Raw genomic sequence first — 72,089 nt, 5'->3', positions numbered from 1 at the left:
AGATATTTAATTTGTAAAAAAACAATTAATGAGAATTTAAAATAAATATCAATTATATGTTATATATTTGAAATTTAAGTCTAACTAATTTTTTTTTGGTCACTTGAAAACATTTACAGAGATTCGATATTATTAAATTAAAAATAAATTTATATAAAAACTTATGACACTATCTCTAACAAAAAATATTAAAATAATATGTATAGTTTTATATATATACAGGGTTAAAATACTCGGTTAGTCTATGTATTTGTTCAAAAAGTCCCCATATTTTTATTAGTCTAAATTAAAGAAAAAAATTAAAAATGTAGAAAATTTAAATTATTAAGATATAAAGTGTTAACAAGTAAATATTCTTAATACAATTCTAAGTTTATAAACTGAAATTTGGATTTTCAATTTCAAGTTTTAAACTCTATTAATTCTTAAAATAAATATTAACTCCTTTCATCCTTCATCTCAATCAATTTCTTGTAGTTGTTGAAAATATTCTTAGTATTGATTTCGTAAAGATATCTATAACTTAATCTCGACTTGTCATGTGAATTGGAGAATTGCATTAAAGTCGTAAAACCTACTTTTAAGGCAACTCTAAGATCCCTCTTAGATTTCAACTGTTTTTTAAATCTTGAAACATTTTACTCAAGTGCGAAGTGTCACTCATGCAAAGCATGTTTCCTACTATCTAAGATAGCTTGTAAAATTACATTCTCTAGCCTTTTTTGCAATTTTGTGTTACAAATCACCTTTTCCAATCTCTTGCCTCCGAATAACAAGCTCCTTTCCTTTATAATTGTTTGAATTCTTTGAATTGCTTCTTCCCCGTAATGTTGATAGTGAGAATTGAAACTAGCACTACTCACTTTACTAGTTTGCTTCCTAGAACACTATTCAACCACAAGAATTGGTAAATGGTTGTTAGGTTCCACAAAAAATATAAAATATCATGCATAGATGGAGTTGAAGACAACAAATTTGAAGGTGTAGGGAGGATCAACACACACATAGGTCTTCATATTAGTAAGATATTGTCTGTTTTTGGCAAAGTCCTCACGGATTTATTTTTGGTATTATTCCAAAAGACCTCTTACCAATAGAAGTATCTTATGTGTATATAAACACATATACATCTTTTGTTTTATTCAAAGAGAGACTTTAGTTTGTATCCTAACAATTCTTCCATCAAACAAAGAACTATGGTTCTCCACCTCTCCTATAGTAAAAGTCTTTTTTTTATCCATGAGTACACCATGGTTTGCATATGGTCACTGTTAAACTGTCTTTTTGTCGCCTAAAAACATAACAAAACCTAGTTCACAGAACAAAACCAAGTTCTCACTAATGTAGTATAAGGGAAACCAGGGAATCAATCCAAGGACTCATTGTAATTAAATTTAGAATGTAAAGTTTAATCTTGTTTTATTTAATAATTAATTAACTACGTATTGCAAGGTGGGGACACTAAAAAGAAATAAAATTAAAAAAATTATGCATGTGTCTACTTTTCTAAATCTAAATGATGACTGAATGATGTATGAGTGCAAAAACAATATCTAATTCAAGAAAACATGTGTAATGAAAATAAAAGAAAGATGTGATGAATAAGTTAATGCAATGAACATAACAGCAAGATCCTAAACGATTAACTGAATAACTAAAATATTCCTACTTGGCAATGGAAAAATGAAACTTAAGCGTAAGTAACAAAATCTAATGGATGAATGCAAGATGTAAAGAATAGAACAGGAATGTATGTAGAGGTTTATGCTATGCTAAAGCAAGGAAAACAAAATTTGAATTAAAACACAGCAGAATGGAGTATGCAAATGAATTGAATCAACCACTAAGCTAGTGCAAAATGAGCTATTAATGAAAACAACACATAATAGAATTAAAAGAACAACAAGAATTTTCAAAACAGAAAACCAGAAATTAGATTTACACTTCTATGTATTGAACTCATCTCTACTTCAAGAAGACATCTTGATAAAGAATGTCCACTTTAGGGTCATTTAATTCTCATAGGGAATCATATGTATGCAGAGACATAGAATCCAACTCATTCAGGTAAAAAAAATAAGAACGACTATTCCTACACCCAAAATTCTTACAAAAACAGAGAACAAGAAAGCAATTTGACTAACCAAAACATATTTATGTGAAACACAAGCAAGGAAGGAACAAAATAGAAATTAATATAATCTAAGTCTATCACAATAGCTACAAATGAAGTAAAGGAATGCGCACAAACAACAGAAGTAAGAGTGAATTCAAAGAACATGGCAGAAGAAATGAAAACTCTGAAATAAACGTGCAATAGGTTGGTGAAGGGAGTCTAAATCACACTTCCAAAAAGACATTTTGTGAAAATTAAACCCACCTTGGGGTCTTTAGTTCCTAATTCTGAAACTTAAAATTGGAAATTTTCACTCACACCACCAACCAAAGCAACATCTAAAACTGAGTTGTTCATTGATCTAAAATCAGCATCAGAGCCTATTTCTAAAACAAAGGGAAATGACTACCTATGTTCCAATCACAATTATTAAATGAAACAATCATCACCAACAATACACAACAGAAAATCAATCCTAATCTATGGGATATCTCACAACTCAGAAAGGAAAAAAAATTCGGGAAAAACAGAATCAGCGACAACAAATGAAAGTTGTACAAAAAAATGAAATAGGAATGCAAGGAAAAGAATCGCAGAACTGAAATCTAAAGACAATACATGAATTATTGATACGGAGTAAAACCTAAATTGCAAGAGTCATCAAAGTAAACTACCAGAATCGCATTTAAAAGAAAGCAAGAAACATAATATCGTTCAAGAAAGATAAAGGAACAGAATCGTATTGAACCCGAAGAACTAGGTTACAAGAAATGTACTAGAAATCGCAAAAGACAATCTATCTACTATGAAAACTCCAAGAATAGAGACTGAATCGAATAGAAATTAAAACTAGAAAACCCTAACTACGCTACCTATTCTCTCGCGATCTCTAATCATCTCCGCTATCTACCACTGTACATTCTACTTTCTCTACACTGTAGATACATGTCTTATATTTACAAAGACTCTTACAGGTAAGAATCGAAGAAAAACGAAAAGGGAAAAAATAGAGAACCTCTGTCGCGTCAACGGTCTAGCTCTATGGTGTTTGGCATTTGGAAAATAAAGCCCTTATTCGAGGGGTGTTTCACCCTGCACTCCACCCCATTGTTTTCCTCTTTGATCTTCAAAGTTAAGAGAGATTTGAGATGGATATTTGTTGAGGCAGTTTGGGGTGTTCGAGGCAGCTTGGAGGTAGTGCTTCGGAATAGCTCGTGGTTGGTGTTGGTGGTTGTCATTGCTGGGAGTGCTTCTTTAAACAATCAGGTTCATGATTTTATATTATCAGCTTTTGATATGCGATATATAGCACATTAGATATAAGAGTAAAGCTTAAAAAAAATAACTGGAAATTAATCACAGCATTCAATAATGTTATGATTTTCAATGTTTATATATCAAAACGGAACCAACTTGATCCGATTTACGGATTGATTAGTCAGCCAACTTGATTCTTTTATTAGATAGTTAAAAAAAGTTTAAATCCAATTCGATCCATTACGAATTGATAGATTGAAGGACTGGTTTAATTGGTTATTTAATTATAAGTTTCTTTTAAAATAAAAAATGACAATTTTTTTTAATTCAAATATAAATAAACCTCACATTAAACTAAAATGATGTTAAACTCTAAACACAATTCAAAATAAAAAAATATCATACAATTCAAGCGTAACAGATATAAAAAAAACGAACAAATAAGTTTTTAATATTGATAATTTTTGTATCACTTGTCTATTTATAATATTAGAGTCTTGAATAGATAAATCTATAATATCTATTTTTTTCTCTTGAAACATCTTTATCATCATCATCTACAATATAATAAAAAAATACTAATTAATAATATTGAAACACAAAATAATAAATAATTAAATTAAATTAGGTGGGTTCGTGAGCCAACCCGGTTCTAAGTAAGTCGGGTTGAAAACTAGCCTGCATAAAAAAATTACATTTTTTTAAACCCAACTCGACTCAAACATGCAGTGTGCCAAGTTAGCTCGCGAGTTACAACCCATTTTGAGATACCTGATTCACATTTTTGAAGTTTATTTTATAAGTGTTTAATTATATTGTTTTTTTAATTATTGTATTAATTTGTATATTTTTTTAAAATTTATGTATAAATTTATAAATATATAATTAAATAATTATTAATTATTTAAAAAATAATTTGTATAAATTTATTAAATTTAATAAATATATTTTAGAAAAATAAAAATTAATATAAAGATGTTTGTATCAGGAGAATATCATATCTCAATATCCAATTTTTCCTATATTGAATGTCGATATTCGATAAAAGAAAAATTGAATATCTACTCTCCCATTCGAATTTTCATATCCAATACTTTTATATTGTGTTGTGTTTGATATCTGATAATTGTGTTGATATTCGATGTATTGATGTATGTTTATTTTCATATCCGATGCATGTTAAATTAAATTCACGACCAAGGTTTGGATATGCTGTGTTATGTTCTGTGACACCAAAACATGTGGTTTGGTCACGTGAAAATTTACTAAATATTAGTAGCATGACACGTTGTATACTGATGAAGCCACCTTAGGAACCTTAGTAGTGATTATTCTGGTGAAAAGATGGACCAGGAATCTCTCAGCTAACATAAACAAGTTAATTACTAAGTTCAAATGCTCTTATTGGTATGAAGAACGGTAATAACTTAATTGGTTTTTGTTCGTATCCCAATAATTAATTAATATTATTTAAAATAAAATCAGCATTGTTAACTTAATTTTTATAATTATTTAATTTTGTTAATATAAAAAATGCATTTTAAATGTATAATTTTTATAATATAAAAAATGCATATAGTTATTTAAATTAATTTTAAGTTTGTTATATTATTTATAAATGTATTAGTTTATGATTTTATAATTTCATTATAAATGTTTAATTTATTGTATTATTTTTTAAAAAAAAATTGTATAAAATAAATTGTATGACTTTTTTTAATTTATTAAAAAATTTTGGTATTTAAAATTCATATGAAAATTTAAAATAATTTTTTTAGGTAGTTTTATGAATTATTATTTTGGTAGTTCGATGATGAAGCTAACATCGATCTTCCACATCTGATATCGGCCTTTACGCGTTTCAAATTCGATGCAGGTCAAACCGCACACAGATCAAACACCCATATTACAGATAAAGTAGTTTAAACACGTTCTAATCATCCAATCTACATATCAATCAACAAACATGACAAACATGCAAAATAAATTTAAGAAACAATGAACCAACCTTTGAGAGAGAGGAACGAAGACGCGAAGGACAAAATGGAGGAAGAAGACGAAGAACAGTGATTGGATGCACCAACAAAAACAACCTCAACAAAGAAGAAGAGGAAGTTGTGCCTCTGTGACTGCGAAACAGAGCAAAGAAAATGAGAAACTGAAATCCGAAAATGACAAAGATGAAGCTGTTAGTGTGCGCAAAAGAGAAGCTGAACATGTTTCTGTGCTACGAAAACAACAACCTTGTATGCGTGCCTGTGCTACAAAAAGAATGAGAAAGAAAATCCAAATGAGGAAGAACAAGTGTGCGTGGTGCTGCGCGAAGGGAAAGGAAATTCAAAAGAGGAAGTTCAAGCTTTTGTGCATGAGGAGGGAGTGCAAGTGAGATCCGAGAGAGAGAAACCCACAAAAGTTGAACTGAAATTGATGAAGAATCTTTGACAGATTCTTTTTTGGTTCCTACAAAAATTAAAACAGTTTTTAATTAGGGGCCAAATAAGTATTTTAGCAAAGTTCGGGCTGCAAAGTGAAAGGGTTGGAAGTGTAGGGTGAAACCCCTTACTCAAGCACCCCGAAGGGAGCAACAACCCAGCCCAAAACGGCATCGTCCCAATTAATCGCAGCCCAATCCCAGTGGCCCAATGTACAAGTTCAATCAACCCCGAATGGATCATTGCCCAGGTTACTTCTGCTCACGAATAATGCTTCCTCCATCACCCCCATCTTCTCCTATCTCTCCAATTTTTTTTAAATTCTAAATTTATTTTTTTTACTTTTTACTTTTATCAATTTTACTTTTTATTTTTTAAAACCCTACTCCAATCCCCTTTCACTTTCTTTTTCACTCTCAGCAGCAAGCTCTCATCCCTCACTATCACTTTTTCTTTTTCTCTTAATTTTCATTTCCGTTAACACAAAATTTGACAGAAAAATAAGAAGACAAATTGAACTAACTATTTTTTCTTTTATTCATTTTTTATTTTGTACTCAACAAACATACTTCTTTTTCAGTGCATCATTGTAAGTACGGATGTAATTTTAAGCATAGATTTGTCAAGTTTGGTTATTTAAAGACAAGGAAGTAGGGAAGAAATTTTTAGCAAATTATATAATGGAATCATAATACTTAAAAACTCATGAAGTTATAAATGTTTTAAATTTATACCATGCAGAATTTGTTTTTTTTGTTAAATTTTGTGTTAACGGGAGTGAAAATTAAGAAAAAGAGAAAAAGTGACAATAGAAGGTGGAGATTTGCTGCTGAGAGTGAAAGGAAAGTAAAAGTGAGAGGAGATTGGGATTAGAGTTTTAAAAAATAAAAAGTTAAATTGGTAAAAGTAAAAAGTAAAAAGAATAAATTTAGAATTTAAAAAAGTTTGGAGAGGTGGAAGGAGAAGATGAGGTGGTGGAGGGTAAGGCTGGACAGAATTAACTTAAAATACTTAAACTATAGTTAATCTATACTTTTTTAAACTTAAAAAACTAATAATACAGTTAACTAAAAACTAATTAACTAATTAATAGTACAGTTTAAAAATACTAAACTATTTTATATTAAGTACAGTTAACTGCAGTGCAGTTTAGGTTTATCCATCCTTTCCCAATCACAGCTTCATTTTGCTTTCTGCCTTACATCTCACTCGATGTTTCTGCCTTACATCTCACTCGATGCTGCTGTTGAAGGTTGCCGTTGTTGAAGGCTGCCATCGAGGTTACCGCTGGTGAAGGTTCGCCACCGTCGAAGGTTCGCCACCGTCGAAGGTTTGCCGTCGTCGAAGGTTCACCGTCGTTGAAGGTTCTCCGCCGTTGAAGGTTCGCCGTCGTCGGAGGCTCACCACTGTCGAAGGTTTTGCCGCACTCTGCCGTCGCCGAACTGTCGAAGGTTCTACCACCATCGTCGAACACTTCTGAGAACACTTCTCCTAAGGTTCTCTTGTAGCTTTCCCTTCTTCACTGTTTGGCAAATGCTGTTTGTTTGAGGTTTGAGTCAGTAGTTCTTTCTTTCTCTCTCAGAGTGTTTGGTTGGAATTTTTATATTACAGGTTTGATGATTCTAGTAAACGTGTACATCGATGCTTGTTGATTCTATTTGAATATTTCGTCATTGCATTCACAATGCAGTTTGATATTGATTCAATGAAGGCACAATAGAAAAGTAACATCCAATGTTTTCAAACACTTAATTAGCACAACCTTCACTTTTCTTTATCTCTGTTTTCTGATTACATCGTACCACTTACCATGTTTACTTATTTTTATCTTTTTCATAAGTGTCAAACTGCATTTTCAATGTCCAAAATCATTTTAGAAAACAAATAAGGACAAAAGTCATGTGATTTTCATTAAATTTTTTGTTGTATTCTCCTATTAAATTGGATTTTACCAAAAGCACTTTAAAGAATTACATCTTTCTCTAAATAGAAAAAACAAAATTAGCCTTGTAGTTATTGGATTTAATTTATTTTCCGTTCATATCTGTGCATTTATCTTCATATATTTATATTCTATTTTTATATTTATATTCCGTTTATATATTGTTTCAAACAATTATATATATGTAAAATTGTACTCTCTTCTTATGTAATAAGAAATACAATTCCTATCCTTTCTTTTCTCATAACATGGTATCAGAAGAAAATTAATTTTTTATCACGTTCTTCCGCAACCAATTCTTTTCCTGTCCAGATCTTCATTTTCTACCTTTCGTTCTTGGCTTTTCTGCCTTTTTCTTCTCCTTTTATGGCTACTCCCTCTGTTACTCTCGCATCGTTACAAGATACAACACATGACTATTACATTCATCCTAATGAGAATCCTTCATTGGTGCTTGTTTCCCCGATTCTTGAAGGTCACAATTATCATGGATGGGCTCGCTCGATGTCTATGGCACTACAAATGAAGAATAAATTTGGCTTTGTTGATGGTTCCATTCCTTGTCCAGCTGGTACAGATCCAATGGTTCAAGCATGGAAGCGTTGCAATAATCTAGTTTTATCTTGGATCAATCATTCTGTTTCTCATGAGATTGCTACAAGTATTATTTGGATTGACTCTGCTGCTACGGCATGGAAGGATCTCAAAGATCGTTTCTCCCAGGGTGATTCTGTTCGAATTTCACAATTGCATCAAGATCTTTATTCAATGCATTAGTCTGATCTAAGTGTTACTGCATATTACACTAAAATGAAGATTCTCTGGGATGAACTTTGCAATTTTCGCCTTATTCCTGAATGCCAATCTTCTGCTTCTTGTTGTGTTGTTTCTAAGACAATGAAGGAATATCGTGACAATGATTGTGTTCTTTGTTTTCTTAGAGGCTTGAATGATAATTACTCTGTTGTTCGCTCTCAGATCCTTCTCATGGATCCCTTGCCTTCTTTACCCAAAATTTTTTCGATGATAATTCAACATGAGCGACAATTACAATCAGGAATTCTTTCTCAACCTCCAGTCATGGCGTCACAAGTTTCTCAATCTAAACCTTCTTTTTCTACCTTCAATGGCAGAGGTAAACCCTCTCCTGCCAATGATTATGGTCGGGGAAGATCTTCATATCAAGGTTCTCAGGCTCGTTATCAAGGTTCTCAGGCTCGTTCCTCAGGGGGAAGGTTTGGTGCACCTCGACAATGCACTCACTGTGGCAGGACAAACCACACCATTGATACTTGCTTTCTAATACATGGATTACCACCTGATCTCAAATCCAAAAGAGTCCACAATGTTACAACAGATTCTTCTACAGTAGTTCCTTCTTATAATAATTCTCCGGCACAGTCACATTCCGCAATTTTGGGACTTTCTCAAGAGCAAGTTCATGGTTTATTGGCACTTCTTCCTCAATCTAATCCCACAATCCCACATTCTACTAATCTAGTGAGCTCTCATAATGCTTCCACTTCTTCCCAGGCTCAAGGTAATATCTATTCCAAATGGATTCTAGACACAGGTGCTACTGATCATATATCTAATTCTTTGTCTCATTTTATTTCTTATCATAGAATCTCACCAATTACAGTATCACTACCCAACAAGAACTCTTCATTTGCTCATTTTTCTGGCACTGTTTCACTTAGCCCACACCTTACTTTACATAATGTCTTGTTTATTCCTAATTTTTCTATCAATCTTATTTCGGTCACAAAGTTAACTAAATCTCTATCTTGTAAACTTAACATTTCTGAATTTTCCTGTGAAATACAGGACAAGTCAACCCTGCAGATGATTGGCAAAGCTGAAGAAAGAGATGGCTTGTATGTCATGATAGTTCCTGCACCCACACCCCTTGGTTCACCAGCTGCTATTACTTCTGAGAATTCTATTGCTTGTTCTACAAAAAGACATAACTCTATAGATATTTGGCACTATAGACTAGGGCATCCTTCTTTTTCTTGTTATACCAAATTACGCAACATGTATGCCACTTTACCCAATACAAAATACACGCATTGTGATGCTTGTCATTATTCTAAGCAAAGAAAATTACCTTTTCAATTAAGTACTACTGTTTCAAAAGCTCCTTTTGATTTAATTCATGTTGATATTTGGGGGCCCTATAGTACTTCTTCTGTTGATGGTTTCAAATATTTCTTAACTATAGTGGATGATATGTCTAGATACACATGGATTAAATTAATGACAAGTAAATCAGATACAAGATCACAACTTATTGGCTTTGTTTCTTATATAAAAACACAATTTGGCATTGATGTAAAAGCTGTTAGATCAGATAATGGTAATGAGTTTGCAATGACAGATTTTTATAGACAAAAAGGGATACAACATCAATTATCATGTGTTGAAACACCTCAACAAAATGGAGTCGTTGAGAGAAAACATCAACACATTCTCAATGTTGCTAGATCTTTAATGTTTCAATCCCATTTGCCCATAATTTTCTGGTCTTTTGCTGTTCGTTATGCTGTGCAACTCATTAATATTTTACCTTCCAAAGTTTTGACATATTTTTCTCCATCTCAGCTGTTACACAATGTTAAACCTGACATTACTTACTTACGAGTTTTTGGCTCACTTTGCTATGCTTCAACTCTTCAAACTCATAGAACAAAATTTCAACCTCGTGCAAGAAAATGTGTTTTACTGGGTTTTAAAACAGGAGTGAAAGGCTACCTTTTGTTAGATTTCAATTCTAGGGAAATTTTTCTATCAAGGAATGTAGTATTTTATGAAAATATATTTCCTTTTCTTACTAGTGACAAGCACTCACCTATTAATACACAAAATTCCTTGGATTTTGTCACCAAAATTATTTCACCTCCATCACCTCTTTTCTCAGAAGTTACTGATCAACCCTCTTTACCACTTACATCTCCTCCTTCTATTGTTTCCGACCCTGTTATTTTCTCTTCTCAGCCTGTTTCTGTTGAACCTGTCACTGCTACTCCACAAAGGAAATCAATTAGGCCAAAACATACACCATCTTATCTGCAGGACTATCATTGCAACATGTCATCTACTTCTTCCGCCACTCAGTCATCCACAGGTACCTTAATCTTTCCCAAGTTAGTGAACCTAAAACCTATAACCAAGCCATCAAACATGATTGTTGGAGAAATGCCATGGATCAAGAAATTGCAGCTTTAGAAAATACCAAAACTTGGGTTTTGACTGATCTACCTAATGGAAAGCAACCTATCGGATGTAAATGGGTATACAAAATAAAGAGGCATGCTGATGGGAGTATTGAACGATACAAGGCAAGGCTTGTAGCCAAAGGCTACACACAACAACAAGGTTTAGATTACTTTGAGACTTTTTCACCTGTTGTCAAACTCACAACAGTAAGATTGGTTCTAGCTTTAGCAGCTTCCAAACATTGGTATTTACATCAACTAGATGTAACTAATGCCTTTTTACATGGGGATCTAGATGAAGAAGTATACATGTCTCTTCCTCTTGGTTATAAATCTGAAAAACCAGGACAAGTTTGCAAGTTGTTGAAGTCTTTATATGGACTCAAACAAGCCTCTAGACAATGGAATTACAAGTTGACAACTACTTTACTTTCTTTGGGCTACACACAATCAAAATCAGATTATTCACTTTTTGTCAAAAGTGATTCTGCTCATATTACCATCTTACTTGTTTATGTAGATGATATAGTTTTGGCAGGTGATGACATCCAGGAAATCCAAACTGTGAAGGCTCTATTGAATGCAAAGTTCAAGATTAAAGACTTAGGCCAACTCAAGTATTTTCTGGGCTTAGAAATTGCAAGATCTCAACAGGGCATTAATTTGTCACAAAGGAAGTATGCTCTAGAGTTACTAGAAGATGCAGGATTGTTGGGGTGTCAACCTGTTTCTACTCCTATACAGCCAGGCACAAAATTTTCCAAGACAGAAGGGAAACCCTATTCAGATGTGCAGGCCTATAGAAGACTTCTTGGCAGGTTACTATATCTAACCAACACAAGACCAGATTTATGTTTCGCTGTTAGTACTCTCAGTCAATTTCTTTCCAATCCTTTGGAAGATCACTATGCAGCAGCAATAAGACTCCTGAGATATATCAAGAACAATCCAGGACAAGGATTATTCTTTCCCTCCAACACAGAACATGCTCTCAAGGCTTTTAGTGATTCTGATTGGGCTGCTTGCCCTGACACTAGAAGGTCTGTGACTGGTTTTAATGTGTTCTATGGTGCATCATTAATTAGCTGGAAATCCAAGAAGCAAGGTACTATATCTAGATCATCAACCGAAGCAGAATATAGAGCTTTAGCTTCCACAACATGTGAAATTCAATGGCTTCTGTATTTGCTCCATGATTTGAAACAACCTCTACCACAACCAGTTTCTCTGTTTTGTGACAATCAATCTGCTATACAAATTGCACAAAATCCAGCCATGCATGAAAGAACAAAGCATATTGAAATTGATTGTCATCTCATAAGAGATAAAGTTCAAGCTGGTGTAATTAAGCTCCTGTCCATTCCTACTTCAGCACAACTTGCAGACATTCATACTAAAGCTTTGCATCCAGCACAATTTCAATCTTTGTTGTCCAAGCTGAGCATTAAGGATATATATGCTGCAACTTGAGGGGGGATATTGGATTTAATTTATTTTCCGTTCATATCTGTGCATTTATCTTCATATATTTATATTCTATTTTTATATTTATATTCCGTTTATATATTGTTTCAAACAATTATATATATGTAAAATTGTACTCTCTTCTTATGTAATAAGAAATACAATTCATATCCTTTCTTTTCTCATAACAGTAGTAGCCCTTTTATTCTCTTACACAATGAGGTTGAAACTATTGATTTTTGGCTAAGAACAGAAGGTGGGATAGTTGAGGGCGTTGTTGTTTAATGCTTCTGGCTAGAAATACTTAGGATACAAGTTTTTGTGACTGAATAATAACAAAATCAAACGAAAATGCAGATGAGTTCTTAGAGGGAATCTGCAGAATTATGAGGTTCTGAAACGAATTTATATAAAAGAGAGTTCTTTATTTAAAGTGATTATCGGTGACAAAGTTTTAAAATGAAACACGCACTCAATTTCAGATGGTACTTTAAAGTTGAACTAAAAATGTAGAGTTGATGATGTTTGAAAATATGAAGCACTGTAGTACAAAAAAGGCTCTCAAGTATGAAGTAAATATCAAGTATGAAGTAAGCTTAATTAATACATGTTCTTCATCGGCTAAAGCTTATATATAAATTATACATTGTTTTTCCTCTAATTATGAATTCTAATAATGTATTTGCCATCTCTTGTAACATTGTTTTTCTGCTTTATTTCTGTAAGTTGTTGGCCAAGTCAAAATATAATTTTGTAATGTTTTTTTTTTCTCTGTAGAGTATATCCTCTGCACAGGCTAAAAGATTCACAAAATTCAGGGAAAGGAAAGGGCTTATTGAGAAAGATGTGGTAAGCTAGTGGAATAGATTTTAAATTTGAATGACTATAAATGAACAAATAAAAGATGCTACTGATATACTGTTGAAGGTGAGAACTGATAGATCGATCCTTTCAAATATTCTACGAGATATACTGTTGACCTATTCATTTTACAACTTTGATCTTGGTTATTGCCAGGTAACTATGTCGTGCATTTTGGACTTAATTTTAATTGCTGTGAATATTATATATATGGAATATATAAATGATGTACTCCTCTTACTTTAAGAACTAGTTTTTTGGATTCAGTAAGGTAAAACTAAAATTTTTAAGAGCTAAACTTATCTGCACTGAACCATCATGCATCTGTTATCAGTAATTTAATTGAAAAACTAATAATAGCTAATAGCCCCTGTACTATTTTTTTAGCTAATAATACGCAAATTTTAGAAGACCCTTGTGAAGATATAAATTTATTCAATATAGGAAAGATCCTTTTGTCAAATGGAGATTTAGATTCCATACTTAAGTCCATTACATACAATAATTAGAATAGCAGTAGCAGTGTTTGCTGTTGTTTAGGTTACATAACATGTTACAAAGCTATATCATCATCATCATTTACAAAGCTACCATGTATTGACTACTGTTGATTAATATTACTATATATCCTAACTTTGTTTGTGCATGTTTTCATTCTACACAGTTTGGTTTGAAAAGGATTATGTGCTGGAGTTTAAGTTACATTGATTGAATTCAGTTACATTGATTGAATTTGGATGATGGCACATATCATGAATCAGGATCGTTTCACTTATTGGTGTGTATAGCTCCTTTGGACCCGTTGTAGCTCTCTCCTGGTAGTTGAAATTCTGTCCAGAAAATTTCTCCTCTCAACAGTTTCCAAGATGTCACAGCTAGTATTGTTTTCCTTTGGCCATGACTAGGGACACTCTTTTATTTGTATCTTCTATATGTCATTTTAGAAATGTCTCATAAATTTTGGAGAGACAACTTCGAAGATCTTGCTAGTGTTTCATAATTGCAATCTTAAATTTCTTCATTTCTTGATGATGTAAGCTGTGTTTTGGAACAGATACTTCAGAACTTGTTTTTCTCCCTTCTATGTTTGTTGCTGCATTTCTTTTTTGCACTTTTTGTCAGTTGAATGGGTGCGGGGAGTGCATTCTACAGTATGCATATTAGAATAAAGTGAATTCTTGTACACATTTGGTATGCCAATAGTTTTTTACTCTATAAATATAAATTCTTATGGATCTTAACATATTCATAGAAGATTATCTTAATTCTTGAGTATTGAACTATAGGAATATCAAACTATTCAAAGTTTTTATCAGGATGAAGTGTTGAATCTTATGTTTATTTTGGAGCAATGCACATTTCATTATAATTTTTTTGAACTTTCTGTTTATTTTCAGAGCAAAAGAAACAAAAAGTTTCTGAAATAAAGACTGGAATTGATGAAGCTGAAGTTTTGGTACTTCTTTTTCTTCAGCATTGGAAAGCTGTATTTATTTTCTCTGTAGTCTGGTTCAGATGGTTTATTTAATGAATCTGTAGATTCGAAAAATGGACCTCGAGGCAAGAAGTTTGCAGCCAAACGTCAAGGGTGTGCTTCTTGCTAAGTTGCGGGAGTATAAATCAGATCTAAACAATCTTCTCATGTTTAATTTACAGGATGAAGTGCAGTTTTATTAATACAATTTTACTAGTTAGTGCTATAGTTGTTAGTGTTGTATAGTTAGTGCAGTTCTTGGTTAAAATTAGTATAATTTAGTTCAAAATTAGTATAGTTAGTAGTTTAGTTCAGTTTATAGTGTAGTTTAGTACAGTTAAGTATAGTTCAGTTCAGTACAGTTTAATAAAACAAAAACAATTCAGTTCAGTTTTTCTGAACTATTTTTTAGTGCAGTTTAGTTTTTCTGAACTAGTTTTTAGTTTAATACAGTTTTTAGTAGTACAGTTTAGTTTGATTTGCCCAGCCCTAGTGGAGGGAGCATCACTCTCTGCTCACATATTCAGCCCAATGTTTCATGTTGACCAGGTGCAACCTAAATAAAAAATAACCAGCCCAATTCCAAAAATGGCCCAATATGCAAAAAAAAAAAAGAAGAATGAATTAAAGAAGAGTTAAAACATAATTAGTTATAATTAAACATAAAATTATATTTAGAATTTAATTATTCTTTATATTCATTTAATTTTATGAATAATTTGTAAAAAATAAAATAAAGATATTATTTTCAATTTTATAAATTAGTTATTTTATAATTAGTTATTTTTAAATATTAATTCAAATATATCATTACTAAAATTAAATCATGGAAATCCTTTGAAATTTATATTACTTAATGAATTATTTTTCTATGTATGAATCAAATGTTAAAAAAAGACATTGACTTGTTTTCATTCTTTATGCTTTCATCTAAACAACTTTTTTTTTCTTCTCTTGTATCCTTCCCTTTCCATCAACAAGCAATCGAAACAGGCCAAAAGAAAAAGGTCCATAGTCATAAGGTAAACCAAAAGAAAGACTAAGACTTGTTGTCAAGGTCCATATGTAGGCCAAAATAACCCTCCAAAGAACCTCCACTTATATACGCAATAGACTTGACTATGGTACAAGAGACTTTATCTCTATGTTAACCAATTGCATTCATCAAGCATATAGTAATCATTTCTGCATAAAACACATTTTCCAACATATTTTCACCTTCAATTATGCAGAACATTTCTCTTTACTTAATTAACATCTAAGAAATTGGATTAAACTTATTTTGGGTGAGAAAAATATCTAAGTCACTTCAAGGACATCAAGTCAATTCTTTAATCAAATTTGTAAACCAATTAACATTAAGATAAAAGATATACAAGTGACTTGGTATTTCTTGTCCTCATTACAAGTTGTGGGTTTGATCTTCTCTACATCTTTATTTATAAAATAATTTTCCAACTATCATTTAATATTATAAAATTGTGTTTTCATTAGTTAGATCAAACAAACATTAAGAACAACATAAAAATATTTAATTGAATAATCACATAATGTTGGGAAGAAACTCATAAATTACACGCTTCGGATAGCTACGCCATTCTCGATCACTCGTACTTTTACATTACTAAAAATAGAAATAAAAAAGGTATATACAAATATTTCAATTTGTGTATGCTTAGGTTGATTTATAAGAATTTTTGTCTAGACTTAGATTTATAATATTAAGAATTACCTAGCTTCATATTTAGAATATTTTGAATTCGGTTTTTCTTCGTAGCCTGCTCTTAGAGTAATCCCTTAGGTCTACAAATCTTCTCTCAAACATTCGGGTACTCACAAATATAATAATCCAACCGTGGAAAAAAAAAATAATGCTAAAATACTAGTATAGTTTTTATTTTTAAAATCGCATTAGATGCTTTAGTTACAGAGTACAACATATAAATATATTGTAATTTTGAAAATTTTATGAATTTATAAATTTCAGTTTTTGAAAAATTGAAATCTATCAACTTTTATGTTTGATTTCTTAAAATCTAAGATATAAAGGTTCTTAAAATTTAAAAAAAAAATAACTATTTTATCTGAGAAAAGATATATAAGTATTTAAATAGAAGATGAAGACGTTTAAGCTTTCAGTTCTAAATAACAAAGACTACAAAATTCACCAAAATTTTGAGTTTGTTATTGAGGATAGAGTTTTAGTTCTTAATTATTTTTATAACTAAAACCAAAATTCACCAATTATTTTAATTAATATGGTCAATATCAACTTGTTTTTACTTCTGGCTTTATTTTATGGATCGCGATATTCTAACAACGTCAATTTGACAAAAATTTGACAACGCCACGTGTCAGGTTTTAATTGGTCGAATTTGAATGTTTTTTTTTAAATTTAAAATCTGATTTGGAATGGGTTGAAGATTGGATTCCGAAACTGCCCTCTTTGTTTTCGAACTCCATATTCTCTCCTTGTGACTGTCTTCTCTCTCCATTTTAGGGATTTGATTTCATTTCAACTTCTCTCTTCATAGCAGTGTTCTCCCTCCTTCCTTTCAGCACTCTCTCCTTCTTCAAAACATTCTCTCCTCTCTCCATTTTAGGTTTTCAGTTTTCATTTGAACTTCTCTCTCCATTTGGTGAAGGCTTCGAAGTGGTCGTTGAGCAATCATTCTGGACGTGGAAGTTTTGTCGTCGTTGGCCTCGAAATCTTTCTTTCTCTCTCGAGTTCGTGATTTCAACGATATACGTTCAGCGATCTTTGTGATTGGTCTGTTGAAAGTGTCTCGTTGGGTGTGGATTTTGTCGAAGTTCTGAGTTTTTTTTGTGCAATGGGTTCGTCCGCTGACATTGGTTCTTCTAACAAGGTATGAACTTTTTCCCTTTCTGTATTTGTATTTTGGGGTTGGGTTTTTGCTTTTGGCCTTTGTTGGTAATTTTGCTGGTTTTTGCTTTTGGGTTGTGACTTTTGTTGGTTATTTGTAGCAACAAATATTAATTTTTTTTGCAGTTGTTTGTTCGTCATTCATTGAAAACGAAGTGTATTATTTCGAAGACGCAATTTGGATGATTTCTAGAAAAATCCCATTTTGTACCGAAAGTTGAAGAATGCTACCCAGACATGGCTTAAGCACTCTCTAGGGGTCCTTACGAGTGTGTTTTCAATGTTGTGTGGATTTATTATCCCTGTTGGGCATGGTTGAAAGTGTCCACAACAAGGAAATTCAAGTCAGGTCAGTCCTATGTGGATGGAAAACCAAGTTAAGGTATTTCTAGGTTGAGAGGTGAGTTCCTGCACCATTGACACAGGATTGATGTTGTTGTAATCGATTACAGGGAGCTGATAATCGCTTACCAGTAGAAAAATCTCCTTTTGTACCGAAAGATGAAGAGTGCTACCCGACGTGGCTTAAGCACTCCCCAGGAATATTTTGGATTCTTTATGACTGTCTTTTGAAGGTTTTGTGGATGGATCATTAATGGAACACTTCAAGTTGGAATAATTCAATATTAAACAAATATAAAAGAAATAATGAAGGGTATTGAGTAATGAAAAATTATAACAATATTAAAAAGCACATACATTAATAAAAAAACGTAATGACATTTCACGAAACAACAAGTTTTGAAATGAAAAGATACATAACAGTATACAATGAAATGTAATCTAAGAAGATGTTTGTCGATCAAATTGATTGCGGAAGTTAATAAGTTCTTCCTCTACGAGTTGTGCAAAAATTGTCATGAACTTGAACTACCTTGGTTCAAACACCTATAGGAGTTTTTTCCTCCACAATTGAGTGGACGGAAACTGTGTTTTGATACACTTGACACCATCAATGATGAGAAACATGTGTTTCATCCACAATTGAGTGGGCCAAGCTGTGTTTTGATGCACTTGATACCATCAATGATGAGCAAGGTGAGTCATCCATGCAAAAAAAATAGAAAAGATCACTTATAGGGACACAAAAACGACTTTGGGGAGCAGTGTTCATCTAGCTGGGGAGTACAGTTGAAGTTTCTGTACAAATTACCCTTTTTCCTCTGGTAATCGATTACAAGACCCCTGTAATTGATTACCAGAGGAAAAAGGGTAATTTGTACAGAAACTTCAACTGTACTCCCAGCTAGATGAACACTACTCCTCATTCTTTATTTTTGTTGAATTTTTCCTTTTTTGAGATGTGTGAGTGAGTTCAATGTTATTAGGTGTGCTCCCTGCACCAATAATGAGGTTAGGTCATTGATTTCTTCAAAATAAAAATGTCCATTTAGGTGGTTTTCTCCAATTGAGGTGAGATGCATAACTCATGCTGTCAACTTTGACCTTTCCTGACTATTTTAATCATAACTTTTTCCACAGACCTCCAAATGATGTGATTCTTTTTTTATTAGAAAGTAGACTAAAAAATCTTTCCAATGACTACTAATTTATAATTTTTTGACATCTGAGTAGGTGCAGTTAATTCCTTAAAGTTAATGTTTTATATATTTCTACCACCTCTGACCTTTGCTGGTTGTTTTGCTCATAACTTTCTCCACCAAACTCCAAATGAGTTTATTCTTGTTTTTTTGAAAATCTCTTTGAGTCTAGATTCCAACAAAACAAGTATCAAGTCATTTGGAGTTCGGTGGAGCAAGTTAAGAACAAAACAAGTAGCAAAGGTCAGAAAAACAGAGTTGGGGAGCAGTGTTCATCTAGCTGGGGAGTACAGTTGAAGTTTCTGTATGAATTACCCTTTTTCCTCTGGTAATCGATTACAAGACCCCTGTAATCGATTACCAGGGCAGAAATTGGCCAAAAATGCTTATGGAGCTCATCTAACTTACATGAAAGCACCTAAATGACATTTTTTTCTCAACAATTCAATAACCTAACATGTTCCTACACCATACCCACTGGACACACGCACTTGTAATCACTTACAAAGAAGCTGTAATCGATTACCAGGTTAAAATTGCAGTTTTGTACTGAAAGTGGATCTGCGCTACCCAAATGTGACAATTGCGCTCCCCATGATTGTTTTTTGTTTGTTGTGAGTGTCTTTTTAAGATATTGTCAATGGAGGACCCTTGTTGGTCATGGTTGATGGTTTTCACAACTTGTAGTGTGAAGTTTGGTAAGTCTTCTGTGTAGGGAAGACCCATCCTGGGTGGTCTTAGCAATGCAGGTTAGGTCCTACACCATACACACTGGAGACATGCACTTGTAATCGCTTACAGAAAGGCTGTAATCGATTACCAGGTTAAATTTGCAGTTTTGTACTGAAAGTTGATCTATGCTACCCAGGTGTGACAACCGCGCTCCCCATGATTATTTTTTTTGTTACGAGTGTTTTTAAGATTTTATGAATGAAGGACCCTTGTTGGTCATGGTTGATGGTTTCTACAACTTCTAATGTGAAGTTTGGTAATGAATCAATGGTGTGTGCAAAAAAGCCCAAACCTTGGTGATACCAACCTCGACGGTGTGTGCGAAAAAACCCAAACCTTGGGAGAAATACCGCCAACCACAATGGGAGACAAAAGCCAAAGACTTACACAACCACGAAAATGTCGCCAACAACAATGCACGCCAAAATCAACAAAATTCCAAAACGAGGGATATATACTGCCAACGAGCCCACAGTTACACCATCAAAAAATGGGGAAATGGATAAAGAGAAAGACAAAATCCTCGACAGTGACCAAATGACCCAAGAAACGAAGTAAGAAAAGTCGAACTCAAACTCAAAGGGGAAAGAGAAACAATATTTCAATGGTGGACAAAGAGTGAAGAAAAGCGAGGAACGAAGAGAACCGAAACAGTGGAGAGAGATGGATACTTCAATGGTGGAGAGAGATGGAAGCTTCAATGGTGGAGAGAGAGTTCAGAAAACCAAACTGCAAAAAAGAGTGAATCTGAAAAAATAAACTGTCAAAAAAAGTTTCTATCCAAATTCATTCCAAAATTGCCCTTTTGAACAAATTTCACCTTTCTAAAAAAACCTTTTAAAACCAATCAATGAAACAACGTCACGTGGCGTTGTAAAAAAGTTGGCAAAATATAGTTGTTAAAAAAACGTTTTCCTTATTTTATATATAGACACAACTTTCTATAAAAATAGCGTTTATTCTGAAACTCATGTTTCATTATTTCAAGTATTCTTAGTGATATTTTCGCATACATAAATTCTTTACATTTATTTGATGTTATTTTTTTTTTTTTTTTTTTAAAAAGAAAATTACAAAAATTCATTATTTTATCCTTGGTACGTGACAAATAAATGTAAATATATGTCATTCTATTTCCAAAATTCTCTTTTATTTATTTATTTTTTATGGCCAATTTGTGAAAATAATATCAATCCTCGGTTACATTACCTGGAATTCTTTTATGAAACTCAAGTCAGTAGCTGAACTATTTCTTCAAATCTAGTAGTATTGATAAATTATTTTAAAATTTAATTACATTATAACATCTTAATATTTTATCCACAAATATTTTAGGAAGTTTTCGTTTTGAAATAAAATTCTCAAGAATCATTCCAAAAAATCATGACCATTTCAAAACGTGTGGTTAGGGGGTGACTACGTGATTATGTATGCAAGTTTCGTGTGAATCATCTTCTTCCGTGTCTTCCCTGGAACCTGCAAAGACATATAAGACAAACCTGAACTTGCATCCTCGGACCCAGTATACTGTGTCAGAGAAAACCATGTTAGCTACCTCACAAAATTCCCACCACTCGACAACTTTTCTTCTGCTTATCCTTCCAATAGTCATAGTTCAACCATTCTCCTTCAGTATAACTAACTTTGAAGACTCTGAAAGTGCAGCCCTAGTTGGATACGCAGGCGTAGCTAAGATTGAGAACGGAAGCATACTACTCAACACACTCACCTACAGTGGAGTTGGAAGAGCAATCTATGGCCAACCTCTACACCTCAAAAACTCTTCTAACGAACGAGTCACCGATTTTTCAACTCGTTTTTCATTCACTATCCAATCCCCTAATTCCCTTTACGGTGACGGCTTTGCCTTCTACGTCGCACCTCTTTCCTACCAGATTCCGAAAACCGACAAAACTGGTTACGGTCTCGGCTTATACGGTGAAAACATACCCATAGTTGCTGTCGAATTTGACACTTTTATAAACGACTTAGACCCACCAATTCAGCACGTAGGGATCAACAATGGCTCTGTGGTATCTCTCAATTATACCAAGTTTGATATTGAGAACAACAAAGGGAACATGGGGCATGCGTTGATAACGTACAACGCCTCTGCCAAACTCCTTGCTGTTTCGTGGTTCTTTGATATAAATAGTTCCTCTTCTACGCCTAACGCTTATCTTTCCCACCAGATGGACCTAGCGGAGCTTCTACCAGAGTGGGTCGCTCTTGGTTTTTCAGGATCAACCGGATCGTCCATTGAGGAAAACGTTATCCATTACTGGGAATTCAGTTCTAGTCTGGATCTAACAATTTCCCCACCAAACGAAGAAAATGTCATCACAACAAAATACAAGGGTCGGGGAAAAGTAGTGGTTGGTGCAGTGATTTGCTCTATTATTTTTGCGACAGTGGTTGTTAGTATTACGTGTTGGATGATCAAGAAGACAAGAAAGGAGGATGAATTTGGTTTTGACAGAGAAGCTACGCCTAGAAGGTTTGGTTACAACGAGTTAGTTGCAGCCACGAACGGGTTTGCAGATGATAGAAGAGTTGGAGAAGGTGGGCATGGAGAAGTTTACAAAGGGTTTATGAGTGATTTAGGGCGTGTGGTGGCGGTGAAAAGGATTTGTTCAGACGTGGAAGATTCGGAGAGAATATTCAGAAACGAGGTGAAGATTATAAGCCGGCTTATACATAAAAACCTAGTGCAGTTGATTGGGTGGTGCGAGGAGGAAGGGGAGTTATTGATAGTTATGGAGTACTTAGATAATGGAAGCCTTGAGACTCATCTGTTTGGGAACAGAAGGAGTTTGAAATGGGATGTGAGGTACTGCATAGCATTAGGTGTGGTGAGAGCAATTCGTTATCTTCATGAAGACACGGAGCAGTGTGTTGTTCATAGGAATATTAAGCCTGGTAATGTGTTGTTAGACAGGGATTTCAATGCTAAGCTTAGTGATTTTGGAATGGCGAAGTTGGTGGATCCGAGATTGAGGAGTCAGAAGACAAGGGTGGTGGGGACATATGGATATCTTGCTCCTGAAGGAAGGGCTAGCAAGGAATCAGACATGTACGGTTTTGGGGTGTTGGCTTTGGAAATAGCATGTGGAAGGAGGAGTTACAGGGATGAGGAGTATAATCATGTGCCTTTGATGAATTGGGTGTGGAAACTTTATGTTGATGGGAAGATTTTGAATGCTGCTGATGAGAAATTGAAGAGCGATTTTGATGTGAGTGAAATGAGATGCTTGCTCACTGTGGGGATATGGTGTACCCTAAAGGACCATAAGGAAAGACCAACAGCAGAACAGGTTATTAATGTTCTTAAACAAAAAGTGTCGTTGCCAGTGCTTTCTACTAAACATGCATGATTGTCCTTCTTATCCTAATGTGTGTGTAATTTGATTCCTAATAATCATCATCCTCTCTCTGTCGTTTTGCTCTTGCGTTTGTAATTTATCAGTTTTAACAATGCTATCAGAATTAACTATACTAAATTTTAAAATAATAAAGTAAAGTTTGTTTAAATATATTTTGGCCACTGTATGGTTTTGGTATTCTTGTATATATCTTTCACTTATTTAATATTTTTTTAATGATAGGATGAAAAATAATGTACGAGTGTAAAAAATTTGTCAAATTATTTTTTTCCTTAACAATAAACATTAAAGTTTACCAAAAGCTTTTAGTTCAAGAAAATCAACCCGACAGTTTTATCAATAAGTAGCTTTCATTTAATTTACCATTTTCTTTTTGGAATTCTTCCTAAACTTTTAAAATACTCATCACACATTTGTTAATCTTGCCAAGTGGAGCCCAAAGCAGTTTTAGTGAAATGCTTGTCTGTCTTTCTTGGCTTATTCTATTGGCTCTTTTCCATGAAAACTTTTAAATTATGGTTTCTTTTATAAGTATAATAAATAACGAGTGAATGATCATAGATATATTAGAATCAAAGTTAATTAATTAAATTTGTCTTGCTAATTTGGCTGAAATTTTTGTGTTTGTTTCTAGTAACCGTCCATTGACAAGTGTCCATGACTTTCATATCATTTCTTATAAGATAGAAATGGTTTTAAACTATTCCATAGTCGAAAAAGAATATGCAAGAATAGAATATTTAGCTTCAGATTAATTATCTTAAAAAAAACAGAAAAGAAGCGTATATAAATTATTTTATAATAAAAAAAGTTTACAAGTAGCTACCATTTTTTTTTATCAATATATATATATATATATATATATATATATATATATATATATATATATATATATATATATATATATATATATATATATTGTCAGGACCATTAAATTCAGAGAAAGGTGCAATCCAAGTGTATGCAGATGATTGGACCGAGCGATTTTTGACGGTAGTATATAAGTAAACTTTTAAAAATTTGAAGTCACTTTCTGCATGCACCTCTTCTCTCCAAATTTCTGAGTTTTATTTTCTTCTCCTTCTCTCTAAAATTCTCCTCCTTCTTTCTACAAATTCTCACATTTTTCTTCTTCTGATCATCAACCAGGTTGTGCCTGAGTTTTTCCTGGTGGCAAGAGTTTCTCTTTTCACCAATCAAGTTGTAGTTGGAGTTGGTAAGTTAAATTCACTCATTCTTTGAAGTTTCTGTATTTTCTGATACATGCAAGCACTGTTCAGCTTGCATGTAGTCATCATCTACTTCTCTAAATTTGTTTTCTGTCTTTGATCCTCTGGTTGGTTCCTTTTCACTGACATACTCATCTCATATTAAACAAAATCTGTTTATCATTGGTTATTCTGCTATTGATCAAACTGCATTCGTATTTAATTTTTTGTCTTTACATTTGAAACCAATGATCTCATTTTATTTAAGTCTTAATTAATCGAGTTTAACACACGAATGTCTAGTACCGAGAGTCCTTTGGGATACGATACTTAGTCTTACCATTTTATATTACTTGTGCGATTCGGTACACTTGTCGATTCGTCAACATTTATTCGAGGTAAGGGAAACTAGTAATTTAATTATGTTTGTTTATGTTTGAAATTATTGGTTGGACGTGTGCATGTATGGATAATTTGATGTTGGATTGATTTTTATGTATTGCCGAGACTTGTGAACTGGTTGAGAAGTTCTGTAGAATTATGTAGAAAGCAGAGCACTCGTTGTTGAACGCTCGGTCAGGTCATGTAAACGGGGCTTAGCATTATTCGGTTTTGTAGTGATATTCTAACTTAGTGTTGTTCGGTTTAGTATTGACGTTCAATTTTAAAAATACTTGTTTTCGACCTCGGCAGTCTTCGGGTTGGTATTAACATTCGTTCTTAGTCGTACTACGTTTAGCGTTCGGTTTTAGTAGTATTCGGTAGTCATAGCGATCGGCCTGCTCGCTCATCAACCGGGTTTAGTCTCCTTAATGTTACCGACGGTGAACGTTCGATCTTAGGTGTGTTGGTCTTTCTCGGTAGTGCTCGGTCTTGTACTAGCGCTCAGTCTGAAATATACGCATTCGGTTTAAGTTTTTAAGCCTTCGTTTTAAAAACTCTTAGGGTTGAGTTAAGCTTCTAGTGGTTAGTTTTTCTCTAGTGATCAGCCAGTAATTACGTTAGGCAATTTCTTCAGTTGTATCTATTATGGACCGTTTGGTTCCATCTTTTGGGTAGTGTGAAGGTGTTCGGTCTCCAACGTTCACAGATTCTCTTTGTCTTATGAGTGAAAATATAACTGATGAACGATTGTTTATGTTAATTTATGAGAATTGTGCTTTCAAATACTGTGGAAGAGAATTCCAAGGTGGAATGTCTCGTGGATGGTTATTGAATTGTAAAGTATGAATATGGATATTGCTAAGTTGGCGTTCATCCTGAAATTCTATAAGTATCATTCTCACATAGAGAGAGATATTTCATTTGTGAGAATAGCAGAAGGTCCTACCACCTCAGTGTGTCGAGGTAGGTATTATGGGATTAACCTTGGATAGTAGCTTGATTGGTGTCAGTTGTTACACTACCACAAGTGCAAGAACAACTATAGCTACATATTCATACAATCTGGATGGTTAAGTCATAGTGTTCGGTTTATATATAAATTGTTGTATTCATTTTGTATACGATTGTTTGTATTTGGTGTTGGCATGAGGTGGCGTTTGGTTTGCATGGTTTGAACTTGTATGAAATGTATAGATATGTTTATAATTAAATTACAATAGCTTACCCTACTTTCTTGTTTTGTCTTGTATTGTCCGTCTGGTTACCTTTTCTCTTGCAATGATCATCCCGTGGATGTGAGCAGAAGGCGATGAGTGTTCGGTGAAACAAGCGTTGGAAGGCGAGGATGTTGCAGCTTAGATAGGACCGTTCGGTCATTAGTCTTAGCTTATCTTTTGTAAATCGATCGGTTTATATAGGCTATTGTATAGTCGTTTGGCTTATGTCTATGTTTTGTATTAAACTTATGGTAATTTGTAAAGTGTTTTTAGTTTTATAGTTATTTTGGATAACTGTACTGCTAAATACTTTGCTAACTCTTGAAGAACTGATCTAACATATTGTTATATGTGATTAATCTATGATATAGTATTATGCTATATTTTTGGGATGTTACATCAATTTAATTAATATTTCATAGATTTGTTTTTGGCAGTTTTCATTGTGTATTTAATTTTCACATATTATTATGTAATGAAATCTCATTTAATTCAATTTTCAATATTATCGTTTTAATTTGAACTTCTTAAAAAAACTAATCCAACTAATATTAGAAATATATATTCAATATATTAAAATAAAAATTGATCAATAATTTAGAGATATTGAGAGTAGGGAGACAAAGGGGAGAGAAAGACTTTTGTCTATAAAATAGGTAATCGTTGGTAAAACACTTAAGAATACTAAGAAAACATATTAAAACGTAAAAGACACAAAAATGAAAGAAAATTACATAAGATGAAAGTTAGTTGGAGTAGTTTATAAAAAACTTTTAAAATAATCTACTTTGATTTACCATACCAACTACTTTTATTTCTCAATTGTATAAGCTAGTCACATAAATTAGTAACTACAATATATACTATGAAGAAAAGGCTTTTATTTTATGATAATTCATTCTTTAATTATAAAAAATAGTGAGTCACTAAGTAATAAGATTGATTTTTTAGATGAGACGAATAACGAGTAATAAATATTAAGGGTAACAAAACGAGTCGATTAGACTTGTTTTGGTTTGATTTGATTGTTGGCATGTAAAAAATAGGTTGGGTTGAGTTAGTCTAATTGTAAAAAATGGGATGAAAATAATAACTTGTTTCATCACTAGGTGGACTGACGAGCTGACGGGCTAGCCAACCAATTTTCTTATTTCTTTTCTTTCAGTTTTCGACTTTGTCTCACATGACTTGAACCAACAATTTTATCATTGAACTTTACCTCAACTTTACTCATAATAGAATAGGACAACATGCATAGAGGAGGAAAAAACATATATGGGGAACAATAGTGTCGGTAATACATTTTGGTTAGGGTACCCACAGAAATCAACGAAGGTGGCTATAGTGACAAACAGCGTGATGGTGTTCACTCGTCTGATGGTCCAAGTGTAGTTACGGTGGCTCTAGTGTGAAACCCCCACACAAGGAGGAAATAGGGTTAATGTCGGCAACTCTAGGTAGCTTCGATGACATCTCAAGTTGGTGACTTTCTCATTTGTAGGCGGCAAGATCGGAGGTGCCTCGTTGGAGGAAGAAAATTGTTAGATCTAGCTCCACCTCTGATAATGTATGGTGTGTATAGTTTGGATAGTGAAAAAAACAACCATATATTTACGAGCTGGCGGACTAGACTCATTAATGCAATTTTGACTTTTGTAATAACCTTATAAATGAAGCATATAAAGACGCGGTGAGTGTTTTGAAATTATTGCAAACTTATAAGTTTCAGTTGTTGAAAGAGTTAAAGCTCGTTCCTTTCTATGCTTCGGTTACTAAGGAACTGAAACCTATAAGTTTGTAAAATTTTTAAAATTGTCATTCTTTATTTTAACTACTTTATCTAAGCAAGAGGTATAGGCTTTGGTTCAACAACCGAAACTTATATAGCCAACATGCTTCAATTGTTAAGGAACCAAAGCCTAAAGGTTCACTAAAATTTCAAAGTTTCCACTAAGCGTAGAACTTTAGGCCTATTACATTTTAGGCTTCAATTTTATTAATAACCGAACTCAAAGCTCTACCTAGAGTTAATTTTGCAAAAGTTTCAAAGGTGTCAAATTCATTTTTGCAAATCTCCTTCCTTTCATCCACTATGCACACCTTTTATAACCAATTTTCTTCTTTTTTTCACTAAACGCCCTTCTTCCACCTCTGTCCTTGTGTCGTAATGACGTCCAAGAGGTCCTTACTGTCCGTCACTGTCTTTCACATATTTATATAAGACCTTTACTCTCCATTGCTCCACTTTTTGCAGCTAAACATTGAATTGATGAGTGATTTTTTTGATTTTTTTTTTCATTTTTTGTTGAATTTGTGTCTTCCTTAAGTTCATTGTTGGTAAATTTTGCATTTTTTATTGTTGTCTGTCCAAGTACTGTTACATTGTGGTGGGATTTTGTAGTTTTCCAAAACACGTCCAAAATTGCATCTTTCTCCATTGTTACGTCTAAAGCCTAACCTTTTTTATTTTAAAAAATTATTTAATTTTAAAGGTATCATATTTTGTTTCTTTTAATAATTGAACTCTAATCTCTTTGTGATTTAAAAAATTATTTAATTTCAAGGATAATACGCTTCGGTTATTTAAAGAATTGAAGTTTAATATCCCCTTAAAATTAAGTAATTTTTAAATCAGGATTAAACTTCGATTATTAAAAGGGTTGAAGATTAATCCTTTTATTTTTAATTTTCATTATTTGTTTATGTTTTTATACTTTGGTCAGACTTCTTCTGATTTGTGGGTTCAAATATCTAATTTGACCTACATCTTTTCTATTGGGTTAAGGTTCAACCCATTTTTTCATCCCTAACAGATTCATAGGTAAGCACTACTCATACTTGACTTGATTCGTTATCGTTTGTATTCTTAACAATTGTAAGTTATATTCAAGTGTGAGTCCTATAAATGAAGTATATATGATGGAAATGTTTGAAGTATTGTATGCACAAGTGGTAAGAAACCTTATATATCATGTTTTGTACAAGACCAAACATTACACAACTAATTGGAATCATAATTAGTAGATTCATGGCAAATCCTAGAAGCATTTGAATGTTATTAAAAGGATTCTTGAAGACATCAAAATAATATTATGTATTACATTATTTTTGGAGGATAGTTGTCAGAGATTATGATGATTCAAGTTTTGTAAGTAATCTTAAAAAAATGAGATTTACTATTAATTGTTTATTTATACTTATAGAAGAAGTGATATGATGGTTATCCAAATTAATATTGTCCATCTGTCTGCTATAGAAATTGAGTACAAAACGGTTACTAAAGGAATCTATCTGAAATTAAAGTTCAAGGAACTCAAACATGTTTATTGTATCAGTAGTGTAGGGAGAAACCTTATATTTCAATTTAAGACAAAACACATAGTTATCTATTACAACTTTCATTGATAAGTAGTAGAAGAAAGAAGTGTAAATATGTAAAATATTTGCACCCTAACAAATGTTGTGATAAAGATGATTAACATTTATAAGTTTATATGATTTGATAATAGTGTGATATCGATTGAAAAAATAAGTAAAATGAATGAAAATGGATAAAAAATAAAAACTTTATTAATTTAACCATAATCTTCGAGTAAAAGAAAGTCGCACGTCATATAAAATTTACTTTAGTATTTTCTTATTAAGACACTCTAAAATCACTTCATTTCTTTATACTACTTTAATACTTAAAAAAGAAAAAAAAATTCTTCTTTAAAATTCTTTTAGTAATTGATTTTTTATTTGTAAAAGAGAATGTTATTATTTAAAGACAAAGTGAATTTCTTTTCATTTGATATTTAGACATTAAATAAGGGTTAAATATATTTTTGGTACCCAAACTATCATGTGATTTTAGTTTTCGTTTCTCTTTGAAACTTTGATCCATTTTCATCACTCTCTTTTTAAAAAGTCTCAAATGTAGTCTTTCAGTCTATTTCTGACGTGGCTAACGTCGTGCCACATAACCTATTGCATATAATAACACATGGCTGCAACATGTTTAATTTTATTTTTTGAATTAAAATTAAATTTTGATGAGGGGGGATTGCCCAACCAAGGACTACCACGTTGCAGTTTTCCTCATTCACCCAAGTTAGGGTTTCCATGCTTGCATAGGAAAGTGGTTAGGGGTGGTCTCACGTTAGCAACAGTGGTTGGTGGTGTTTTGTGATTCTGATTTAGATTTGAGGAGACGTGATTTGGAGTTTTCGTCTTCGTGTGGGTTCTGATTTGATTTGCAGGTTGGCTTGGATTGCATGATTTACGATTTGGGTGGTCTGTAAGTGGTGCGATGTTGAAGATGATGGAGGCACGAAACAATTGTTCGCGATTAGGGTTTCGATTTGGGGGTTGTCTAAGATGGCATTGTGATGGATGAACAGGTCTATATTCTGTGTTGGGTTTTTGTAGCTGGGTGGACAATGGTGTGATTCTATGGTGGACGTTGTGATTGATGCTGGATTGATGGTTATAGTGATGGCACGAAGCTATCGCGAAGTAGTCTATAGGAGGTGTTTGTTTTTCCTTTAGGGTTCAATGGTTGTAGTTGTGATCGTGATTTAGGGTTTTCATTTGTTGCTGCTCTAACGAGACTCAAGTGGATGCTCGCGTTCTAGTTGCTCGTGATGGAGATTGTTGAACAATGGAGGAGGCGAGGTTTGTGCGAAGATCTAGTGCATTGTCGGTGTTAGTGGGTTGTAGCTGTGATTCGCCATGGTTAAGGATTCGCAGTGGTTTGCGAAGTAGTCGCTCACGTCAATAGGTGGTGGCTGACAGTGTTTCATGGTGTTAGGGTTTTTGGTGAGAAAGATGATGATGTGGCAACTACATGTTATTATATACAGCAGGTTCTGTGATACACTATTAGTCACATCAGAAAAAGATTAATTTCGTTAATTGTGAAAGACTACATCTATAACTTTTGGAAAGAAAAAAGATAAAAATAAATCAAAGTTTTGAAGAAGAATATAACTAAAATCATAGTTTAATGACAAAAACATATTTAACTATATATATAATAATAATAATAGAAACTTTTTGTCAAAATATTGATTTATATAATTTTATTTTATGAGTTTTGACTTGACTTATTCGTGATTTTTTTTTTCTTTCTCTATGGAATAAGACGTTTTTCTTTCATGGAATATAAGACGTGCGTTACATGTCACCTTTATTACAGAAAATAGTCAATCTAATACATCATACATCACCCACAATACATCATTCTCTTCTTAGTAAGTGACATCTACTATTTAAATGTTCATCGATGACTTTTCAAACCAGAAAGCAGATCATCATCCAACCACTACCTGCTCACACTAGTAAAAAAACACCTTTTTAACTCGTGATATATGTCGCGGTTTTGTAGAAACCGAAGCATTTAAAGACGCGGTGGCAGTTTGGGAATTAAGATGAAGTTATATGCTTCAGGTATACAAAGAACCGAGGCATAAAACGTTTACGACACCGGTTAATGAAGGACCGAGACATAAGGATCTGATACTGCTTCGGTTGATGCAAGACCGAGGCACAAAAACCTGCACGTTTTCCAGTAAAGCAGGGCAGAAAGAGCTACGGCCTCGGTTAATAACAAAACCGAGGCATAATGTGTTGCACCTTTTCAGTGAGCCACTTCTACTCTAAATGTTTCATTTCCCATTTCCCATTTCACGTTTCACTTTCCCTCATCCCCTCCCTCCTCTCCTACAACCCCTCCCATTCTCCAGTCCCCTCTCCCTCAACTCCATCATTCTCTCACCAGATGACTTCTCCCTCTGCATCCCCAGGACGGTGCGGCGACGGTGCGGCGAGGCGAGACGAGACGAGATCTGACGAGACGAGGCGATGACGGTGACGAGACGAGACGGTGTGGCGACGGTGCGGCGAGGCGAGACGAGACGAGACGAGGCGTTGACGGTGACGAGACGAGACGGTGCGGCGACGGTGTGACGAGGACAGATCTCGCGACGGTGCGGCGAGGCGAGAGAGCTCCGACAGCGCGGCGAGGGAGCTCGCGACGGTGCGGCGGGAGCCCGCGATGGGTGGCGAGATAGCCCGCGACGGCGGCTGCAATGGCAGAAACCCTTTTCTGCGTTTTTTGGTTTTTGATTTTTGGTTTTTGGTTCTGTTTCTTTGCAGGTGGATGTCAAAATGGATCTCTGATTTTTTATTTTTGGTTTGGATCTCTGATTTTGGTTTGGATCTCCCGTCTGCTCTCTCTGCTTCTTGTTCCCCCTTCTTGGACATCTGAGTTTGTTTGTGAAAGTAATTTTGTCCAAAGACATGGATGAAGAAAATTGCAGAAAAGAGAAAGAAGTTTAACCACGAAGAGAATAAACAAACATAACAACAGTGATCTCGGTTGAAAATAAAAAAATTTAAAAAACTTTACTGCCTCGGTTATCTGTGCCGAGTTAGAATCTGAATCCTTTTGATTCAGTTCAGAACCGAGTCAAAAAATTCATTCTTTTTATCTCGTTTGAATATACACCGGTCATAGAATCGGTGTCTATAAGTGAAAATGACCGAGGCAGTATACCTTTATTGTACTAGTGTCACCAAATACTTTGTAACAAAAGCAGGATCAAAATAAAATATTACAACAAAATAAACTATCACTTATCATCAACTTAGCAAATTAACGTCCAGTACTGACAAAGCTGTTAGTGAAGGGTAGAGATTGTAAGGAATTACAATTGGGTTGTGCATGCGTGTAAGTACTTAGAGAGAGAGGAGGACGATCATGCATATCAAGTGGAAGCTCTGGCAATGGCGCTTCTAGCCCAAGAACTTTTATCACTTGTGCAGCCTTTGGCCTTTCCTTGTCGTTAGGGTTAGTACACCACAATCCCACAATGATCAAGCTTCTCATTTTATCCACATCAAACTCCTTCTCCAATCTCTCATCAACAACCTCCATCACATTCCCTTCCACATACTGTTGCCACACCCAGTTCATCAGAGGCACATGAAACTCTCCATCAGGGTAAGTCCTCCTTCCACATGCAAGCTCAAGAGCCACAACCCCAAAACTATACATGTCTGATTCCTTGCTAGCCCTACCTCCGTTCAGGTATTCGGGGGCAAGGTACCCGTAAGTCCCCACCACCCCTGTCCTCTGAGTTTTAAACCTTGGATCCATCAACTTTGCCATCCCAAAATCTCCAAGTTTCGTGCTAAAATCCGTGTCCAACAACACATTCGCCGACTTAATATCCCTGTGAAGAACACTCTGCTCCGCATCCTCATGGAGATAACGAAGGGCCAAAGCCACGCCCAGCGCTACCTTGTACCTGTTACAAAATTTGAGAATACAAGAAGTGCATAATTGAAGATCCATGTTTTGTTCATGATCAAATACATAGAAGAAGGTAAAGAGTTTATACCTAATATCCCAGGTCAAAGTTTTCTTGTCGCCAAAGAGATGAGTGTCGAGGCTTCCATTAGGCATGTACTCAAAAACCAACAGAAACTCACCTTGCTCGTGGCACCACCCTACGAACTGCACCAAGTTTCTGTGTATAAGACGGCTTATGATCTTAACCTCGTTGATGAAAACCCTCTCTGAATTTTCAAAGTTAGTGAAAATTCTTTTCACAGCAACAACCCTTCCTAAATAGCTCAGAACCCCTTTGTAAACCTGTCCCGAAGCTCCTCTTCCAAGCCTTGTTTCATCCGCAAACCCTTTGGTGGCTTCAACTAGTTCTGTGTAATCAAACCTTCTCGGTATACTTTCCCTGTCCAAATCGAACCTAGCCGAACGACCTTTACCACTATCATCATAACCACAATCCCCCTTAACCCTTCTCTTCTTCATGATTACTATCCAAGCTGCAACATTTGCTGCCACGGCCACCAAAATCATTGAACACGCCACCACAACAACCACCATAGCCATGCTCAACGCTTTCCCGCTCTTCTCATTTCCACCGGAGGGGTTATCTTTCGAAGCGGTGGAAGAATTCAGCGTGGAACTGAACTCCCACGAGTGAATGAAGTTTCGTTCGGTGAGTTCGCCGGTGGAAGCAGAGAACCCAACATCAACCCACTCGGGGAGAATTCCCAAGAGGTCAATCTGGTAAGAAAGTGAAGAATTGGATAATCGCGTTGCAGTTTCGTTGAAGGACCAAGCCACAAAAAGGGTCTTGTTAGAAGCAGTGTAGGTTACCAAAGCGTTACATTTCTTCCCCAGATTTTCGTCGATGTCAAACTTTCCAGAAGTCGCAGATCTGAGAGAGTTATCGTCTATGCCAACGTGCTGCATGGGAGGGTCAATCGAACCGTTAAATGTGTCAAACTCAACAGCGAGAATGCGATTTTGGGGAAGTAAGCTATTGAAAGTGCCATTGAAAAGGCCAAAAGTGCCACCTGCGCCGTTTGGAGGAATCTGATAGCCTTGAGGGGCTATATAGAAGGCGAAACCGTCAGCGTAGGAACCTGTTTGATCGTTTCCTTTTTCAATAGAAAAGGTGAAGCGTGTGGTAAAGTCTGTTACAACTCTTGAAGAGGAATCCCAAAGGTGCAAAGGTTGTGCAGACAAGGCTCTCCCGACACGGAAAAAATATGAGACTATGTTAAGGTCTACGGAACCGTTCCTTGTTTTGCCGTCACCCATGTACGCCATGTTTTTTGCACTCTCAGGGTCGTCGAAGTTTGTTATGTTGAAATTTAGTGATTCTACAGTTTTAAGAAAAGGAGAAGGAAAGGCTAAGAGTAGAACAAAAATGGTGACCATGTTTAGAAATCTCATTCTCAATGGCAGTTCTTTTGTCTCAACTTTTGCTAGAGCTAAGAAATTCATCTGGAAACCAAAGAACCGAAGTGGATATGTTGAGTAAGTTTGTTCTGAATTTGTTCACGCAGGTTGCTGCTTAAATAAAGTTTAACTCAACAATTTAATATAGTAATTTTTCTTTTTAACAACAGTAATGTCACAAGGAGGTCTAACAATGGTTAAATACTTCTTTCTTCTTTAAGGAAAAAATCGTCAGAGTCTAAAATTCTAAAAACAAAAATATAAAAATAATATGGGATAATAAGTACTTATTAACTAAAGAGGAAGATCAGATAAAAACGTTTTACTGACTGAGTCTAAACATTTTTGTGTGTGACTGGTCTTCCTAGGTTGCATCCCAGATACTGCGAATGTCGTGTACTGCACTTTTCTTTCAATTTTCAATTTTTGTGTTGACTTGGTAGTCAAGCGTAAAGAAGGGAAAAGTTCGGAGTGAGACAGCGTGATTTAATTTAGACACTCTGATATGTTGATTATTTTATTGATTTGTTTAAATTTATTTTTAAAAAAATATTTGAAACGAATTAATTACAAATTATTATGTTATAAAAAAGTTGTTAAAAAATATTTTCTTTAATTTATTTTTGGTTTGCGATATTTTAGTATTCAAATCAAAATAATCTAATTAGTAACATTTATAATTACATGTGTTCATCCTAAGAAGAGTTCAACTATAATTTTTAATAATTAGATTAGCGAGATTTGTTTGACAAATAGGTTTCTTTTTATCAGCAAATATATTTTTATATATGCAAATCTCTGAAAAAAATTAGAATTTTATTTATAATATTATAGAATTTTATTGATAAGTATTTGTTTCAAATATAGGTATCAATCTCTTTATGTCATATATTGTAAAAAAAAAGTACAATGTAACAACATGCGATATCATTTTGCTGATTTATTTTCCCTTTCACTACAGACAACTTTTATATAAAATAAAGTTAAATATTATATTTAGAAATTCTATTAGTGTTTAGTGAGACATATTTTATTTTATGTATTGATTCATAATGGTAAACTTAAAATATTATTATTCTATATATTGAAATTTGTATAGCACGGCACTTAATTTATGTCTTCTTCTCAACCTATAAAGTATTTTGGTTTGAAACGTTATTGACTGAATTAAATGAGGCAACGTAATGCAGAGGAAGTTTCGCAATAGATAAGTAAGATAATTTGGTTTTGATTATAATTGAATGAAGTTGGCATAGAATAAGCCAATGGTGGATGCAATTAATTTAGGAGTGTAAACCAAACTCGCTTGACGAGAAATGGAGATAGTAGTTGGGGCCCACGCTAGGGTTTTCTTTTGTCAAGTTATGAAAGTTTCCACTAACCTACTATATACTAATCTCGCTTAAATTTATTTGTTTTGTAAGTCATAGTTGTAATTTTTAATGTTTTAGGAACTATGCTTTCGACAATATGCAAAATAATTCCAACTAAGACATTTTTCTAAAGATAATTAATTGAATTATGATTCATGTTATTATATACTTCCAAACAAAATATTTCATATTATCCTTTGGAGTATTCTAAAGGATAATGATACTTTGACAATATTTTTTTTATAACATTTTAACATCATCTACGTGTCATTATGTGATTGGTCTAAAATTATTTCACAATCAATAGTAATAATCATAAACACCAATATAAATCAATCACAGAATGACATATAATGATGTTAAAATATTGTTAAAAAAATATTGTCAAAGTATCATTATCCTATTCTTGAAATAAAGTTATCCATGTACGAGTACATCTTGGTCCTCAAATGAAGATATATTCAACCTAAGCATTTTCTATCATAACAAAATCATATCAATCCACACCATTAACTTTGATAAAATAGGTTTAAATTAATAAAAAGACTAAAACGCAACCACATGACTAGGTCCATTTAGATAAAAGGACTCATAACTATAATATAAGTAGTACAGTACACAAAATAAATTAATTATATTTATTCATTATTTTATTTATTATCATCTAAGCACACTTGACTTAATTGAGTATGCCGGCACACCCCTCATTCAACTTGGAGATGATAAATATTCAGACATCCCAGTCTAAAAATATGAAGTTGGAGTTGGTTGACCAAAACTTAATTTTTTAAAACAAGAAGATTAAAAAAAATTCAAATTAATTTTTAATTGTTTTCATCAAATAAATATTATATTAACATTGGTGTAGTTAATAAAATATAAAATATTAAAAAAAATAAAACTAACATTAGCTTAACAGCCACTAATTAAAATAAATATAAATAATATATAAGTTAGCATCGACTTCACGATCACTAGTAAAATAAATATTCAAAATAAATAAGTTAGCGTAGGTTTAAAACCACTAACTAAAATAAATAAGTTATAATCAACTTAGTAGACACTAACTAAAATAAGTTTTCATCTCCTTTATTAATATTTTCATTCATATTTATTTTCTTCTTCTATTCTCGTTTCTTTTATCTACACTCACATCCTTTATCCATTATAATTTTCTTTTTCTATTCTTTCATTTATATTTTTTTGAACATTGTACGTTTTTTTATTATTATTATTATTGTTAATGTCAATTAAACCAATACACATTATATCAACATTAAAAGTAGATTTTATTGGTCAATTTATTATGAAAATTTGCCAATTTATATATTCATAATTTATTATGAAATTTTTTTTCATGAGTATACTCATTCTCCAAACCCATATGTATTGATTTTTTTTTATTTAGCTTTCTAAATTAATTATATAACTCCTAGGGTAGGTGTAAACTTTTTGGATTGTGCTTCACGTTCAAAAATAAATTCTTATGAACCATTCCAAGTCAAGACCATTTCAAAACGTTTGGTTAGCAGTCCATAAATCATCCTATCGAATGCAAACAAATATATAAGACAAGAGAATTGCGAAATATAGCTTTCTCAGACATAGAATCTGTCGTGTTGCCTACCATGAAAAGTTTCCACAACTTCAAAACTTGTCTTCTTTTCTACATCTTCCTCGTTCTTCCAATAACCGTAGCTCAACCACTCTCCTTCAACGTAACTAACTTCAACGATACTCAAACTGCAAGCCTTGTTGGATACGCTGGTGTGGCCAAGAGTGAGAACAGAAGCATAGTGCTAAATTCTCTCACCGACAATGGAATTGGAAGAGCCATCTATGGCCTCCCTCTACGCTTCAAAAACTCTTCTAACCGACATGTCACTGATTTTTCTACTCGTTTTTCATTCACTATCGATGTGTCCTCCAAAACCGACTACGGTGACGGTTTTGCCTTCTTCGTCGCACCCCTTGCCTACCCGATTCCGTCGGATTCAGGTGGCGGCGGCCTCGGCCTTTACGGTGCCAACCAGGATAGCATCATTGCTGTTGAATTTGACACTTTCCCAAATGCTAATGTTGATCCACAAATGAGGCATGTGGGGATAAACAATAACTCTTTGGTGTCTCTCAATTCTTCCTTTTTTGATATTGAGAGCAACATAGGGAACATGGGGCATGCGTTGATAACTTACAATTCTTCTGCCAAATTCCTTGCTGTTTCATGGTTCTTTGAGGGAACCAGTTCTGGTTTTATGCCTAACACTTCTCTTTCGTACCAGATTGACCTAGGGGAAATTCTCCCGGAGTGGGTCACTGTTGGGTTTTCGGGTGCAACCGGGGCGTCTAATGAGGAGAATGTTATTCATTCTTGGGAATTCACGTCAACTCTGAATTCCACACCGTTAAACAATAAAGAAAAAGATGGCAATAATGACATCATAGTTAAATACAAGTTTTCAGTCCAAGTAGTAGCTGTTGCAGTGAGTTGCTCTGTTTTGTTTATGCTCGTGGTTGCTGCAGTTTCTTGGTTTATCATCATCAAGAAGAGAAGAAGCGAAGATGGTTTTGGTTTCAATGGAGCAGCTATGCCTAGAAGGTTTGGTTATAAAGAGTTAGTTGCAGCCACAAACGGGTTTGCGGATGATAGAAGGCTGGGAGAAGGAGGCACTGGACAAGTTTACAAAGGGTTTCTGAGTGATCTAGGGAGCGTGGTTGCAGTGAAAAGGATTTTTTCTGATGTTGAAGATTCTGAGAGAATATTCACGAACGAGGTGAAGATTATAAGTCGTCTTGTGCATAAAAACCTGGTGCAATTGATGGGGTGGTGCAATGAGGAAGGAGAGTTGTTACTGGTTTTTGAGTACATGAGTAATGGAAGCCTTGACACTCATATATTTGGCAACAGGAGAACCTTGACATGGGGTGTGAGATACAATATAGCGTTAGGTGTGGCTAGGGCACTGTGTTATCTTCATGAAGAGGTGGAGCAGTGTGTTCTTCATAGAGACATAAAGTCAAGTAATGTTTTGTTAGACACAGATTTCAACACTAAGGTTAGTGACTTTGGGATAGCAAAGCTGGTGGATCCAAGGTTGAGGACTCAGAAGACAAGGGTGGTGGGGACATATGGGTACCTTGCACCTGAATATGTGAATGAAGGAAGGGCTAGCAAGGAGTCTGACATGTATGGTTTTGGGGTTGTGGCTTTGGAGATAGGTTGTGGAAGGAGGACTTACCAGGATGGAGAGTATAACCATGTGCCATTGACAAATTGGGTGTGGAAAAAGTATGTGGATGGAGATATTTTGGATGCTGTGGATGAGGGATTGAAGGGAGATTATGATGTGGAAGAAATGAGATGTTTGCTCACTGTTGGAATATGGTGTACTCACCCAGATCACAGGCAAAGGCCAAAGGCAGAACAGGTTATTAATGCTCTAAAGCAAGAGACGCCATTGCCAATGCTTTCACTATAACTTCACACACCAGTGGCCTATCTGATTTTGTTTTAGTTGCACTCATCAACAGCATCCAATGTATATCAGAAGATAGGATGTACCAAGATTTGGTCTAGTTTTGTCTGTGTCTGTCATTTGTATTTTATATGCTTGTATGTGTTTTTATAGGAATGAATATAAATATATTAGAGACTTATGATCTTACCAAATAGAGACTATAGAGAATAAAAGAAAAACTACTACTTACATTAGTTTTGGTAAAGCAAAAGTCAAAATTTCCTTCTTAGAGAATGGATTCTGACCATAAACAATGAATCATCTTATCCATATAAATATTTGTGAATTATATTATATTGAGGTAAACTATTCTAGCGGGGTGTTGCTCCCTCCACCACGCCAAGTCTTTTTGCACCTCTCCACTATTTTTTTTATTCCAAAAATATTTTACACCTCTCCATTATTTTTTTTATTTCAAAAATATCCTACATCTTCCCACTATCCTCAACAATCTTTCTTTTTCTCTCTCTACATTAATGGAGCATTCATATGACTTAAATTTAAACTTGATATATTGTAAAATATAAAATTCAGAGCAAACTTTAATATTAGTGCTTCTACCACTTCCATTTTATAAACTTAAAAGTTACATGCAAATACAAAATAATAAACATAATAATATTAATAGTAAATAATATATTATTATTATTATTATATACTAACTTTATAATGACGAAAGAACTAAATAAATTTCAAATCTTTAACAAATAACTTTTCTTTCATATTTTAAGTATTTAATAATATTTTTATATTATTTATCTAATAAATTAAATACTTTATTCAAAAGGTAAGTTAAAACATAATATAATGTTAAAAATTTTAGATATTAAATGTAAAAAAACACACATATATATAAACATTTTTCTAGAAATTTAGAACAAAATTTTACCATTTATTAAGTAATTTGAAAAAAAAATATTGAACAGTAAAAATAAGATTGAATCAAACTTATTTAAGGAAAAGTGTAAATAAAATTTTGCAATGTATCACAAGTTTATATCTGAGCCATGTGAATGCTTTATTAATGTGGAGAGAGAAAGATTGTTGAATATAGTGGAGAGGTATAGGGTATTTTTGAAATAAAAGAAAATAGTGAAAATGTGTAGAATATTTTTGAAATAAAAGAAAATAATAGAGAGGTGCAGGAGCACTTAGGATGGTGGAGGAGCAACACCCATTCTAGTCCTAAGCTAGTTGGGGGGAAAATCTCCTATTGCCCCATTTTGTGATGGGCAAATCAATCTTGTCCGTGGGTTACATAACTTGTTGGGACCAATACCATAGCTTTCTTCCTGCACCCTCATAAAAAGTTTTTTTTTTAATTTTACCATTTCTAGGAAATGAAAAATAATTTTTAAATTATATAACTATTTTTGAATTATACCATCCAAAACCGAAAATAACTCTCGGACTATACAATTTGCAAGTCTGGTGATTTTTAAATTTTCAAATTATGCAATCCAAAAGTTAAAATCCAAGTCCTTTTTGAGTTTTGAATTATATAATCCAAAGTCTTTCAATCTTTCATATTGTCGAAAACTGTTTGACTTCTAAATTATATAATTCAGCCATCTTTTTAGATTTTATAATTTAAAAGTTATTTTTTACTTTTGGATTGTACATCCCTAAACTCTTGGATTACACAATCCAAAAAAATAAAAATAAAAACTTCTAAATTGTTGTACAATCGATAAAATGGGGGAAAAAATATGACATTGCAGGAAGAAAGTTATAAAGGTGCAAGAAGAACATTGTTGGCAGCAGCATTAATTCTGGCTAATTATCAGGATAGGCAATTTTGAGTAAGAAAGTGAAAGAAATAATGAAGAGAGTCTTCTCCCTTCAGGTTTAGAGGATGATGAAATCAATATTGGGAGATCAATGGAAGTGATACAGCATAAATTATTTAAAAAATAGTGAAACACCTTACTATTTCTACACATCTCGTTTTTTTTTCTTTTTTTTAACCAATCCCTTCTACTCAAAATATTCATATCTTATTCAAGTAGAAATTCTCTTCTACAAAAGTAAATAACTGAATAGTTGCAGTTGCTACCTCCCATTTATGAGCATAGCATCTACCACAACAGAAGAAATGAGCCATGTGGAATATGAACTCTCAAAACTAGCATTTCATACGACATCGTGAATTATAGTGTATTTAGAGGTTACTCAACAGTGCAACTTACTGGTTGACAATACAACAAGATGAAGGTATTTTAAAAAGACAAATCCTCAGACAATTGAAGGTAGAGCAACCATGCCCACTACAATCATTTGTGTTTATAAAACTTCAGCAGTAGCATCTGTCGAATTATAATTACGAGCCAGCATTTGCAGTATTCGGTATTCATATTACATAGCCAGCGAGGTATAGCCACACAACAGCAGGTTCAACCCTTTGCGATTTTTTACATTGAATTGCCAAAAGTTAGGGGATTAATCAATGTGCCAATTTCTTCAAATGCTGGAAGGTTTTTTGCTTAATCCACTGTCGATCATGCGGCAAGTAAGCATGAATGGAACTATCATACCTATGCAGCAGAATCAAAACGTCATATTAATTAATGACAAGCCAAGCCACATGCAGAGAAGACCCAATATTTAAAAAACAACAACTATATGCATAGACAATTGAAATATCCTGTCACAAGAGACCACTCATCTTTCGTAACTTTTTTCCGAGGGTCAAAACATGTTAAGAGCAAACATATGATACAACGATTTCCATGATTTATTAAGTTCTTACCAACCCTCAAGGCTGATGGGAGGTGGAAGGGGAAGAAGAAGTGTTCAAATCATATTGTTTCCTCCAACAATGTTATCAAGGATATAAGACCTCCAAAAAAATATTAAAAATTTATTTGTGGCCGCTTATTTCATCTATAAGAGCACAAGCTACTCTATTAAGACTCATAAGTGCTACCAATTTATCACCCCATAATCTCAATTTTCATTTGACTTGTCAATTCTCTACATCAGTTAAACCGACATACAGAAATATTATCGGAGCTGTAAAACTACGTCACTGAATGCCTTTCTAATAAAATCTGACTGAATTAATGAACTTTGCACGCACTTGACTTTTGAGTGAGAGAAAGAGAAACATACACTAGGGCGCTCATGTCCGCAAGACCATCTATGAAGTTGTAGAGATCAGCAATATCATAAGAGAGATTTCTGATGGCCGGATTTAACTCCTTCAGTTTCCTTTCATACAATGCACATATGCCTGTACAAGCACAATATTAAAACTGTATTTAGTGCTAAAAAAGTATACAGAAAATAAAAAATAAAAATAGAATGTATCTAAAAAAAATATACCAGCTTGTACCCAAAAAGAAAAGCAATTATTTTCATAGCAAGCATCAGTTACCTATCCATAACCTTTCTAGCATGCTATACTTCTATGTTAGTGAAGACTCTTCCCACTATTTTTCATGTATTTATCTACATTTGATAAGTTATGGGCATTTCTTTAAAAAGCCAAAAGAATGTGACACCTTTTCTACGAAATGGAATTCAGATCAAAGAATATTTTTAGAATATTCATATTCATTTCAACACAAGCTTATTTTCTTATTTAAAAGAATTTGATTAATAAAAAAAGAGGTGATGAGAATTTAATTGGTGTGATTCTTATCAATAAAATAATTCTCTATTTTCATGCATAGTTTAAGTTGGTACCAAAACTCCCCATCTAGGGAGCTTTTTCTCACTGCCACATAAAGATCTGTCACCACTGTTAAGGCCAGTGGTGGGTGAGAAAGATGTGCCCCATGTCAGTAATCACAATGCCAACAGTTGCATCATAATCATATTGGGATAAGTTGCATTTACTGCTGGATAACTCATCAATAGGTTACCCATGTCTTATATGACATTGGACCTATTGAGTCTCTATTGTCTTTTTGTTGCTTCTTCTACACTAGTTTCAAGTCTACCTTGTTGAGTATTTGGATATTTTGCTTTTGTTGACTCTAGTCCTACTGAACCTCAAAAATTGGCATGTAAGGTGATTTTACACCCACTTGCATACTATATTTTGGTGAAATCTTCAGTCGATGTAGGATCTCTTATGACAAAAATCTCAAACATGAGACTACATATTTGTAGATAGTTTGATAGCAAATGACATGATAGGTTTGAATAACCTCACTAAGATAGACTCTAATATCATTTCAGAAAGTAAAATTTAAACCTAACTCAATTTCAAAAAACAATTTGTAAAGGTGAGGATCGCAATCATTTATATACTAAAGTTTATTCATATCTGTAATTGGCGTAGAATCTTCAACACTAAATCATCATGTCTCTGCCTCCATGGATGTCAACTTTCATCAAAACAGAATCCATATTTTTCAACCATGCTATTCAAGGGAGAAAGCATTTGAAGCAAAGAAGCTCTCCTTCCTATCATTACCACAACTATCTTTGCAAGATGTTCAAGATATAAGTAATAAAGCCACAACAAATTGGATTGAACCAACCACAGTGAGGAAGAAGAAGACAAATTCTTCGACAAAGAATATCAAAGAAGGAAACAGTCCTCTTTGACTCCAGGTCAATAAGAGTTGTCTAACTCAAAAGGTGAAGATCCCTTTAGATAACAATGAGAAGATAAGTGTTATTAAGAATTTATCAATTACATTGAGAAAGGGAAATGGATCATGTATTAAACATCCTATTTCTCAATATGTATGCATTGACAATCTATCTTATAAACATCAAAGTTTTATTGTTTCTATTGATGTTACCAAAACTCCTACCTCAATCCAACAAATCATGAAAAATGAACATGGGACTCATACCATGAGAGAGGAGATGAGTGAATTAAAAAGAAAATCAACATGAGAGATTGTTGACAAACCAAGAGACGAAATAGTTGTGGGGTCCAAGAAGCCATGAAAATTCAATGAGAGAGAAGATGAATACGTTAAAAAGAAACTCAATATGGGAGATTGTTGACAAACCAAGAGATAAAAAGGGTTATGGGGTCCAATAAGCCATGAAAGTGAACATTGAACTCAAGTCATGATAGAGGAAATTAATGCATAAGAAAGAATCTCAACATCGGAGTTTGTTGAGATTGGTATCGCGCAGCAGAATGTTTAAGAGCGTGAAAATAGTCAATAACCAATAAGGGAGAGGTGAATTGGTTCTTTTAAAAATTATAATTTTCTTTCAGTAATTTTATCGAACAGTTAGTAAACAAAGAGTATAAGGATAGAGAAAATCACACAAAGGATTTATATCCTGGTTCGAATCAACAGAGTCTACGTCCAGCCTTTAATCACTATAAAGAGTGATTAACCTTTTCACTATAATTTAGTTTTAGATTACAATCAAAATAATACAAAGATTAAGAATAGAAAACACCTTCCTTCGACACATGATCGAAAGAAAACCAACTCAATCAACTTGAAGAGAACCGCTTGGACCTTAGACGCACTAAACACAAGTTTCTCCTTTTCACAAGACTTGATTGAACTCTTACTTAAACTCAGAGAACTTCCTCAGAACTTATTTGTGCTCTCAAGTAGTTTAGGAGGATTGTATATATAGGCCAGGGGTTAGAAAATGAAAAGACTGCTCTCAACTGTTAATGATAATCGATTACCATAAGTGATCATCGATTATTTCAGGCAGTTATAAGGTTTTAGAAAACATGATAATCGATCATCACCTTTTCTGTTTTGGCATGTGATAATCAATTATCCCCTACGATAATAGATTATTGCCATAAAGAATCACTAGTTAATGAAACTTTTAAATGCTTTACAAATGAAAAATGATTCTTATACAATGACTTCTACAATGTATGCTTTTAACATTTACAATATCGATTCTTCAAGTCTTTCAAGTGTATCATCATCAAAATCACTTCAAGGCATCAATGCTCCTCATTGATATCAATCTCCCCCTTTCTGATGATGATCAAAAAATTCTCTTTGTTAAAAGCATTTATGTTTATATACACAGTCTTTTACTTTCAAACAGCATAAAGATGTTAATAGCATTAAATAATAATAGCACTATTATAATGTTTCTCCCCATTTTTTATCATAAACAAAAAGGTCAGAAGAAAGAGAGACTCCCCCCTCAAATTTTGCTCCCCCTCAACAAAATAAAGATGCAAACCAATGATAATAAAATTTTAGATTTCATAAAAGCAAAGCAACTACATCATAAAAGAGGAAATACAAGAAAACAAGCATTAAAACATAAAGACATCTAACTTTAAAAAGTAGGACTAGATGGTTGATCAGGAGGTTGAAGGTTGAGACGATCCCCAATGTTTCCTAGCTGAATATCAAAATCTTCAAGATGCTCAGCGACATATGTGTAATGAGATTGATGCATCTCAAAGAGTTCTTCATGTCGCGTTTGGTGAAGCATGCTCATCTCTTCCATTTGCCTTGAGATATTTGCAAGATGCTCTTAATGGAGAAGGATGACGATGAAGGGATGGCTGAAGGACCAGCTACAGATGAGGATGATGCAGATGACGATATTGATGCCCACATGGCGGATCTAGTAAATGAAGTTGATCCATCTGTAGCTGGTCCTTCAGCCATCCCTTCAACCCCATCCTTCTCTATTAAGAGCATCTTGCAAATATCTCAAGGCAAATGGAAGAGATGAGCATGCTTCACCAAACGCGACATGAAGAACTCTTTGAGATGCATCAATCTCATTACACATATGTCACTGAGTGTCTTGAAGATTTTGATATTTGGCTAGGAAACATTGAGGATCGTCTCAACCTTCAACCTCTTGATCAACCACCTAGTCCTACTTCTTAAATTTAGATGTCTTTATGTTTGAATGCTTGTTTATTGTATTTCCTCTTTTATGATGTACTTGACTTTGCTTTTATGAAATCTAAAATTTTATTATCTTTATTTTGTTGAGGGGGAGAAAAATTTGAGGGGGAGTTTCTCTTTCTTCTGACCTTTTTGTTTATGATCAAAAAGGGAGAGAAACATTATAATAGTGCTATTATTGTTTAGGCTACCGAGATCACCTCCGCCATCACAGGATTTTCTCAAGCCGCCTACCCAAACCGCCAGAAACAGAGAAAGCTGAATCGCACCACCCAAACTGCTAAGTCTTCACCGTCAATAATGTCGCAAGCCACCCTAATCTCAAACTCCATTCGAATCTTCATTCTCGCGCATTAGCCATGAATCATCCAAATCGAGAGCTTCATCGTCAGCACGACAATCCTTCCCGCCGTCACGCAAAGCTCCAAGGCCATCATCTTCTCCAACCTGCAGAGAACCACAACGAAATCCAGAAAAATCCCAAATCAAAGAAACCTAGAATCGCACCGCTGCTTGCCTCCACTGGCCACCATGAGTGCTTTCTTACACAACTAGGTTCGTCTTCTTCATGCTACCATGAGCCGCACAATTCGCGAAATCATCCTTCATTGAAGCAAAACCGTGAGCAACGTTTTCCTTCTTCTCGCGGCGCAAGAAGGTTTCCCCCAAATGCAAAACCCTAATTTTGGGTTAAAGGTTGAAGAAGATGGTGATGTGGCAGAAGTTAAATGCCATCTCATTAGTCTTGTGCACACCTAGACTGTCTGTCGTTAACGATTTAAACGCCGTTTGCAAAAAGGACTAAATTGAACAAAAATTACATTCTTTAAGACAACACTGAACAGAAAAAAAAAAACTGAGACCAAATCGAACACACCTAACGAAAATAGGGACCATCAGGGGTATTAAGCCTATTGTTTAAAGCTACTAACATCTTTATGCTGTTTGAAAGTATACGACTATGCAGATAAACAAAAATGTTTTTAACAAAGAGAATATAGATTCTTCAAGTCTTTTAAGTGCATCATCATCAAAATCACTTCAAGGCATCAATGTTCCTCATTGGTAAAACAGTTGGTTAAAGAGTGCAGATGGATATTTACAATAAAATATAAAGTAGATGGTACAACAGACAACTATAAAGCCAAATTGGTTGCAAAGGGATATACTCAAGCTTATGGAATTGGTTGTGTGGGACATCTTCTCTAGTAGCAAAGATAAATACAGTTTGAGTTGTTATTGCTTTGGCAGCTTATTTTGGTTGGAAGTTCCAGCACTTGGTTGTGAATAATGTCTTCCTTCATGAAGCTTTAGAGGAAGAAGTGCTTTAGAGGAAGAAGTGCACATGGAGATCCCTCAATGACTTGAAACCATAGTGGAAGGAATAATGTATGCCTAGTCCTCTATGGTCTAAAACAATCTCCAAAAGCATGGTTTGGAAGACTTACAAAAGCAATGGTTTCCTTTGGATACAAGCAAAGTCAAGGAGATCATACTTTATTCATAAAACACTATGTTATAGGTAAAATCGCTATATTGTTGGAATATGCGATATAACTATAGTGAGAGATTGGTGAAAGAAAAACTTATTTTTCTATCACAGAGAAGAAGACACATGCAAGCAATAGACAAAATTCTTCAATGCTTGAAGTCAAGCTCAAGAAAGGGGTTGTTTTTCAAGGTAAAAGACACTTTGACCTTGAAAATATATATTGATCTAGACTATAAGGCTTTTTTACTAAAAGAAAATCTACCTTTGGGTACCATGTATTTCTTTGAAAAAGTATGGTAACTTATTCTCGTGTAGAGTATCTCATTCTAGTGTAGAGGTCAAATCTGAGTCCTTGCTGAAAGGTATGTGAAGGACTTTGGATGAAAATCATACTCCAGGACCTTAAAATAAAGGTTGACATCCCCATGCAGTTGTACTATGATAACAAGTCAGTCATGAGCATTGCCCATAATCCAATACAACATGATATGACCAAAAACATATTAATAGTTATATCAAAGATAATCTTGACAAAGGACGTGTGGTCACAACTCATGCCCATGTAGAACTTTGGATTCAAAACATTTTTACTAAATAACTTCCTCAAAACAGATTCCACAATCCTAGAAGCAAATTAGGAATGATTGATATTTATTTACCAACTTGAAGGGAAGTCCTGTGAATAACTTATTATTAAGGATAAAAATATCCTTAATATATCCATAGTGATTAGAAAAAGATATATTTATACTAAGAAGTGGATTTTAAATCTAACTCAACCCCACAAAACCAACTTGTAAGATGAGGTTTGTACCCACTTATATACTATAAATTGGCTTTATCTCTAGTCAACGTGGAACTTCCAACACACACCCCTCATGTTGAGGTATATACATCTCGAGCGTGAGACTAAACATTAATGGGTGGCCCGATAGTGATGGAACAATATGTCCACACAAATCTTCCTACTCATTTCAACATATTTTTCTTTCCTTATTTTAAAGAATTTGATCATTGCAAAAAAAGTTGATGAGAATGTAATTAGTATAACTGTTATAAATAAAAGAATTCTCTATTTTCTTACATAGTTCAAGTAGTATACTTGATAGAGATTCTAGCCTTAAACAAATTGGGGAGAGGCCTAAACAGTTTCAATTTCATGGCCTTTGGAAGACAATTATTGATTGGGCCACAGTCCATGATCAACAAAAGGCACCCAAAAATTATGGATTTCCAAGGCTAGATGAGACTTCACCAAATAGTCCAACAAAACATCAGATACTTTTAACACTGAGAAAACCAAGGATCTAAATTTATTTATTCTATAAGAACAAGACAAGATTTAATCCCAATATTTTAAATTCTGCTCACCTCCTAAAAAAGATTAAAAGGAAAAAGGAAAGGAAATACTGTCAATGACTTAATTATACAAGTATGACATTTTGTTTTCATGTTATCAGTCAAACACCATTCATTTAAGAAACAAATGGGCTAGGATTTTAATAATGGGTCAGCATTAGGTTTAATTTAAAGCAGTTGAGTGAGAAGAATTTATGTATGTTATGGGAAGGAGTATTTCCAAGTACAAAAGATAGAAAAGGGTTAAAGGGTTAAAGGGTTAGAATTTTCGTTCCTGTCTGGGTGCTAAGAACAATGCTTGCATTCGATGGGTTCTAAATCAAACTCAAGTTAGAATTTAAAAGGGATGAGTACAAATTACTGTTTGTAAAGGTAAAAAAATTTCATCAGAGTATAAAACTAAGACAGGTTAAAAGGAGTAACCTAGACATCATACCCAAGGAGTTACTGTTCTTTGTCTATGATAATCAGCATTACAATAGGATTTCGGAGGTCTTCAAAAATTTAGAAATACTTCGTAAAACAACAAATAAGAATATAAGGCATCTAATCCACAGAAAACAAATTGGAACCCAACAACAGTCAGACCCTTGTCTTCCCAAAGAAAATAAATATTTTGAATACAACTAATTTCACGTAAAATTATATCAAACAATCCTAAAAGCTTAAACAAATTTGTGGAAGAATACATCAAATTCAAAATTGAAAGTAAACAAAAATACAAAGATGAATTCATCTTGGAGAGTTTTTTTTTTCAAAACAAGTGTACCTTGCATACATATTCCATCCAGAATATAATAACCCAAGAAAAAAAAAACAGAGAGAAATGATACACAAACCAACCAACACGATAATCTTCTGGTTAATCATTGATGTAAACAAACTGTTAACCTCTAAATCTTTATTTCTGGGTTTTCTAATAGTTTTTCTCTACATCCCCCTCCTTCCAACAATACAGCTACCCTCCATCTAATCTACTCTTTTTGAAAACTAGAAATTAAAACATCAAAACTAATTTAAAAATGACAGAATCATACACTAAAATCTAAGAAAACATCAGAAGACTTAAAAAGGAATTTGATTTCGGGTACTTGAATGTGAATCTGAAATTTTAAACAACAGAAAACTAAACCCAGAAATTTTGAAGAAACAGAAGACAGAATAAAAAATGAATAACAAGAACAATCACACTATATAAATTTATTTCAGCTACCAGAAGAATATCAATTCATTTTATCTTTCTATTTTCTTCTACTTTACACGTGCATAAGAGGACCTTAACAGGGGCGAGTGAGTAAGAAGTCTACCAGACATGGACTCCAGACAGACTACAAAAAACATTGGGCACCAACATAAACTGAATTTAATTTAACAAAACAACTTAAGAATAAAACCTAACACCGAATTACACTCTGTTATTTTCAATTGAGGAAATTACATTCCCACGCAAATTCATATAAACAAAGCACAACACAAACATCTATCTAAAGTTAAGTCAACCAAATACAAAATCAAGAAACAAAAAAGGCAAAAAAATGAGAAACTGGCAGTAAAAGTACACAGCTACAGTGCATGCAAGTATTAATTAAATCAATACCATCCATGGCCTGAGTGATGGATTCATAATCCATGAACGTCCTTGTTGCTCTATTCTGCGATGTCTGCATTAGAATAATGGTGTGCCGATTAGCCTGCAAAATTCACGAAAACAAAAGCACCTGTGAGTGAATAAATCGAGTGAAACAGAAAATCTCGTGAACATCACATAATCGGTTAGCACAAAGAGAAATTGCCCTAATAGTTGGAGAAAAGGGAATAGGTATAGGAATAGGTAGGGTTAAGGAAAACCTTACCATAGGAAGAAGAAGAGATTGAAACTGGAAACAATTCTCGCACTCTTTTATGAGAGTTTGCGTTTTGTTGCAGTGACGGACCACGCAGTGTTATTGGGAAACTCAAATTTGCACTTCCTTCCAGAATATGCTGAGTCAGTCAACTTCAACTCCCACGCTTTGGGCAATTTCGACATTTCATGGGTATCCGTGTTGGCCTCCTTTATTGAAAAGTGAAATTTCAATCTAGTAACATGATAAAAGATAATGCAATTTTTTTTTAACTGTTATGAGTTTTATTTTTCTATTTAAACATTTTTATCTGTGATTTTATATTTTGTGAAACTTTTTGAATAGTAAAACTAAAATGTTCCTACCCACTGATTGATGACATGATTTATAAAGGATAATTTGTTTTTATTTTATATAGAATTATATATACACTTTGTAATTTGTATTAAGTCTTTTTTTAATTAGATAAATTTATTGTTAGGCATAGATAATTTTTTAAAAATTATTATAAATTATTTAATTTTTTATTTATATAGATTAGTATTGATGTAATATATAGTTTTCAAATACCAAAATGTTATGATATAAAATTTTATATAAATATGAATTTATTTTTATAGAAATTATTAATAATATAATATTCTATAAAACATTATACATCTAATTTGAATTTATCCTTTTATACATATAGTCTGCATAGTTGTGTGTAATTACAATATTTTACAGAAACAATGTATATAAATCAATTTATATTTTTTTTAGAACTTTTTACAATATACTTATTTTTAAAAGTGAATTGAAAATTTCATTTTAAACAAATTTGGACAGTGATTCATTTTACATATACTTTTTGGATCTACTATATTTAATATTTAAATAGAATTGTCATTTCTAAATTGGAGAATCTTTGGTTTGTTAACAAAATATATTTTCTTTTTACCCAAGTTTATTTAAATAAACTAATGGAAATGTTTTAATAAAGTATTTACTTTAAAATGCTAAGTTTTAATTCATTCAAATTATTTTTTATATCTATCATGTGCATTTTGTGATTAAAGAGCTTAATTTTTTTTGTTAGACTGATGTAGAACATCAATTTCCTAAATTTAAAGAAAGACCAAAACAAAAATTCATCATCCGTTGATTGTTCTATTTAAATTATGATGGTGATCAATATGCAACATTAGTATAAACAAATAATAAAGATTGTATATTTACATTTTCTTGGTAAAAATATATATTTACCATAAATAAAATTATCAAATTACTATTTAAAGAATTTGATAAAAAATAATAAGATAATCACTTTTATTATTTTTTATGTAATGAGTGAAATGATGTTAATATTCTAAAAAAAATCGTGTTTTTAAATTGATAGTGTGTTTAAGGTAGTAAAATTCAATTATTTTAATATTAAAAATTAAGTATAAATTTAGTTTTTATAAACAAGTTTCATTATTTCAAAATATATCATCTCTCTAAAAATCTTCTTTCTAGAACTCTCTTCTTTCTATCTAGGTTTTCTTACATCTATCTATTCATCATTTGAAAATCGAAGACCGCTAAGGTGATCCTTGTGGCAAGTTCTTCACTTTTGTCCTATTAGTTTCTTCAATAGAGTAAGTTGGTTTTATGCTCCTTTACTTGGTTGGTATGTTCTTTTTGTGTACATGGACCATTATGGTTCGCATGTACTATCTGAGTCTTCTATAAGAGTCTATGTTGATAGGTAGTTTTAACGGTGTGTTCCGATCACAATCGTGTTGTTCATAGGGATAGATAGGACTTCATGTGCATGTAAAGGTGTTTTTATGATTCCATAAGCACTTGGTCTGTCTTACAAGTAATGGAACTTAGTTGCATTGTTTTTAACTGATAAATAACTTAATAACTGATTATATACTTATATGATAGTTGATTTGTGTAATTGAGTTGTTTGATGAAATATGACATGTGGAGTTAAGTTAGGTTTTTAATTTACCTTTAGTGTTTTGTATGTTGAAAGTTGATATGTTATATGGTTGATATTGCAACTGAGATGAATGAAGTCATTGAATTATGTATAATATGATGGTTGAAATGTTTTTTGTATTTGTGGTTATTGTTGGACTAATATGTAGGGCTTGAATGAAAGTTTTTTGCAGAATTATGTAAAGTTGTTAGGCAAACATATATTTGTCAAGCGAAGTCAAAGTTAGAGAATTACTGACTTGGTAGTCGAGAAGACACTCATTGGACGAGACCAAATTCATAAAACTCACTAACTTGACAGTAGTTGAACGAGAATATATTCACTAAGCAAAGTTAAAGTCAAATAAATACTAACTTAGTCATACACTAGTTGGACAAGATCAAAGTTAGAGATAGATATTTTCTACATTTTCATTGTCTTAGTTAAGATAACCTAGTTATATAATATTGTCTCAGAATCAAATTGTTTAACTTTAACACAATTTTCATAAACACGCTTTAGAGGAAGAAAAAAATTATTTATTAAAACTGGATGTTATTTTTTATGATAAAAATTAAAAATCACCTTGATTGTTGTGGCATAAATAATTAATATAAGATTATCTAATAATCGGATAGTATATTTAACATGTTTTTCTCTACAAACCAATGTATTATCTATTTTTACATTGTCTACAAATTAAGTCAAAATTAAAACTGTATATATTGGTGTCTTTCTCAAACTTTTGTTGGAAGTCCAACTATAAATATAATTCAAATTTTCTAACAATAAAATCAAAGTAAATAATTTATTGATGTCGATTAAATAAGGTATGATATATGCACCATCATAATTTTCATAGTTAAATAAACTAAGTAAATGTTGTTATGAAATATGCACCAACTTTGTTTAGTGATAAAAAAAAAACTTGCCCTTAACATTTACTTGGAGCAAAATAAATATGCCCACTGTTTTTATTAGTGAATGAATTTTCCTAATACTAAAATAATGTTGTATCCATGTGCTTAAGTGTTAAAATGAGTTGAATCCAATAGATCAACCCAAGTTAACCACTAAAATGTGAACAAAAAAAAAAATAGGGATTCAAATTTTCAATCCACATTATCCAACTTGTAAAACTTGACATGAGATAGGTTGAGTTGACCTACTAGGTTGGTATTCTTTAAGTTTTAATGCTACAAAATTTTAAAGAAAATAATTTTTGGGTATATTAAGATTTTGTATTTATTTAATTTGATAGATCAACTTATAAGTTGTATTTTGTATAATTGTTTTTGAAAAGACTGTAACATGTATTCAATAATTTTACAAATTAAAGGCGAGTTGAGTTAAGATGCCTTGAATTCACCATCTGAATGCTTATATTGTTGGTGCTAGTATAGTGTTACCTAAGAAGAATCTATATATTATATAGGTTAAATTCATTCGAAGGTGCCTATTTTCGTGGTTTTGTCACAGTTACATCCTTGTCTTTTAAGTTTTGTCAATTAGGTCCTTAATATTGGAGAATTGAAAGAATTGGGCTCTTGCCGTTAAATCAACTTAACAAAGTTAAGTTTTTACTTACCTGTGAGGGTGACGTGGATAATTTTGGAGACGTGGCGTGCATAAACCCTTATACTTGGGTTTTTATTTGCACGTGGCATTATCTTAAACAAACATTTGTAAAATTGGGGTTTTTGTGAAAGATTTTAAAATTAAGGTTAATTGAAAATTGAATTAAGATTAAAATTGGGGTTTCTCAAGCACAGGTGAAGTCCATAGTATAGAGGGAATTTGCTAAATTAGGGCATTGGAGCTTCGTGATTGGAGTAAAGGTTGCTATTTGGAGGTTGATGTGCAAGGTGAACAACAACAACTTCAGGTTTGCGACCATTCAATCTCGATAGGTGTGGAATCTGATGTTAAGAAGGAAGGAGCAAAACAAGTTAAAGCTCATGAAGTTGGGGTATCAGGAATAAGTGAAGAATGCCTTGTACCTGATTCCACATCCCCAGAAGACACGCACCAGAAAAAGGATTTTGTGAGGAAAAAAAAGAAAGCCCTTAAGTCTCAAGGGGCTGAAGTTGAATCAGAACTAGAACCAAAGGAGTCCAATATCACAGAGAACCCTCAACAGTGCACCCTGGACCTGAAACTTGTTCTAACCATGCACCTGCAGTTCGAGGAAAAATTGAAGAATGCCCTGGACCTGAAGGGGCAGAATCCAGTGATGGCAAGCCACCTGAAACGCCAGGGATTTTTATATCCTGCAGTAGCACTATCAATAGACCCTAAAATCCCAGACCAAGCTTCCCGAAAAGACACAGCAACCCCAATAGACCAAGATCAAAAGGTGAGTAAGAAAAATAGGAAGAGTAATCATGTAGACATCTATGCGTCTTGCTTTCCCACTTCCCTCTTTCCAACCTTCAATTACTTTCCAATCTTCAACAACAACAAACCCTAAATCCCTAAATTTATAAAATCAGTGATGGGAGCTTTTAAAAGGAGTCAAAAAACCCAATTTTTAAATTCATTGTTTAAGAAAATGCCACATACAAGGGTATACATAATAAAACCCACTTATAAGGTTATATGCACGCCATGTCACGAAATTTATCTAACTTACCCTCACAGGTAAGCTAACCTCGTTAACTTGATTAATGATAGGGGCTCAATTTTTTCAATTTTCCAATATTAAGGGCCTAATTAGCAAAACTTAAAAGACGAAGATATAATCGGGACAAAACCACAAAAATAGGGACTCTCAATGGATTTAACCTATTATATATATGCATCTAAAAATCTGCCATTTAGGAATTGCAGAGGTTAACATGTGTGCATAATCGCAACAAATTTGATCTAAAGTTCAGTCTTTCCATTGAAAGGGAGAAGTTCCAAATTCTCTTCATCTACATCATGAACTGTGTTATTTTCTGAAACATCAGAAGGAAGCAGTTCCTCATATTGACCTGTTTTAGGGACAAGAAAAACCAAAGCAAGTATTGAAAACCTGAGCATATCCCTTATGAGAACAGCCAACCAAAGGTTTGTGAAGTCAGTTCTGGTAATGTGGAGAAGACGAAGCAGCAACCCTCCACCCCACCTGGATAAGAGGACACCCATGCTATCAATGCACATTAGCAGAGCAAAAAATGTGCCCTCAATGCCTAAAGGGCACAACTGGGTGCTCAGCACCATCATGGGCATCCATTTGATTTTGCCTGTAATTTTTGAAGCACTTTCTTCAATGACAACAAAGAAGTAGTCAGGGATTCCAATGATCAAGTTCCAACGGAGGATGAAGATCAGATCCAGCACACCAGATATCCCATATAGGAGTTGTGCATAGAATACCAGGTCTCTGAATGCGTAGTCTTTGAGAGTCTTGTGGTAGATTAAAACCCCTATCAATGATGCCACTGCACCGATTGCATAGATCACCCCTACAAACTCCTGCAACACAGAGCAAGAGAATTAAGTTATGGTGTCTTGAGACAATCAGTTTAATCAGTGTGAATCAATCATAAGTTATTTATTACAAGTATGATTTTTTAAGTAATAATTAGTATAAGTATGTTAAAATACAAAGTTATGAACATGAGGGGTACCTGAGAGAATGCAGGGCCAAGTTTTGGATCTGTATACCAATAAAAATGGCCTTCGTGGGTGGTTACATTCAAAGCCAGGGAAAGGAACATGAACAGAGAAGGCTTCCACACTTGAGGATACCTAATTGTCTTGAACATGCTTCTGATAGTCGTTCCTACATTCTTCATCACTGCCTGTGAAATCTTATGTGTCTTGTTAGACAATGTAGGTGACAAACATACAGATGTAGATATTCCAAAATAGGAAAATTAGTAGTCTTTGTCTATCGTTTCTAAAACACTGTATCTTGAAATACATATATAGCAGACTAAGATGGGACGTGCGAAAGAGAAGATAAAGAAATCAAAATAAGAATAATTAGTGCATGAAAGATGAATAAGGGAATGCATAGAATGACATAATTTTAAGAGTTAAGAATCAATATATATATATTGAAGTAGTGTGAGTTTCTTCTAAACTATGCAGTGTAATGCAAAAAGTAATGAAACCTGTTTCTTTTCAATATGCGAAGTTCTGTTTTCATAAATCACAAAACCCAGCACAATCGTCAAAGCAGGAGAAAGCGCCAAGAGACCAAGCGACTCCTACAAAATCCAATTAACACAGTCAATCAATCATCAATAAGTCAACTTTTATAATAATTCTTTTTAAATATATTAAAAATAATAACTTTTAATTCGTTTATTATGAAAAAAGTTATATTTACACTAAATTAATTATGTTATGTTTCTAGTTCATACATGTTTAAAACAACTCCACTTTTAATCTTTTAAATTACTAAAAAAGTGTCGCGAATTACACTAAATACGTAAACATTAAATTTGTGAAACTAAATAAACTTTTAAATTGTTTTTAATTGTTAAACAGTACATTTGAAAAACTGAAATCGCATATTTTTTAAAAATTTCAAAAACTATAATAATTACATTTAAAAGGCCAAATATCACCTCAAATTTCCGAAATTAAAAGAAAAAAACTGAATTTAAAAATTATTTTACTACATATGAATATAATTTTAAACTAATTACTACCCAACTAAGTTCAAACGAAAAACCATGGAACCGTCGAAATCTGAGGAACTATGCAGAGTTCACGTCGGTGTTCGTACCTGGGGTCCGAGGCGGTGCACGAAGAACCCACTCGCGAGGTATCCGACGAGGGCGCCGGCGCCGGAGCAGTACCCGCAGAGGCTCTGCAAGTCCGGCGCCAGCTCCCTCACCTCGATGCTGTTCCTCGCAATACACGCATCGATTGTGACATCCGCGATCGCGAGCGACGCCGACACGCCGAGGAAGCAAATGAGCGCGGCTGTGGCGGTGAGGTTCCCGGTGAGCGCGACAGTGGCGGCGGAGACGGTGCCGATCACACCGGAGATGATGAAGTAGGGTCGGCGACGGTATCCTCTAACGGGGAAGGCGTCGGTGAGGATTCCCCAGAGAGGTTTGAGAACCCAGGGGATGAAGTAAACACCTACGAAGAGTTGAACGGTGGAGGGTTGAAGCTTCTGCACGTCTTTCCAGTAGTAGTCTGCCACTACCTTGAAGAGTGAGCCCGAGAGCCCTTGCCCTAAACCGTAGATGAGGAAGACGCCGATGACGAAGGAAGGGTTTAGCTTTGAGGACAGCATTTGCAGCCATTGGATTGGTTCTGTTAGAAGATAGAGAAGGATTTTGGTTTTGGCTTTGGTGGTGACGGTAACGTCAGTGTTCTCACCCATTGCGTGGTTCAAAATGCGTTGGGTTTGTGTTTCATGGATTGATGAGATGCGAGATTTGGTTTGACTTCAACACTGCAACAAGAAGAAGAAGAAGATGATGATCTGTGACGCGATTCGGTGTGGAAATAAGCGTTGGATGACCGTGATGGTTGGGTCAAGTTATGCAGCGTCTTCTCATTTTAATCATAATTTGGTGAAATATATGATTTGAAAAATTAATATAGAATAGGACACATTTCAATATTCAATACCCTGTATGAGATAATTCTTTTAAAACTAAACTAAAATAACAATTTAATTGAATTTGGTTTATGCAATTAGTGTGATGTGTTCAGACTCTTTTGGAGAACATAGCATTGGTCAAGAAAGATTGTGTATTTATTATTAAAACAGAGAGTTAACAGCTGTTCTTGACTGGGAAATATCAAAATATAGAAGAGAGAAAAAAACACAGAGAACTCTGAAAATGGGACGGTCTTCATTCTCGTACCTAACTCTAACAGCTATTAAATTTTTGTTCTATTTTCATCTTATTAAATAACCAGTATATACTATTTTCTTACTATTTTTATATTAATTAATCAATTTTTATAAAATAAAAAAATTACGATAAATAAATATTAAATATCCAATATCAAAATGAAATTATTATCGTTTTTCTAACATTAAATATTTATAAAAAAATTACAACTATATAAAATTAGAATACCAAATAAAATGTTTATTAAAATTGCAGAAACCTAGTTGATAAAATTTAAAAACATTTTCAAAAAATATAAAAGGAAAAAATATTTAAATTAAAAAATATTTTAAATTTCTCCTATATCAAATTTTCAAATTCTAATGAATTTTTTTATATATTAATAAAAGTATAATACATCAATTGGATCAAAATCAAATAAATAACAATGACTAAACGGATAATAATTAAAATTTAATATAGGTTCTCATTTTTTAAACTTTAATATATATTAGATGGTGATAAATAATATTTATAATAATTACATTAAGTTATCATATTATAACAAATAAAATTTATTTATATAATTATAATGATAAAATTACACTTATCATAAGTTAAAAATTAAAATTAATTATATGAAACTATAAAAAACAATATTTTACATGATAAAAATAAATAACAAATAGAAATATTAAAAATTGATTAAATGTGTGTCTTGAAAGTAATTTGATAAACTATTGAATGAAATTTAATAAAGGAAAATAAATATATAATTAAAAGTATGATAAAATGAAAAACATCTTAAATTTCTAAGTGGTTGAGAGATATTGAAAATTATTTAGTCAAACAAAAAAATTCTTCAAATAAAAGAAACATTAATAATAAAAGAATAAAGACTATAAAATTTTTGTATTACCTAATAAATGAAATATTTATACTATTGAATATTTAAATTGAGAGTTAATCATTCTTACGTGAAAAAATTACATAACAAATAAAAATATTAAAAACTAGTAAAAATATTCAAATGTAATACATAGAAAATAGTTAGTTGACATACATCATTTAATATATATATATATATATATATATATATATATATATATATATATATATATATATATATATATATATATATATATACACATATATTCTCGCCCTCGTACTTAATTAAAAGAATTAGATATTATTCATATTTATCAGTCAATATGAATTTTTTCGTCAAAATAGAAACGGATAATACATTTGTTACTATTCCACAGGGAAGTGTAAGAATGGAAGAACAGTGGAAAGATCTGGGAGCTAATTCATTGCAATGATTCCAATATATTTAGTGTATGGATTATTCTTATTTATGTGATTAATGCGATCATTTTTATATAGCAACTTCTTCACCGTTAATTTTTAACTTGTCCAAATAATTTCGTCAGTCACACTTTATGGTGTGATTTTCTTATTCATGGTTTATGCCCCTTCCAGTGAGTGTATGCCTTCTTTTATTCATAAAAAAATAGATTGTGAACTTTTTAATTGAACACACGGACGCAGTACTACATACCAAGAAGATTTATCTCTAATACCACTTCAGGCAAAGTGATGAATATTCAATGTGTGAGAAGAATGGTGTATACAATATTTGTATACCAGATTAACAAAACAAATCCCCAAATATCAGGGAAGAGAATCTGCCAGAATTATAGGAAATTGGGAAAATTGATTGCAAATAATACAGCATCTGTAATACCTGAATACTTTCATTCTATTTGGAGCATGCAAATTTTACAAAACTCTAACTCGTTGCATATTTAAGATATTTGAAGACTTATAATAGAATTTTGCAATAGAGAAAGCTTTCTTTGGCCATGAAGAGAATTTTTATCTAACGCAGTCACAATCAACTTCTAAATGTTTTGTCCTCTCATGAAGCTACTGCCAAATGTTTCAACCGCAAAAAACCTCACATGTGATGTGAACCATGTAACAAATTAGTAATTGACTTTGAACTTGACCTGGGAACAATAATTTGCATTTTTCTCTTCCATGACACCAGATGATCATGTATCACCTGCATACCACTGTCTCTCTTTAATAAATTTTTTTAACAAAAAGAAATAAAGTTGACAAATAATTTATATTTAACCTTCTTTTAAGGTGAAAAAATGATCTCACATAACCTAACTTCAAGAACATAGCGGTAATAAGAAACAGTATACTGCTGCATCTACCATGTTACACAAGTTACAAGCTTTTATAATGACAGCATATTATTAGGATAATACAAATGGCCATAGAATTTTCCCACAAAAACAGAACGAACAAATACTAATATGAACCATTTTGGGCAAACGAAGTATAACTTCTCTTCACTAAACTGGTAATTTCTTTAGTATAGACACCAAAGTAATTAACATGGCTATATTTATAGCTCATCATCTGTTTTAAGTATTAACTCCTTATGCAAGATCGCTCCCTTTATGCTCCTACATACAGTTCTTGTTTGTGTTCTGAAATGCAAACCTCATGCAGCAAGTAACCTCTGAATATCCTTCTGAAAAAGTAAATCAGGAAAAGGTTTAATTATACAATCTTTTTGATAGCTTCAGTATCCATTCTCAAACATACACGTATAACTTCTCTTATATATACACTTAAAAACAAATATATAGTTTTCTTTTAACTGTACTTCCTAATATCTTGAACCGGTGCAGCCCATTTTTTAGCAATTACAAGAAGCTATAAGAAAATATAGTACTAAAACTAACAGTTATAGCTACCAAGTAAAAAAACTCATTTTCTGCTGCTCTTGAAAGCCTTGTAGCATTTTTAGTGATACAGAATCATGCCAATTCAAGATGTATCACACAACTCAAAGCCATATGTGATTCATCACATAATAAACGAATCATTGGCTTACCAAATCTTATCAAATTGAGCAATTCAAACAACAAAGAATAGAAGCTTCATTGCTATTGTAACAATAAGAACCTGGACATTTCCTTCTAGGTGGAAGCTTAACATACCTCAATTTGGAAAGGCGACGTTGTTGGTGGGTATCTTTCAATAACTTTACCACTTTTATCAACCAAGAATTTCTCAAAATTCCACTTTATAAGATCACCCAGAAAGCCTCCAGCACTAGATTTCAGAAAACTGTACACTGGAGCCGTAAATGGTCCATTGACATCCACCTGTTTTATAGAACTTAATTACTTTGTTTACTTGTACTTTAAACTGTTCTGAACTGCTGCTGAAGAAAAAGTATCAAACCTTGTCAAAAATTGGAAATTCTGCTTTATATCGAGTGCAAGCAAACTGCTTAATTTCTTCATTCGATCCAGGCTCCTGCATACCAAATTGATTGCAGGGGAAAGCTAGAACCTCCAAACCTGAAAAGGAGCAGCATAAGGACACTAGATGTGTGTAGCTGAGAATCATATTAATTTAAAATTGAAAAGCTTAGAACCATATTCATAAAAACAACAGAATATAAAATTGAATAAAAATCACTTTTTGAATCTACCCATTGGAAGTATTTTAATTTTCCAAAAACAAAATCACCAAAGTTCTTCCAAGAATGAAGAGACCAGAAATTACAAGGCCAACGCTGACTGATTGTCCACCATAGATCATCATTGTCCCTCTACTCATTTTAATAAGAAACTTAAGGTGTGCTTTAGTAGCCAGAGATACAAGAATGACAAATCGAAAAATGGAGCAGCTACAATAGGCATTGTCATTTTGTAATTTTTTTCCACATCAACTTGGAACGAAATGCAATACACAGTCCAAACAAAACAAAAAGAAAGTGAAATTTTTTTACTTTCACCCCCTACCTAATCATTTTGTAAATTCTTTCGCCCCAACTTAGAATGAAATGCACTGTCCAAACAAAACATGGGAAAATGAGAACTTCTTTACTTTCAATCCGATACCTAACTCTTCAAATTTCCATCTTCCCTAAATGCACACTGTGCACCCTTAATTTAGCCACAAAGGATGGAGTCTGTATTTCTACATTCTACCCTTCTACGGCTAGAAACTCGCCTTGATCTTCATCATATGAAGAAGGAGAAAAAGAATGCTTAAAATTCTACATAATATTTGTGATTATTTTCAAAACATGCTGTCAAATAAATAATTCATTAAAACAATTTTTTTTCTTTGTTACCCATAGATGGTTTTGTTGGATCCATGGAAGAGGAGGTTATGGGGAAACACAAACACCAATGAGATATGAGCTCAACCATATAAAGGATTCACACCACTCTCTACTCAAAACCTTAAGACAAAGGATTAATGAGTCTTTCATCTTTATATAGTACTCTATTTCTCATTAGACTCCAACCGGTTCACGTACTTAATTAAATCCAAAATAACAATCAAAGTGGAATAAACTGCAGCACACGAGTTAACAGGTTCTGCAGTATTTTGTATCATAAACAATCCATTAAACAGGAAAAAACAGCAAGATAGTTTGTCAGCAGACAGGGAAGTCAATATACATTGTAAAATCATAATCAAATTTTAAGCAACCATATCAATAGAACTGCGTAGTAGAGGAGAGTTAACATGTGAGAAACAGACCCCAGCCAGTAAACTTCATTTACATCAGTATCCAATCTAAAGGTACGAATAAATTGTGCCCGAAGTCACAAAGGAGGGACACACTTCTCTCCTTGTTTTATACAGCACCCAACAAAAATAGAATGATTTGCACAAGTAGATAGATTCATAACCAAGAAGATATATTAGCAAACACCAAGTAAAACATGACAAATTGCCATTCTCAGAAATATAACAAATAACAATCTTCTGTACGAAACATACCTTGATCCTTATACTTTTCGTACAAACGAGACAGCTCCGAGTAATTCGATGACGTCAAACCGCTGCCACAGGAAGGAAATTTATTAAACGGTACTATAAGAGACAAGAAAGTTTGACACAACTGTTAGCTATGACCAATTTGGTTTTAAGATATAGAAAATTGTAAGAACTAATGAGGAAAACCAAGGCTTCATCAGACATATTGACCAACATATCTTCCTTGAAGAGTGAATAGCCCATACCATCGTGAAGCAACATTGACAATCAATAGAACCTTCCCCTTAAATTTGCTAAGAGCGACATCCTTTCTCTCAATATCCTGCATCATAAAATATAGTGCAAATATAATATATACCCTGAGCACATAACAAGTAAAAATAATAAAAATATAAAACCTCTCTTATCTAAGTCTGAGAAATTCGCCATTCAGTAAAACTATCCATAATAAAAATAAAATTATGGACACCCCACTTCCCAAATTCAATTTCCAAGGTCGACCCAATTCTTTTCAAGAAAAAGGGTTGTGGAAATTGAAATTAAACATGGTACCTTGACAGTAAAATCATAGATGGTCTTTTCTGTGGCAGCTCTGGCATGAACTGAGAAAGACCTAGGCTTTATGAAGAGCCTTGGAAAAGTTGATGAGGTTCGTAGGGAAAGGGAAGGATGAAAAAAGGTTGAGTTGGAGGAAGCAAAGGAGGATTTGATGAAAGGAAAAGAGGGAGAAGGTGGTGGGTTTGTTCTGGCACGGGTGAAATCATGGAGGGGAGTGAAGAAGGTGGTGGAGAAAGCCATGGAGGACATATTTGGTGGTTGCAAACTCAAGAGACTTCTCAAGTTTGGTCCTTTCTGTACTTGGAATATGGAAGATAATCTGTGTGTCATACAGAATGGAAATTGTAGGTTGGAAAGTTACACAGGGGGAAAAAATATTAGAATGTTGTAAAATTGAAACACATGATAATTAACAATGATTTTTTTCTTTTTATCAAAATAAACTCATTTTGAACAAAAATTTTTAGAAATTAGAACTCTTTGTGTTCAGTTTAAGAAATCCCCTCTCCAGAATTTTTCTATTGTTTTTTTACAGAAATGAATGATCCAGACCAAATTTCAGTTCTTGGAGAACTAAACTTTATTCTGATTTTTTCAATTTATTTTTTAAAATTAAAAAAAATACAATCTTTTGATAGTATCACTTTATGGAAGAACAAGATTCTCAGCATGTAAATAATAATCAAGTCTAAATTGGAACTTAAGATGGGAATAAATTTATTTGACTTTTTTTTAAATTAGTATATTTTGAGATGAAAATAATTTAAACTAAATGATTATCTACCGCTGAAAATAACAATTAACACTGTTGACAGTTTTACAATTTGACATTAATCATGTGAATTTTGAAAAAGTTATAAAATTATTTTATTTAGCAAATGATGTGTTTCAATTCATAATAAAAAATTATCGAATGAATTAGTTAAATAAACATGAATATGGTTTGTGGTTATTAAATACTAAAAAGACATAGGTATTGACTTAAATATTAGACATTATATCTTAAATATTAAATTATTATAATAATAAATAGCATATATTGAAACAGTGGCGAGAGAGGAACTTATCCGAATCTTCTACTTAAAAAGAAAACCAAAGGTAAAAGTAATATTATACGTTTAATTTTTAAAATTAATATAATTTTAAAATTATACGTCATATACAAATAATAATTATTTTTTTATGTATGATTACGTGGTTTAAACTTAATATAAAATAATTGGTTCAAATATATTTTAAACCCTCCGTTTTATTTTAATTTCTAAAAGTTTGTTTGATATTTTTAATTATTAATTATAAACTTAGTATCAAATATATAAATATCAATTAAAAATTTAACATTTGTTACAAATAAGATGATCAGATATGATTTGATCAAATTATTATTTAATTTACACAAAATAGACGATCGAAAAGTAATTTTGAATTGATAAAACATGAAATTTAACCTAATTTCGTCTTTTTATGGCCTTCTACTTTTCTCTTTATCCAAATGTGAAAAGATTAAGATAATGGAGATTGTTATTATGTGAGGTGTGATATAGGTGGAAGTGTTGAAACCTCAGGTGTAGATTTGCTGGACTTGTTTCTGTGGTTCATCACTCACCACACACTCTTCTTTGTCTTCATTTATTCTCTTAAGTCCTTATCTTTCACTCTTATAAACAAATATTATTTTCTTACATATCTTCAACTTACTATTTTTCTAAACACTATTTTAAATATTTTTTCTATTTTATTCTATATACAACTTTGCTCTCCCTGTTTAAAAATAAAATAAAGAAATTTCTTTATTTTTTTATCCTAATATTACAAATTGTATCCTACGCCAAGAGAAAACAAATTTATATATATAAACACATGATCTATGCATATTTATGTTATTTTTTACGAGTTACGCTAGGAAAGAACTGGAATCGTGATGCAGCGAAATGATGGAAGCTATATGGTAAGAGGTGGCGAGAGTTGCTTGTGAAATACTGGAAGGAAGCAATGATAAGTAAGAGAGAATGATTTTCAGACCAGAGGTTGGATGCAAATCAACAACGTAACTCTAATACACTCAAAAGTTATTTTACAAGAGTGAAGGGTGTTGAATTTATAGTGATTTCAGCACCCATTTTTGAGTTAACTACACGGTTGATCATCAGCAATTATCGAATCAAGTGCCACGTATTTGACCATGTAAAAGCTACACTATAAACACGTGCTCTCATATGTTGTACATGTTGCTGCTAGGCGCTAGGCATCGGATGTTGGGCGTTGGCAGGTTGAAGTATTAAAGTGCTTTCCATGTTAGAATTACCTAACAATTAAGTGACTCATATGAAAATAAATTAGGATCAAAATGTGATTTAATATAATTGAGGGATTTAATGGCAATTACAACTTGATGGAAGTTGTATAAGAATGGTTGAAGGGTTCTGTCCCTGATGCACAAATCTAATGTATGAAGCTCTCTCCCATTAAACCCACCATCAAGAAAGTCTTGAGAGAATTAAGCTTGCATCAAGGGATAGATTGGGTAAGGAGTTGAAGATCTAGAGCAAGGAAATCAAGAACCAATTAGCATGGATCAAGGTTAGTAAATTCTTATCCTAATTATGTAATTATGTTTAATCTAGTGAGAATCATAAATTCTTAAGATCCTAATGTCATGTAATTAAGATCATGAAAAACTTACATGTGGTATCAGAGCTTAGGTTGTTAGATTTATGATTCTCCTAGAATAAAGAAATTTGATTCATGATTTTTTCCTAAAAAAAAATGATGAAATTATGGTGCTGGAATAAATGTTTTAAGTTGTATATATAAAAGGCTGCATATTGAAATTATGTGTTTTTAGGAAGAAGATGATGAATAGTAATTTTTAGGAAGAAGATGATGAATAGTAATTTTAGGAAGAAGATGATGAATAGTTGTTGGATGATAATGCTTACGGGAATGGAATGCAATGCCAAAATGTTATTATTAAAGATTAACTTTATGAATGGGAGAAACTTTGTCTGCCGTAATGGTGTGGTGGATTCAACTTTTCCAAAGTTTTGTTTTTAATGAATAGTATTAAAAATCAAAATCAAGTTGGAGAAAGGAAAGTTTTTTGTTTTATATGAATTGGTGTTGAAACTTTGCAAAATGATATCAAACGTGAAGTGCAGCATAACAGTAATGATAATGATAAATTATTTATGCAAATTAAGTGATTAAAATTAAAGGAGAAGTGTTATCACTTTATGAAAATTTAGTCACTTAAATTGAAATTAGGTTTTTCAATTTAATTATTACACATAATAAATTTTATGTGAATAAATGCATATTGTTAAATTAAAATTAACAAGAATGCTATTTATGATTAATAATAAATTAAAGGTTATTATTATTATTATTATTTGAAATTAATTATGGTAAATTTTGTTAGTCACAAAAGTGACCAAAATTTTAAAGTTAATTTAATTTTAAATTATTAATGATTTTATTTCAATTACTTATTGTATGGATGCTAAATTATGAATAATTAATTTATGGGTTAATTGAAAATTCATTATTATAAGATATTTTGTATCATCCAAAGATGATTATTTGATCTTATAATTAATGAGTATGATTGTAGATAATTTTGTATGCTTGCTAGATTTATTTATATACCCAAAGGTAGTAGATGATTCTAGTTGATGCATATTTTAATTATCAATAAAGATTTACAATTATTAGCATCATTATGTTTATGTTTGTGTATTAATGGATCTCCCAAAGGAGAACACTAATATACATAGAATGATGATTAAAGTATGAATCTGTATTTATGACTCAAAGAACTAATGATTAGCATGTATTAATTACAGTCCCCGTTCCGGTATCTTTACACTCGCTCGCTACGTCTGTTCCGGTCTTTAATGGTTTAAATTTCCCTGATTTGAGTGAACAAGTCCAATTTCACTTAGGTGTATTGGATCTTGACTTGGCTCTTCAAGTTGAGAAACCGGCTGCTATCACTGATATTAGTAGCACTGAAGAGAAAGCTCATTACAAAGCTTGGGAAAGATCAAACAGACTTAGTCTAATGTTTATGAGAATGAGCATTGCAAGTAATGTCAAATCTGCTATTCCGAAAACCGAAAATGCGAAAGAATTTATGAAATTAGTGGAAGAGCGCTCCCAAACTGCTGATAAGTCCCTTGCTGGGACATTGATGAGTACGTTGACCACCATGAAGTTTGACGGTTCACGTACTATGCATGAACATGTGATCGAGATGACAAATATTGCAGCAAGACTTAAGTCTTTGGGAATGAAAGTGGATGAAACTTTTCTCGTGCAGTTCATTTTGAACTCGCTACCGTCTGAGTATGGTCCATTTCAGATGAACTATAACACCTTAAAAGACAAATGGAATGTGCATGAATTGCACAGTATGTTAGTTCAAGAAGAGACCAGACTTAAGAACTTAAGAAGCCACTCTGTTCATTATCTAAAGAATCAAGGAGCTGGAAAGAAATTTAAGAAACATGTAAAGGGTAAAGGACCATTAAAGATTGACGAGTCCTCAACCAAAATCCAGAAGAAAAATGATAAATGTCATTTCTGCAAGAAGTCTGGACATTTTCAGAAAGACTGCTTAAAGCGTAAAGCTTGGTTCGAAAAGAAAGGTAAGCATAATGCTTACGTATGATTTGAATCAAACTTAACTGAAGTTCCCCATAATACTTGGTGGATTGATTCTGGATGTACGACTCATGTTTCTAATGTGATGCAGGGATTCCTTACAATCCGAACCATAAACCCAACTGAGAAGTTCGTCTTCATGGGAAATAGAGTGAAAGTTCCAGTGGAAGCTGTTGGGACTTATCGATTAATTCTTGACACTGGATATCACTTAGACCTGATGGATACTTTTTATGTACCTAGTATCACTAGAAATTTGATTTCTTTGTCTAAGCTTGATGTTGCTGGATACTCTTTTAAATTTGGGAATGGTTGTTTCAGTTTGTTTAAGCGTGCCTGTATGATTGGATCTGGTACACTTTATGATGGTTTATATAAATTGAATTTGGATAATTTATATGCTGAAACTCTTATGACCTTGCATCACAATATTAGCACTAAACGCAGTTTAGTGGATGAACGATCTGCTTATTTGTGGCATAAACGTTTGGGACATATTTCCAAAGAAAGGATGCAAAGATTAGTAAAGAATGAAATCCTTCCGGATTTAGATTTTACTGATCTAAATGTATGTGTGGATTGTATTAAAGGCAAACAAACAAAACACACAAAGAAAGGAGCCACAAGAAGTACACAGCTTCTTGAAATTATACACACTGATATATGTGGTCCGTTTGATGTGAATACCTTCAATAAAGAGAAATACTTCATCACCTTCATTGATGATTTTTCGCGTTATGGATATGTCTATCTACTGCATGAGAAATCTCAAGCAGTGAATGTCTTGGAAGTTTACATAAATGAAGTAGAAAGACAATTAGACAGAAAGGTGAAAATTGTCAGGTCTGATAGAGGTGGTGAGTATTATGGAAGATATGATGAAAGTGGACAACACCCTGGTCCATTTGCTAAATTTCTTGAGAAACGTGGTATTTGTGCTCAATACACAATGTCAGGCACACCACAACAAAATGGTGTATCAAAAAGGCGTAATCGAACCTTAATGGATATGGTTAGGAGTATGTTAAGTAATTCATGTTTACCTGTATCATTGTGGATGTATTCATTAAAGACTGTCATGTATTTGTTAAACAGGATTCCCAGTAAAGCTGTTCAAAAGACTCCTTTTGAGTTATGGACAAATAGAAAACCCAGTTTGAGACACCTGCATGTTTGGGGTTGTCAGGCAGAAATAAGAATTTATAATCCGCAAGAAAAGAAACTGGATACAAGAACAATCAGTGGATATTTCATTGGTTATCCAGAAAAATCAAAAGGGTATATATTTTACTGTCCTAACCATAGTACAAGAATTGTTGAAACTGGAAATGCTCGGTTCATTGAAAATGGTGAAACTAGTGGGAGTGTAGATTCACGAAAGGTTGAAATTACAGAAATTAAAGTACAAGTTCCTGTAATTGGCACCTCTTCTTCAAGAGTTGTTGTTCCTCTTGTTGTAGAAACACACAACAATCAAGAAGAACAACACATTAATACTCCCATGATTAACAATGAACCAGTTGTAGAACAATCACAAGAAATAGTATTAAGAAGATCTCAAAGAGAAAGAAAGTCTGCTATTTCGAATGATTATGTGATTTATCTACAAGAGTCAGAAAACGACTTAAGTATTGATAACGATCCAGTTTCATTTTCAGAAGCCATTAATGGTGATAATTCTGATAAATGGTTAAATGCTATGAAAGATGAGCTTAAATCGATGGTACAAAATGATGTATGGGATCTTGTGGAATTACCAGAAGGATGCAAGAGAGTTGGGTGTAAATGGGTCTTTAAGACTAAGCATGACTCTCATGGTAATATCGAACGGTACAAGGCCCGACTTGTTGCCAAAGGTTTTACTCAAAAAGATGGCATTGACTATAAAGAAACATTTTCACCTGTTTCTAAGAAAGATTCTTTCCGAATTATCATGGCATTAGTAGCTCATTATGATCTTGAGTTGCATCAAATGGATGTTAAAACTGCTTTTCTGAATGGAGATTTAGAAGAGGATGTCTATATGGATCAACCGATGGGGTTCACTGAAAAAGGAAAGGAACACATGGTGTATAAACTAAAGAAATCAATATATGGACTTAAACAAGCTTCCCGACAATGGTATCTCAAGTTCAATGATACTATTATATCCTTTGGATTTAAGGAAAACACTGTTGATCGGTGTATATATCTAAAGGTCAGTGGGAGCAAGTTTATATTTTTGATTCTATATGTTGATGATATCTTGCTTGCAACTAATGACCTTGGTCTATTAAGTGAGACTAAGAAATTTCTCTCTAACAACTTTGAAATGAAAGATATGAGTGAGGCATATTATGTGATAGGAATAGAAATATTCCGTGATAGATCAAAAGGATTGTTAGGTTTGTCTCAGAAAGCATATATTAATAAAGTTTTAAAGAGATTTAAGATGGATAAATGTTCAGCATCTCCCGTTCCAATACATAAAGGAGACAAGTTTAGTCTCATGCAATGTCCAAAGAATGATTTGGAACGGAAACAGATGGAAAATATCCCTTATGCATCTGTTGTTGGGAGTTTGATGTATGCTCAAACATGTACAAGACCAGATATTAGTTTTGCAGTTGGTATGCTTGGTGGATATCAGAGTAATCCAGGAATGGATCATTGGAAAGCTACAAAGAAAGTTTTAAGATACCTACAAGGAACAAAGAATCACATGCTTACTTATAAAAGATCTAATCATCTTGAAGTGATTGGATATACAGATTCAGACTTTGCTGGCTGTATAGATACAAGAAAATCTACATATGGTTATCTGTATCTTTTAGCCGGAGGAGCAATCTCATGGAAAAGTGCGAAGCAGTCCGTCATTGCTACATCCACTATGGAAGCTGAATTTGTGGCATGCTTTGAGGCCACTATTCAGGCTAATTGGTTGCGGAACTTTATTTCAGGACTTGGAATAGTTGACAGTATTGCCAAGCCGCTGAAAATTTATTGTGACAATTCCGCAGCAGTCTTCTTTTCTAAGAA

General features: G+C 33.1%; 6 protein-coding genes across 6 annotated transcripts; 2 read left to right on the top strand and 4 right to left on the bottom strand.

Annotated features, from left to right (window-relative positions):
- The first annotated feature begins 21,402 nt into the window (after positions 1-21,402).
- On the top strand, positions 21,403-23,366 carry LOC108336991 (L-type lectin-domain containing receptor kinase IX.1). Its single transcript, XM_017573430.2, has one exon. The coding sequence runs from the start codon at positions 21,466-21,468 to the stop codon at positions 23,293-23,295; it is 1,830 nt and encodes a 609-aa protein (XP_017428919.2). The 5' UTR covers positions 21,403-21,465; the 3' UTR covers positions 23,296-23,366.
- Positions 23,367-32,474: 9,108 nt separating this feature from the next.
- LOC108336990 (L-type lectin-domain containing receptor kinase IX.1) lies at positions 32,475-38,121 on the bottom strand. Its single transcript, XM_017573429.2, is given in 3 exon segments — positions 32,475-33,405; positions 33,499-34,900; positions 37,869-38,121. Coding segments are annotated over 3 exon segments (2,310 nt in total). The 3' UTR covers positions 32,475-32,750.
- On the top strand, positions 38,122-39,815 carry LOC108336989 (L-type lectin-domain containing receptor kinase IX.1; the record flags this gene model as incomplete). The annotated part of the gene is made up of 1 exon (XM_017573428.2): positions 38,122-39,815. A coding segment is annotated over one exon (1,599 nt), but the record flags the coding sequence as incomplete, so codon positions are not given.
- A 2,051-nt stretch (positions 39,816-41,866) lies between these two features.
- LOC108338549 (enhancer of rudimentary homolog) lies at positions 41,867-51,449 on the bottom strand. Its single transcript, XM_017575491.2, has 4 exons — positions 51,291-51,449; positions 51,035-51,128; positions 42,871-42,991; positions 41,867-42,293 (listed from the first exon to the last, which is right to left on the bottom strand). Exons 1-4 carry the CDS (start codon positions 51,291-51,293, stop codon positions 42,203-42,205), a joined length of 309 nt encoding a protein of 102 aa, XP_017430980.1. The 5' UTR covers positions 51,294-51,449; the 3' UTR covers positions 41,867-42,202.
- A 4,544-nt stretch (positions 51,450-55,993) lies between these two features.
- On the bottom strand, positions 55,994-58,816 carry LOC108337254 (probable folate-biopterin transporter 6). Its single transcript, XM_017573737.2, has 4 exons — positions 57,956-58,816; positions 57,336-57,431; positions 56,847-57,020; positions 55,994-56,691 (listed from the first exon to the last, which is right to left on the bottom strand). Exons 1-4 carry the CDS (start codon positions 58,562-58,564, stop codon positions 56,098-56,100), a joined length of 1,473 nt encoding a protein of 490 aa, XP_017429226.1. The 5' UTR covers positions 58,565-58,816; the 3' UTR covers positions 55,994-56,097.
- Positions 58,817-61,216: 2,400 nt separating this feature from the next.
- Positions 61,217-64,768, bottom strand: LOC108338736 (phospholipid hydroperoxide glutathione peroxidase, chloroplastic). The gene is made up of 6 exons (XM_017575797.2): positions 64,404-64,768; positions 64,097-64,173; positions 63,855-63,916; positions 62,295-62,413; positions 62,048-62,215; positions 61,217-61,575 (listed from the first exon to the last, which is right to left on the bottom strand). The coding sequence occupies exons 1-6, from the start codon at positions 64,737-64,739 to the stop codon at positions 61,546-61,548; spliced, it is 792 nt and encodes a 263-aa protein (XP_017431286.2). The 5' UTR covers positions 64,740-64,768; the 3' UTR covers positions 61,217-61,545.
- Positions 64,769-72,089: the final 7,321 nt, after the last annotated feature.

This window comes from Vigna angularis, chromosome 7 (assembly GCF_016808095.1).
Source record: "Vigna angularis cultivar LongXiaoDou No.4 chromosome 7, ASM1680809v1, whole genome shotgun sequence".
Lineage (NCBI taxonomy): Eukaryota > Viridiplantae > Streptophyta > Magnoliopsida > Fabales > Fabaceae > Vigna > Vigna angularis.
Note: the sequence above shows the minus strand (reverse complement) of the source record. Positions and strands in the feature narration are given on the sequence as shown.

Coding starts and splice junctions, on each gene's coding strand:
- LOC108336991 (XM_017573430.2), top strand. CDS start 21,466: ATGTTAGCTACCTCACAAAATTCCCACCACTCGACAACTTTTCTTCTG.
- LOC108338549 (XM_017575491.2), bottom strand. Junction 42,992..51,034: donor CATCACTCAGGCCATGGATG/GTATTGATTTAA, acceptor GTGCTTGTACAG/GCATATGTGCATTGTATGAA. Junction 42,294..42,870: donor GCGGACATGAGCGCCCTAGT/GTATGTTTCTCT, acceptor TCTGCTGCATAG/GTATGATAGTTCCATTCATG.
- LOC108337254 (XM_017573737.2), bottom strand. CDS start 58,564: ATGGGTGAGAACACTGACGTTACCGTCACCACCAAAGCCAAAACCAAA. Junction 57,021..57,335: donor CGCATATTGAAAAGAAACAG/GTTTCATTACTT, acceptor AAGATTTCACAG/GCAGTGATGAAGAATGTAGG. Junction 56,692..56,846: donor TTGGCCCTGCATTCTCTCAG/GTACCCCTCATG, acceptor TCTGTGTTGCAG/GAGTTTGTAGGGGTGATCTA.
- LOC108338736 (XM_017575797.2), bottom strand. CDS start 64,739: ATGACACACAGATTATCTTCCATATTCCAAGTACAGAAAGGACCAAAC. Junction 63,917..64,096: donor GTCAATGTTGCTTCACGATG/GTATGGGCTATT, acceptor TTCCTGTGGCAG/CGGTTTGACGTCATCGAATT. Junction 62,414..63,854: donor CGAAAAGTATAAGGATCAAG/GTATGTTTCGTA, acceptor GCTCCTTTTCAG/GTTTGGAGGTTCTAGCTTTC.